This window comes from Haliotis cracherodii, unplaced genomic scaffold (genome assembly GCF_022045235.1).
Source record: "Haliotis cracherodii isolate W230 unplaced genomic scaffold, xgHalCrac1.p SCAF_2, whole genome shotgun sequence".
Lineage (NCBI taxonomy): Eukaryota > Metazoa > Mollusca > Gastropoda > Lepetellida > Haliotidae > Haliotis > Haliotis cracherodii.
In genome coordinates this window covers 13,442,717-13,506,042 of record NW_027266275.1, presented here as the reverse complement: position 1 = coordinate 13,506,042, position 63,326 = coordinate 13,442,717, and the positions used below count along the sequence as shown (strand labels likewise).

The window sequence follows — 63,326 nt, the reverse complement described above, 5'->3', positions numbered from 1 at the left end:
GCCATGTCACCGAGCTGCGCCACCTAGGACGTTTAGTTGTCCATTACCAAAAGCATGACTTCTAATATCAAATTCGGGTCACGGATGGCCAAGTCGTCTAAGGCGCCGCGATTCGCTGTGCAGAGTTGCGTCCCTTGAACACGCCAGAAACCTATGATTGTGGGTTTGAATTCGTGTTCGCCCCAATTATGTTTCTAGGTTTGTTAGCACCGTACTCGTGCTCGTGGGTTTCACCGAAGTGGTAAACGTCTGAGACCTGCATCACTTCGGGCTTCCCTCACACATTAAGCTGACACGCCGTGATATAATTGGAATACTGTTAAAAACGGCCCTAAACCAAACTCACTCACTCTAATATAATTCGAATCTCACGCTGTTCCAGGGTGTGAAATAGTAGCGATGAAGATGCATCTTTTGTGCTGGAGTTGATGTCTGGGCTTCTGCAAGTTGTTACAGATGCTATTGATGAAGATGTATCAACTGAGGAGGAGCTGAATGCTGAGGTGGTGCATTTTGAAAATGCTCGCTATGAATTTGTGGTGGAGTTGATGGCTGGGCTGCTGTGTGCTGCTACAGATGCTATTGAAGAAGATGTGCCTTGTGTTGAGGAGCTGAATGCTGAGGTGGTGCAAGTTGAACATTCTCGCTATGAAGATATAACTAGTGTGGTGGAGTTGATGGCTGGGCTGCTGTATGTTGCTACAGATGCTATTGAAGAAGATGTGTCTAGTGTTGAGCTGCTTGCTGAGGTGGTGCATGTTGAACATTCTCGCTATGAAGATCTAACTAGTGTGGTTGAGGTGATGGCTGGGCTGCTGTATGTTGCTACAGATGCTATTGATGAAGATACGTCTTTTGTTGAGGAGCTGGCAGCTGAGCAGTTCCATATTGTTTCAGATGCTATTGAAGAAGATGCATCTATTGTGGAGGAGCAGAAGCCTGAGCTGTTTGTTCCCAGTTGTAGTATGTGTACACTGGAGCATAGTTCATGTCTCCTTTGGTATACTTCGTGTCGGCATCATCCTTTATGTCCACTGTGCCAAACACACTTTCTGCGTAGGATGGAGGTGCTAGAAGAGAAAGACGGTACGTTAACATTTCAGAGTTGGCAAATCACAGAGGTTTTTACGTAAAGAACACGGTATCACAAACATCCTGCTATAGATCAAAAATAAGAAACGTGGGGCTTGTTATATAGCAAAATCACATTAGAATGATAGGTGTTTGATGATTGTTAAAAACGTCAGTGTAATAAATTTTGAGACGACTGTGGTTACTGGGGTATACATGTATATATATCATTTGACACTTTGATATTGTGACGAACTTTTCCAAAGGAGTTCTGCCAGCACTGTGAAAATGTACATACTTTCAGAGTTTCCATGGGATTAAAAGCCGACAACATGAAATATTCTTCAAATTACTGCTCTAGCAAGTTTAGCCGTTTTACGTAGAAAGTTGATGCAAATTCCAAATATGATGATATTCCAAGTGAACTCACGCATTGAGTATTGAGCTGAAGCCTGTGCCCCTCCCTCGTAAAGCTGGGACGGGTCGGGGCCCTGGGGTGGAGGAGCAAACCCGTACTGCTGGAGTGTGGACCTGAGGGGTATGGATCCGATGATCAGCCTGAGCGGTACTTCTAACTGGAATGCGGGTCCAGAAGGATTCACACAGAGCTGAAACATAATGTAAATTGTCCATCAAGAGAATACACAGTCTTAATTATCCACCGAAATAGATTCCATTTGGCGTAAAGGGAACAATAGCTGTGAAAAGTATATGACCACTGAAAATCAGAGAAGACACCAGGTGTTCGCGAGAAAGGTAAGTACGTACCACTTGTATAATATACTTCGTTTATGTTTGATTTCGAGATGTAGAAATCAGAAAAAGCTATGAGTGCAGTATGCTAGATATGCAAATCATACATTTTTCATTTATGATGGTATCGGGGGCGAAAGGAGTGCGAATCTTTGTGGGAATTTCTTTCGTTAAGACCAAAAATTCCGAATGGTAAAGTGGTAAAGAATCCGATCATTAGTTCACATTTAATTGGGTCAAGAACCTACGTGTCCTTCTTTCGACTGGAAAATCAAAGTTCGCCCAGCCTTTAACTGACACGATCTTCTCTGAAATATGGTCAGAACTTCACGCAGAGAAAATCGTATCATTGTAAAAGATCTGATTTAATTAAATTTATTTGACTGCACAATTCTGCGTTTACTAAATGCTACATTAACCTGTAATAAGTATAGTGTCCCGACATGGAGTTTTTCCTGTGAGAAACAGTGATGACCTTCTGAGCAGGAACACAGCTCTGTTTTGGTTATATTATTATGGATATTTACAGAATGTCAAAAAGACAATACCTTTACAAAGTACTCAATTTCGATTATTCTGCATCCCTGTAACTTGGATGGCGGCACTGGTGGTATCCTTAGAAGATCACCATTCCATGAATCAGAGTCACCAGGAAGGATTTCTCCATGTGATATTTCCCCTATTTTCTGAAAGTTTGTTCGTGACTTCCGTGTTGCGTGGTACTTCACAACCTAAAAACATCGACTGTGTTTTCAAAAGCAAAACATCGTCAGGCATCATAGCGTGAGTAGAAATTTTAAAGTAATTAAGATATAAGTCCTTGCTTGTCATTTAGAATCTGGAAGAACATGAAATCATGACACTTTCATTTGGTTCTTAGTCACGACGTTTCAGAGCTACTTCTTCCTCTTTCATCCTTCATTCACGTGATGAAGGAACAAGAAAGAGCGCTGAAACGTCGTGACAAAGAATAAAAGAAGTTGCTATCCATAAACGTGTCGTGTATTCGTATATAAGATATACCAAAAACAATGCATTTACGTCAAATGTCCTTTGTCGAAATGCTAACAAGGCCGAATGCATCACAACATTCAGAATGTTGATTGTAATGTCCCCTTAATGTGAACATTTTCTGGAAAACTTACAAACCTGAATTGAATTAAACATAAAACACATCTCATTCTCTTTTGAAACATTGACATTTCAAGCACTGCCACCGACTTCCTGACAATAATATCCTAAATACATACATATTTATTGCTCATATATTCCTTAAATTTGACTAACTTTCTCATTCACGAAGAATTAACAGTTTAATGATTTTCCACAGAGATCTCAGTCTAACACAGGGCACTAATTAAAGCGATCGAGACAGATTCGCCCAGTCTTCTTTAAATATTGCCATTGTGTATACTTTTGTATACTTGGACTTACAGTTGTTCGTTTGTCGTATTTAAGGTGGAAGACTAATGGCATTGAACGTGTACATAAAGCTCTATTGTCAGAGATACGATATATTTTCTTCACATACACTCAATACTGACCATGTACAATTCAGCGTATGATCTGGTCATCCTCCTGTTACTGTGGTTGATGATCTCAGCTTTGATAGGAATTGATTCCCCCGGAACATAGCCACATCGGTCAATTTGAAACCTACAGCTGATTGGTCCAGATTTGCAGCATAAGCAACACAAAGTCTTTTCATTTTCACCCCTTGCACCTTCCTGCAATCATAGATCACAAACATCCAAATAGTATATAGTACAAAACGATAACGTACAATAAGACAACTTATCAAAATAACGTTTTCTTCTTAAGTTTCCATTTGCTCGGTGTGTGTGGAAGAAACAATGCATGAGATAGCTTAGCGGCAAACGTATATAGTAGAGGAATGGCCTTTCTTGGTGGGTGATGAAATCAAATCGACATTCAGGTATGTAGGTATTTATTCAATTAAAATATAACTCGATACATTGTATCTAGTGATGGCTATCGAGGACATGCTTACTATTGCAATAATTCAGTTGTGCAATTAATGCATGTGTATCTCTACCGTTTTGCAATGTAGATTTCCGTGATTTATTCGACATGATGACAAAGCCTAACACGTCCGACAAGTCTGACAAGACTCAGTTTTATACTCAAGACATATGCTTGTGGCTTACCTGAATGGGTTGAAAAATGGGAAGTCGTACATTTTGAAAGCGAACGACCAACTGTTGCTTACAGTTATCGAATGATACGGTGTTTTTAATCAATTTTTCATGTTGAGTTATCATTTAACTGGTGATTATTAATTTAACTTGTCTCAATTTCACATGTACATGTTTATGTTTAAAGGTGAATAATGCTTGGCCTGAATATTTGTCTATGTCAGGCAAATGCTTAGACGGAATCATAAACGAAAGAAAACGCGTTTCGGATTGAAAAGTCATATTATCACAACGCATTAGATACGTTACGTTAGATACATAATTTATACGTTAGATACAATTTCCTTGAGTTCACTCACCATAGCTCCAAGTTCAGTGTTGAGGTCCAAAAGATTGACAACTGTGAAAGCCCTTTTCGTTGTGTGGTCAAATTTCCATGGCTTGTCAATGATACCACTGAGACAATATCTTATCCTCCCTACAGAACCCTCAAACGAGGAGGGTAGTCCAGCTGGCAGTTGGTATCGGAAGGGGTATGTATAACGTCCTGCCGGTAGAGAAGGGTTATCTCCCCCTTGTCCTGACGCTGCAAAATACCAAAAAGAAGCTGGTTGTTCTGATCACTATAATTTCTCTACAATTTTGCATAATGACCTAAAGTTTACTTGCTAAAATGTACGTTCCAAATGGCCCGCGAATTCATGACTCAGAATCAACTGCAACAACAAGAACGTGACGTCATAATGGTTTAACCCGGGTTAACGAATGTCCAGTTTAACGATTCAAACATACGTTGCAATATCTCTTTCTTGAATATATGTTCCGCGAAGCAGGTTTCCGGATTAACGTCGTCCGAACCAAAGAGGTTTCTCTGTTCATTGTAACGAGCAGGACACCCGTTCCTGTTTCCAACTCCGCTTGTGTCAGATGTTATTAATATTTACATTTGATTTAAGTCAGGATTTCTGTATTTCCGACTCTTTTCGTGTTTCAGCTACACATAAAAGACATGTCAAAAGTTATTTTCAATTGGTTGATTTTACATGCACGCTACAAATCAATATTCTTCATAAGGATTTATATCAAGGGTGCGTATCATAATGCTTTAGTATTTATATCAGTGGTAGTACTATCATGAAGCGTCAGTATCTATATCAAAGGTAGGTATCATAAGAATTCAGTAACTATATCAATGGTATGTATCATGAAGCTCAGATCGTCTTGACTGGGCCCCGCCATTTTGTTTGAAGCAAATGCAAGTGATATGAGTGATGGAATCTGATTGGTCAGTAGGAGGGGCATAGAAGGGACATAACTCGTAATAGCCACTGGTGGCTCTAATATCGAGCCTGGAAATTCCAGCGTAATTCGGCAAGGGTGGAAACTGGTCTTTATGGTCAGTTAAAGCCTTGCCTCGGGAAGTTGGATCAGATATGACTTCTGTGGAATGTTTATAATAACTCGTGGGTTTTTTATACCTTTCCCAAATAAAACCAGTTCATAGCTGAAGTAGTTCTCATGCGATGAGTAAATTCTGGTAGTAGTCCGTCTGTTCTTCCCTGATCCCGTCGAATGTGACTCCGACCATCTCACAGTAGCACCACCGAAGAATTGGAGCCTTATGCCTGCGAATAAATCAAATTTTCGTCTTACATATTTCTGCCAAGGCGTATTTATTGCGACTGGATTGGTCTGCTTCTTTCCTTAACTTATGTTTGTTTGTTGTTGCACTCAGCAACATTCCAGCTATATGATGACGAACTATAAATAATTGAGTCTGGACCAGACCAAAACAAGCAACGGTCAACGCCGTCGGGGTACGGTGACCCTCAATCAACCAAGTCACCGAGTCTGACCACTCGATCCATCAGTCACTTCTTACGACCAGCATAGGTTGCAGTGGACCAATGCTAACCCGGAAGCCCTAATGAGATAGCGTGTCTCTCATTATGGTATCATGAAATCCCGTTAAAGGGGGGCAATGCTTGGGTGATTTGGTAGTACTGACAAGTTTGATTCAAGTCCTTCGTAGACTATTACATATGACTCTTGTCCGGCGGAATGTTTAATCACAAACACTGAACTTCATAAGGGGAAATATTAATGTGACACATTAGTTTTCCCAAAGTGTGAACACAGCACACATCACTCGACAGGAGTCATGTCGATATACAGGCTAAATAAATATTATGTTGATCCTCGAAAAGAAATAGGTCATGGTCGGATAATGCTAAGTATACTAATATGCAATATGTATTTAATGCATTACTAATATTGATATACAAATATTACATTCAATGTTCTATGTACAATGAGTTAACCCTTAGTGCTTTATCAGGTCATCAGATAATGTTATCTGTCAAATAATATCAAACAAACATACACATATATACTCTCATCCCCACCTATGGGATAAAAATGTCAACTGTGCTTCATATGTTCGTTTGAAGCAAAGTGATTTTGTCCCGTTGTCCTCACAACCTAGATACACACACAGACACACACACAGACACAAACACAGACACACACACACACACACACACACACACACACACACACACACACACACACACACACACACACACACACACACACACACACACACACACACACACACTCACTCACTCACTCACTCACTCACACACACTCACACACACACACACACACACACACGTTTGGTTTTTCATCTTATAGATATTTCAACTGTTGGTGATCATTTGAACATCGTTCCATTTGTCATGCCATGACAGTAAATAGTATGCTTGGAAACGGGCATTATTCATCATACTTCATACTGAAACTTCAGTGGGATCACATGTTGGTTATACTATTTGAGACTTGTTTAGAGTTATTCAGTACGTACTGACCTCTCATTTTCATTTCCCCATTCAGTTCCACTGTGACATGTCCCTCAAGGACCTGGTCCGGGTAATACACTGCTTGGGGATTATTTAAACTTATTGCAAATATGTTCAGTTTGCCCATGGTAGAGACTCATGTGTGTAGACCGGTGTAGGTTTGAGATCAGACAATATGGAGGGCTGGATATGTTATCTATGCATTGCGACATATTGACATACAACGTCACGACAGTCACAACGCCCCCTGTGTCCTTGACAACGTGGTGATTCAGGTCACAGCTAGATAGCGGTTATTAACATACAATCTTTTGCGTTCGCTCTTCCTTCAGCCGTATATGTGAATATCAGTACGACAAACAAATGTTTAAAGCAGTTGGCGTTTTGGCCCTATCGTTTTTATCAACTGAGGAAGAAAGGAAATTATACCGAGTTTGTTTTTTTATGTTATATAAAATTAAAAGAACTGTTGTTAAATTTGAATCTACCTGTTAAGCCGTCACTCAATCCTGTGGTATTTTGTAAAAACTAATCTGTGGGGAATTTTTGTGTAAAAATAAATAGCGTTTGAAAGGCATTTAGAAGTGATACATAATAAGGAAGAGAATATATGGATGACTGACCTCTCATTTTCATTTCCCCATTCAGTTCCACAGTGACATGTCCCTCAAGGACCTGGCCCGGGTAATACACTCCTTGGGGATTATTTAAACTTATTGCAAATATGTTCAGTTTGCCCATGGTAGAGACTCCTGTGTGTCGACCGTTGTGGGTTTGGATCAAGGGAAGTATATATATATAGGGGAGGATATGTTATCTATGTATTGCGACATTTGATATGATGTTAGCACAGCGAGTGGTCGACAAAGAGGCTCTCGTAATACAATCATATCAGCGTCGACATATTTCGCAAGGCCTCGGCGTCACAACACTTGGTGTTTCCGTGCCAATCTGGTGATTCATGTTTCAGCTTATTACTATACAACCTGTTTGACATTTTGGGTGCTACTCACACATATTCAATGCAGTTGACGATTTGGCCCAATTGCACAATATATATTGAACTTTTCAATAAAACCCCAGCATCCCACCCCCACTATATCAAATCGTCGGTCCCTTAAGGTTTAACTGCCAGCGTGACGTTAGTCTGGAAACCAACATATGTGTGCATATGTTAATGTATGTATAATATATACATATGTATATAATATGTATATGTATATAAAATATGTATAAAAGTGTGTAATACTATATATATAGTATTACAAGTTTTGACAAGCACGAATATCTGGCCCCTGTTTTTGTGTATATTAAATACTTATACACCTTATGAAATCACTTGTTTAAATATGTGTGTGTGTGCGTGTGTGTGTGTGCGTGCGTGCGTGTGTATATGTGTACGAATGTATATACATTGGTCGGTCAAAGTTCGCGAAAGGTCGTTCTGTATCTTGTATCTTGATTTGAATGAGATTGAGGTAATCTAAGCATGTGATTAATCTTGTTTTGGTTATTTAAAGCAATAATTGTTTATTTTTAAGCAAGTATATCTCTGCAGCCGTTGTAAAATGCAGCTACTAGCCGACTCATCTCGAATCAAAACACGCGATCACTGTGTCGGATAAACGAGACTGATTCATGAGTAATTTTAGTTATTTGTGGCAAATTAGGAGTGTCAGAGTCGGAGTGCGAGATTTCAAATTAACGGGTCTAAATAGCATTGATATAAGTCCATCATTAGTGGCTTGACTGTATATGTATGAATGTATGTATGTATGCATACCTACCTACCTACCTACCTACCTACCTACCTACCGACCTACCTACCTACCTACCTACCTACCTACCGACCTACCTACCTAACGACCTACCTACCTACCTACCTACCTACCTACCTACCTACCTACCTACCTACCTACCTACCTACCTACCTACCTACCTACCTACCTACCTACCGACCGACCGACCTACCTACCTACCTACCTACCTACCTACCTACTTACCTACCTACCTACCTTCCTACCTACCTTCCTACCTACCTACCTACCTACCTACCTACCGACCTACCTACCTACCTATCTACCTACCTACCGACCTACCTACCTACCTACCTACCGACCTACCTACCTACCTACCTACCTACCGACCTACCTACCTACCTACCTACCTACCTGCCTACCTACCTACCTACCTACATGTAGCGTTATCAATATCGGCGTTATCCAACAATATTAATATGTGTACATGTGCGCTTCTAGGACCTGTTTCTGTTTGTGTGTATACATGTATATGCCTGAGCGAACCGTATTGTGCAGACGGGATATGATGGTATGTGTTGTGTATAGTTTCTTTTATCTCTCGTCATTTTCCAGAGGGTCGTTTTCAGTTTGCATTTCACACCATATCTCTTTTCATATTACACACTTGTCATCCTTGATCCTCACAAGGCCAGTCAAGCAGCAAAAGCGATATTTGCACGGGTCCTTATTAAGCCCCTAGCGGACGCAAAATACGACAAACATGAATATGTTACATATATGCATGTAATTATACTCAATACCGTATTCGACGTAATAAGCGCCCCTCTGTAATAAGCACCAACGGCGATATTTGCTCATATATATTGGCTAGTGAACAATCCCAATTAGCACCCTTTCCGATTGATCAGGGTACACAAGATTTATTTATTCGCGTATAATACGCACTCGTGTGTTATATGCACCCTTAGTTGTGAGGCACCTAATCGCCAGCACACAAAGCGATTAGGTGCCTCACCCTGGCAGGTGTGGGTTCGAATCCCGGACGGGACTCAACCCCCCAAAAGTACTAGAATCTGTACTTTACTAAGAAAGTGTTATCCCAAATATAACATATGTTATATTTGACCACTTTCTAAATGGCATTGTGTATTCATGTCACCATAAACCACGAAATATATCTTTCAAAAAAATATTCTGATAAGAGCCCCCAATTTCTAATTCTGGGCGCTTATTACGTCGAATACGTTATGTTTTTTTAATATAAAAACGCAATTAAACTATCTTGTCATATGATTAAGACATTTATTATGAAACCTAAACGTCCAAATACCCAAATACATACGTAAACACATTATTGAACATACCATTCATAAAAAAACACGGGTGATTTATTAGTTAGAGGACACATCATATGAGAGCCAACTTTCATTGGTTCTAAAGCAGCGGTAACATCGTGTATAATGTGTGAATCAGCCCAGGTTGCAACTTGACACAACAGACTAAATGACAGCAATGGACGTATCTCTGTCATATTATTCTCGTCATGAGATACGATAAGCATGTTAACTGACAAGAAAAGACATATGTTCTATCTGCATAGAGCTTCTCACTTTTAACGCTTAAGTCCGATCAGGTGAACAGAGTAAAACATATTTAAACTGTGTGACATATTGATTTTTTAATTTTCATATCAATACACATATTTCATCACAAAATAAACAGTACAAAATGATTAATTCAACCTTAATCCTAAGCACTCCAACCCCAGTTTCTGTTAAGAAACAAAAGTCAATCTACTTTTAATTACAATAAACAGCCCCTATCGACATTGCCTGCAATGGATATAAAATCGACTAAGAATAATTGCAATGGCTTTCCAACTCACCTATAATAAACAATGCAACACACCATCCTTACATTAATTGATGCCTAGTAGGTCAGCATATGCGATATGCGAAGAATAATTGTCATCTTTAACCCATTTTACAACCTTGTGCAAGCGTACGTTCCACTTCAATTCTAGAAATGATACAACTAACACTCATTTCTTAACCAGTTTTACCTCCAAACTATACTAGTACTAACCTAATATACACTGCTACTAATTCAGACCAAACCTGTGGCTGGCACTGACTTCTGTTGACTTTCTGTTGAAAAGGTTTTGGAAATAAACGCATTTCCTGAATCAGCCGTGTTTGAGAAAATAAATGTAAAGAGGCTTAAAATAGATTAAATTCTTCATGTGCAAAATATTTTGTTCAGGTTATAATGTCGTACCTAATTAGCTTTGTGTGTGTGCATACATATGACATCACATCAATGTCATAGCAGGTAACCGAGCGTGATGACACAGTGTCACGATAAATCGTTATCATAACATTCACAAAGGCCAGCCCCACGAAGTGTATAACGTGATACCTATTTCCCGGAAAATAAATTTCAGATTACGTGAAGTAGACGAGCTGTAAAATGAGATATTCATCCGGCTTACAAATGACGTTGTACTAAACAGGTTTGTAACTGAACAACGTATGACAAGGCGTAACAAAGGTACACCTGAATCATCAACACTTCCATAGAAATGATTAAGTTGAGTTTTTCAAAACGGTTAGTTGTGGAAACTCAAAACGAGATTTGACATGTTCAGTACAAATTAACACAGTTTCTTTACAGACTCTGAAATATTCCTATTCATTCAAGCAGTTCATTTGAAATGAAAGGAACAAAGTTGTCACGATCACGAATCCTCTGTGCCTCTTTCAGCAGTCCTTCACGACTTTTTGCCTTAGTTTTGACGCCCATTTGTTGAATATAGTCTCTTAAATTGGGAACAGTCATGCTCACGGATCAGCAGGTTGAACCGCTTGACTGTTTATTTCATCCAGTTTTGCTCGTTTCGCGCTTCGAACTTCACGTATCTCCTCATTCCAGTATTTAGGTCTGCGCTTGGTGTATTGTCTCTTGTCTCTTTTGGACTTGGAACTTTCTTCCATGCGTTTGCAGATCTGTAGGGCCTCCACGGTGGGGTCCCACTTGTTAGATTTCCGCTGATGTATTTTCTTGACAACATCATTGTGTTTCTCAAATGCTTGGCAGCTGAATTTTCTCAATGTACCAAATTTTCGTAGCATAAACGGTACGTGGTACACCATGCAATGAACATAAGGAGTTACGTTCTTTTCAGTGTATCCTGATAAGTGAGGGCCAAGTGACAAGAACGTTTCTACCCAAGTTTGTGATAACTTGAAGACTTCTTCTGCTCTCATGGGCTCAGAGGCGGTAATGGTGCTGTAGATATCGTCTAACAGCTTCCACAAGCTCAGGACTTTCTCCTCAGTGTTTGATTGAAGCTTCCCTTTTAATGCTTGTGGAAGTTTAGACAGAAGTTTTCTTTTTTCCAGCCCATTCAAACTTGTCCATTTCAGTTTCTTTGTTTCCTTTTCCTCCCAATAAGAAAATGGCACCCCACAGGATTTGATAGCCTTTACAAGTTCACCCATATGTTTAGGGTTCTCTTTCTCTATTGCACGCTCTTTATCTCGAGTCATTGCATCATTTATCAGGTTCTTCTCCAAGACGTCCGTAATCCGGAGCAGGAGATGCAGCTCATCCAGAATAAAGTCCTCCATCTCTATTTTCAGGAGAGGAGTATGATGGACCCCGTACTCGCGATTTACAGCATGTTCTGTTACTCGTTGCCAGTTCCTCATCATGTTGTCGCTGTTGAAGTAGTCCAATGGGTGTGCCATGTTGTGCCTGTCATCCCTATGCACTAAGCACCAAGGACAGGAATGATTGCAAGAGACTCCCCCAAGCCCCATCACTGTGAGGATCATCTTCATGTCAGCACAGAACACAATATTAACTGCTATCTCCTTGTCATCAATATGAACTAGCCCTGTTTCAATGACGGAGTTAATTTCTTCGCATAGAGGCTGTAATGAAGTTTTGAGTTTGAAATAATCTTCTCTGCAGTTTAAGATAGCCAGAGTTATGACGTTATCAGCACTGTGATTATCCGCGTACGTTGCGTCTACCAACCGAAAGGCAAATATTACGTAGTTCGATATGCGACTTACATGGGTTCCATCACTGCTTAATTGAACTATGACTTCCTTCAGATTTGGGTTTTCAAGTATTTTTTCCTTCAACCTTTTATCTAGTTCCTGTCTGAAGCTAACCATCGCTCCATTAACTTCTCCTGGCACTCGACTGATGGCGAGAGTGGAAGTCATTTCTCGACGGGTATTTATCAAGGAATGAGTGCGTGGTAGATTTGGATATAACTGTGTAATTTCATGATAGGCAGCCTCGCTTACACAAAACCTGTCCATGACACCGACGAGAGAGCGGAGGCTATCACACGTAGACCCCGACGATTTATCACCTTTATTTTCAAAGTTGATTTGAACCTCTTGTCCACAGGACGAAGTACTGATGATGGCTTTGGGGACCAGTTGATACTGGGTGAGAAAAGACAGGCTCTTCTTGGATTGTTGCTTGATAAGTGTCCGTCGTCGATGCTGTTGGCGCTTGTTTAAATCGTCATAATTCTCCTGTTTCTTAGGAATACTTACATCAGGTTGACACCTAACTATTTCTAAGGATGCAACCTTATCCCAGTCAAAATAAGACAAAGGCTCATTCGGATCAACATTTTTGTTCACCAATTCATTTGTGAACAAGGCCAAAGAGAACATTTGAGTTTTAAGAGTGTGCTTGTTGCTATCTTTAGTTTCATATCTTTTGCAAACGTCTAAACATTGACAGAGAAGAGTTTGCTCAATTCTTTCACTCTGCTTTAGCCTTGTCTTTGTGAGCTGTGTATTGAGCAGGTCGATCATGGAGCAAGTTTCATTTATCTCCTTGCTGATTCGGAGGTTGACCATAAAGGGGTAGGACATTTCGAGGGACACTGTTTCTACCCCTCCTCTATTGTTTTTCTTTTTACTGGGGCGTGGTCCTGAGGCTTGACAATTTGGAAATATTATTCCTAGATTTGTACTGTTGGACATCTGTAAGGTATAGGAACCTGCGTTTTAATGAGTCAGCATGTTAAGACAACGTAACTTGCGTGGTGTTTCTGACGTTAGTACTTGCGTCAGTTCGTCTACACGCACAGAATGTTACACTTCCGAATGGCTATCCTAAAACTGCTGAAACTGAAACAGAGAAAGTACCATTTAGACTTTAATATAGCTAGGGTGCTAAGAGACCCTGTGAGAGTCGTGTGAGGTGAGGTTAAATGGGGTTTAACGTGGCGTCCAAGATTATTGCACTTATATAGCGACGTGCAAGCACGTGTGTGTGTGTGATGGGGGAGGATGCTTGAACTAGTCCGGACTGATGCCGAATATATAGTGCCAGCCCACTGAGATACAATGCCGCAGTTTAACATGAATACCCGAATCACATACAGTATACTCCGTGCCGACCAGTTCTTGTTTAGCCCCAGACAAGGTAACAAACAAGTACCAACTTTTAACGTCTTTCGGTACGAGGCGGCCGGGGACCGAACCCCAGACCAACCGCTCTCGGGGCGGACGGTCAACCATTAGACCATCGAGGCGGTCGTAAGTGTCATGTAAATAAGAAAATATTTATGTCGTTTTTTTTGGCAAATGGTTCTGTGTATGCAGGTTGTAGAAAAAACAAAGCGCGATTCTCTTTGACATGATGCCATAGTGAGTGAGTGAGTGAGTTGGGTTTAACGCCGCGTTTAACATTATTCCAGTTATATCACGGCGTGTCAGCAAAATGTGGGAGGAAAGCCCGAAGTGATGCAGGTCTCAGACGTTTACCACTTCGGTGAAAGCCACGAGCACTTGTATGGTGCTGACAAACCTAGAAACATAATCGGGGCGAACCCACAATCATAGGTTTCTGGCGAGCCCTCTGCACAACGAATCGCGGCGCCTGAGACGACTGGGCCACCAGAAATGACGCCCACAGATGTTTTAAGAAATCAGCTACACACACACCACAGAATAAATGTAGTCCTGTTTTATTGTATCATAGATCTGTTGTTTTATCGACCTTAAGTTAGTGGTCATGGATGGTCTGCTTGCCTAAAACACCACGATGTGGCGACTTGTGACTCTTATCTGTGCAAAGATACGCTGCCTGCCTTACACAGGCACCCAACCCTGCTTCACAAGCCCACAACCAACACTCTACAGTGAGACCCCTTTAATCCGGACCGTGGCTGGTTACAAAAGTTTGGATTAACGAGTGCGTGAGTTTGGTTAAACACAGCTTTCTGCAGAATTTATCAAAGCGTGTCAGATTCATGCAGGTCTCAGACGTTTACCACCTTGGAGAAACACTTTAGTGTTATGAAACCTAAAGCCTAAAACCTAAAACCGAAATCTTGGCTTCCAACCAGCGACCATAGGTTTCTGGCCCGCTCAGCGAAATGTGGCGCCTCAGACGAGCAGGTCACACGATTTCCCCTCGGATCAACGAACGATTCAAAGGCATAGGGTAATATGGTACATGCAGCAAATGACCACAACTGTCATTGACAATCATAGTCGTCCAAGGCGCCGCGATTCGCTGTAGAGAGTTGCATCCCTTGGGCACGACAGAAACCTATGATTGTGGGTTCGCATCCCGGTTCGCCACGATTATGTTTCGAGGTTTGTCAGCACCATGTCAGCTCGTAGGTTACACCGCAAGTGGTAAACGTCTGAGACCTGCATCACTCCTCCCCCATTAAGCTGACACGTCGCGATATAACTGTAATACTGTTAAAAGCGGCGTTAAACCCAACTCACTCACTGACAACCATAGGCCTGGCAAAAATGTATTTTCCTTTAAGTGCATATATAGAGTTACTGGTAACAACATATCTAGTGATGGTTAAAATAAGGCACACTCACGTTTACAGTTCCTTGCGTCATGAGAACACAGGTGAATTATAAACAGGTTGCTCGAACGCTGTTTTACATTGATACCAGATTACTTACGCAGTACTTGAAGTATGACGTTTGTTTCCTTAACAACCTATAAACGTGCGCATAATAATACCATAAAACAGGATCAAACATGTCCGTTAACTTTCTATTGCCTTTTAAAATTAATCGGCACAGATATATGTAAAGGTTTCAGTAGCAGGGCGCTGCATAATCATGAGTGACACACGTAGCGTGAATATATATATATATGCGGATTGATAAGATAGAGAGGTTGGAAAGATATATATACAATCAAACACCGTATTCATTCTATATTCCTCATCTTCGGTTGTGTCGCACCTCGGATAACTCGTATTTATGTAGGTCCCTTCACTCACATATATACATCGACAGACGGATAGATTGGCATTGGACACTAACCCATTGCAATGAAACTCACTCATTGTCCGACAAATATATGTACATGCACGTGGTCGACATACTGGGTGTATCGGAGGTGACGGTTCACGAGGTCATCTTTGAGGGGCTATGCTGTCCACATACTGGAGGTTGGAAAGATGTCGATGAACGAGGTCATCTTTGAGTGGCCACGCGGTCGACATACTGGAGGTCGGAAAGATGTCGTTGAACGAGGTCATCTTTGAGGGGCCACGCGGTCGACATTCTGGAGGTATTTGGGTTGGATGTGGAGATCTGGGTGATGTCAGACCATGAAGTCATCAATGAGGATCCATGTGGTCGACAGACATACTGGAGGTCTGAGAGGTGTAGGTTAACGAGGTCATCTTTATGGAGCCACGTGGTCGACATATTGGAGGTCGGGGAGGTGTTGGTTTACGAGGTCCTTTTTGGGGGGCAAAAAGATCGACAGACTGAGGTCTGAGAGGTGTTGGTTCACGGGGTCATTTTTCAGGTGCCACGTGGTCGACACATTGAGGTCTGAGAGGTGTCAGTTCGCGAGGTCATCTTTGTGGGGCCACGTGGTCGACATATTGGAGGTCGAGAAGGTGTTGGTATACGAGGTCATTTTTGGTCTACGTGTTCGACAGACTGGAGGTCGTGGAGGTGTTGGTTGACGAGGTCATCCTTGTGGGACCACGCGCTCGACATATTGGAGGTATTGGAGGTCGCACGGTTTAAGGGGCCTGTGGTTGCCGAACAAGAGTTCAGGGAGGTCATGTCGTCCCTGAGAATTATGCCACTTTGATACTATCAGTATGTCATTTTTATTAATTAATTAATTATTTTATCAATGGGTGTAATCACAGATATCATGTATGGGAGCTGGAATATAAACAACTAACAAACAAAAATAAGATTGTTATTCATTCTACGTGACATTGATTCTGATTGGTTTAAAAGAGGTTTCCTTTTGCTACAGAAACCACTTTCAAATATATTAAGCCTTTTCACGCACTAAAAACGTGCGTATTAAAACATCGATAGCTGACATATCGATTCATAAAGAAATGTCTGCCGATCGATCATCCCCATATGAACTGTAAAACTATCTATATTTCCTCTATTACACGCCAGGTTCTTAATGCACGCCAGGTCTCTAATACACGCCGAGTCAAGGGCTCTCGGGAAAATTTATAGACGGCCTCGCGTCTAATAGATGAAATACGGTAGTTTGAAATCGATGTTTTAGGCGTCCTAGGCCACAACCCTGACTGCCACGTTGTTACATTACAAGATTTAACGAAGGCATATCTTTTCCATACAAATAAAATGTTTATGAAACTGTAAGGGGCATTCTATGGCGACAAGAATCGGAACAGTCTATTTCCTCATTGAAACAACCGGTTAGGAAAAGTTAATCATATTTCCTGGTATTCGTTTGCATTTTCGTTTTACTGATTCGTAGAACTACGTTCAAGTTAATTGTTATACCTAAAATAGAACTCGTTTAATCGGACCCCACTTCCGTGTAATATGTCCATATGATAGATAGTAATGGACAGGACAATGTAGGAAGTATATATTTGTGCACAATACACTTTTCAGAACATAAATAGAATAGTAAAAAATATTATTAAGTAAACCTGACGCAATTTCGTTTCTTAGTACTTTTCTCGGATAACAACTTATTTACATTCCTCCGAATTATGCCAAGATAACCAAATGGTCGGTCATTAAACACGGTGTCACGGGTGGCCCAGTCGTCCAAGGCGCCGCGATTTGCTGTGCAGAGTTGCGTCCCTTGGGCACGCCAGAAACCTAGGAATGTGGGTTCGAATCCCGGTTCGCCCTGATTATGTTTCTAGGTTTGTCAGCACCATACCCGTGCTCGTGGGTTTCACCGAAGTGGTAAACGTCTGAGGCCTGCATCACTTCGGGCTTTCCTCCCACATTAAGCTGACACGCCGTGATATAATTGAAATATTCTTAAAAACGGCGTTAAACCCAACTCACTCACTCACTCATCAAACCCACTGCATTTGTCTTCACACTTCGTACACTTTGATACCTCCAATGCAATACGTGCACTGGTACATGCAAAATTAAAGACTGAGACAGTGAGTGAGTGAGTTGTAACAAGTCCCATGCACAAGAATCTGATTCACACAAGTTCAGTAGCGTGTATGGCAACCATGTACGTTGACAACTGCCACACAACGCCTCGGCATGGACCTTGTGATGCTTGTGAACACATGATTGGGAAGACGACGCCATTGTTGCTTCAAAATGGTGCCAAGATCTAGCAAATTCTGTGGTTGGTTCTGGAGAGTGGGCAGACTTCTGCCAAGAGCATCCCAGACGTGTTCCATGGGATTGAGGTCGGGGACCTTGACGGCCAGTCCATGAAGTTGACTCCCGCATTCTGAAGGAAATTCCTTGTCACAATTGCTGTGTGGGGTCTGATATGCCGTGTTGGAAGATGAAACCGGGTCCATGTGCTGCCATAAAAGGCAGAAGTTCTGGTGCCAGTACCGCAGCGTTGAGGTTGCCACGGGTGACAAGAAGCCTGGAACACATTGCCACAGAAAGCACCCCACACCATGACACTTCCGCCTCGAAATCTGTCAATTTCCTGTACACAACACAGGGCGTAACGTTCATGACGGCGCCTCCACACCCTCGCCCTACCATCAGCAAATCGAAGATTGAATCGGGATTCATCACTGAAGACGACTTGATTCGAATTCCTCTGAGTCCATCGTAAGTGTCTCAGTGCCCACAATTGACGTTGACGTCTGTGAGTCAGTATCGGCCCGCAGTATGGCCGTCGTGCTTGAAGGTGAGCAGTTCTCAGACGGTTTCGAACATTTTGCGCACTCAGTCTACCCCTAAACAGTTCATTTCTGGTTGATGTAGCCGTCAAAAATCGATTACGGAGGTGACATAAGACAATCTGACGATCCTCTGCATGTGACGTTACACGTGGTCGACCTGGCCGAGGACGATCAGCGGTGGTACCCGTTTGCTGAAGACGCGTCTGTAAATCATAAACAGTCCGTCGACTACAACCCATCGTCCTTGCGACTTCAGCTACGGACGTTCCCTTCTGCAACATGCCGATGGCACGTTCACGTTGCACATAAAGACTTAAAGGCCGTAAAGACTTTTGTTTTCTTGTGTTTTTCTTTTTTTTTGTTAATGACTGCTAACAAGTATGGCTGAAAACTCGTGCGGTATAATGGCCACGTAACCAGTTGCACGTGAAAACCACTTTTGCCACTACAGTGGTGTACACATGATTTTGATCGATTCACCTGCACAAAAACGGGTGTTATCTGAAGACAATACGTGGCCATTACTGTTTAAATACACAATAAGGGCCCACGATGATAACTGGTCAAAATGTTAAAATTTTAGGATTGTGAAGTTTATAATTTGGTTCAGTATATTACTGATGAAACAAACACAAACCTGCTGACAATACAGTGGATACAACAGGAAAGTCATATCTTATGAGACTGGTCTAGCTATGCAGTGTGCGTGATAAGGGCCAGACATCATATTACCTGACGTTGGAGTATGATAGTAATAGAAATTAGATGGGGATTTTTATCTGATTTTGTTCTGATTTCTGAGAATGGCAATGACAATACGTTATCATGTCGATACCTTCCATTTTTATAAAGCGAACGGAATGAAAACTGCTTTCTTGCTCCTATATAGGTTTGCGATACATGTGTAGCACAAGGTTCGTCTTTGTTGTTTAACGCCGCAGAGTGAGTGAGTGAGTTGGGTTTAACGCCGCTCTTAACAATATTCCAGTTATATCGCGGCGTGTCAGCTTAATGTGGGAGGAAAGTCCGAAGTGATGCAGGTTTTAGACGTTTACCACTTCGGTGAAACCCACGGGCACGGGTATGGTGTTGACTAACCTAGAAACATAATTGGGGCGAACCGGGATTCGAACCCACAATCATAGGTTTCTGGCGTGCCCAAGGGACGCAACTCTGCACAGCAAATCGCGGCGCCTTAGACGACTGGACCACCCGTGCCCCCTTAACGCCGCAGAGATAGCACAGCTATAGGCAAGACAACCCTGTGATTGACATCATGCAGTTGACGAAGCTCGACATCTGATCAATAAGTCGCACCTGGCAACAACCATGGGTTCCTGGAATCTATGTTCTTATTCGTAATACCAACTTGTCGAGTCATTTTAGTCAAATTATTAAAATAAACTTTACGATTTGTATGATAGCTATCTAGATCAAATAGAATATGTTTGTAACACAAACATTGGGGAAAGAAAGTTTCATTAGAACTTGAGTGTGGGTCATGAAACGCGTACTGTATGCAAATGTCTACTTTCACTTTCATTTTCACGTGACTGGAGCTTGGATTTTCTGTAATACTCGACAGTTACTACTCTTCAATGTTGAACAGGACATTGCATGTTCTTGTAAACTGTACTCGCCGTTCTCGACTCGTTCAAAATAAATAAGCATCTTTTCCACACTTGATTATATTTACTTAGTAAACCCAGTCAATAAACCCCAGCTCTTCTTTATTCTGTATGACAAATTGTTTATGATAAGACTGAATACATACTTTACTATGGCGACCAAATATAAAATCCTGAATTGGCACAGTCCAGACGCTTTTAAGATCTATACAATTTGTCGTGGACAGGTGACAACTAAAGTTGCATGTTACTCTGTCCGGCATAATAGCGTTTTCAGTTTGATGGGGTGAATGTCTATTTGTGTAACGTTGACACAGACCTCGGGCTTAGAGAGAGTACGTTTACCCCCATACATTACACGTGACTTTTCGGTGTACTAGTGGTAGCTCAATGTTTGGAGTACATACATTTGATGATAATGACAATAAATAAAAAATAGTGATTCCATGGCATTTGATTGGCTGACCAAGAAAATGTTGTTATTTTTTCGTCTATGTTTCTATAAACAGACAAACAATTAGGCCGCGCCCATTTGCCGCCCGGCTGGGCGATGCTTTGGTTGTATTATTAATATTGCGCTGAACAAGGTGAATGATTAATATAAATCAGCAGTCTTTAAGTTATTTAAGTGATTCACGTGTAAAGGGATATAATCATTGTCTCATTAAGAGACGCTGTAATATTATTCTGCTAATTAATATGAGTGAGTGAGTTGGGTTTAACGGCGCTTTGAAAAGTATTCGAGTTACATCACGGCGTGTGAGATTAATGGGGGTGGAAAGTTCGAAATGATGCAGGTCTCAGCAGGCGTTTCCCACTTCGGTTAAACTCAAGAGCACGGGTATGGTGCTGACAAACATAGAAACATAATCGTTGCGAACACGGTTGCAATCTTGTGGACGGTGGGGTCTAAGGTGCTGATTTTACATCTACAGTATTTCCACATTGGCGACACGAACCATCATGCTGTCATAGTTGAATCAAGATTTAAAAATCCCTAAAGGAAAGTGTGAGTGAGTGAGTGAGTTGGGTTTAACGCCGTTTTTAACAATATTCCAGTTATATCGCGGCGTGTCAGCTTTTTGTGGGAGGAAATCCCGAAGTGATGCAGGTCTCAGACGTTTACCACTTCGGTGAAACCCTCGAGCACGGGTATGGTGCTGACAAACCTAGAAACATAATCGGGGCGAGCCGGGATTCGAACCCACAATCATAGGTTTCTGGCGTGCCCAAGGGACACAACTCTGCACAGCGAATCGCGGCGCCTTAGACGACTGGGCCACCCGTGCCCCCCCCCCCCCCCCACAAAGGAAAGTGGAGCACACATCAAAGCGCTTCTAAATGTGCCCTGTTTGGACTTACGTGAGTACATGTTAATCAACACTATAGCTGGAATCTTTCTGCATACGCAATTAAGTTTCCAAGAAAATGTCGAAAGTGCAGTGAGACTGGAAGAAAATAGGGTGCATGAACGTCAAACGTCGTACAACATTACACATGCTACACATACTGATACTTTGACATGGCTCGTTTATTCGAGCAAATGACATTGAATGTGAATATGGCCGCCGGTGAGGCCATGTTTAAAATCGGATCGAATTATGGCAGCACTGTTAGAGATACGATACTTGAGATCATTAAACGTTCAGATTGATAGGCCGAGTAGTTTCAGAGGAGATGTCGAATAACGAAAAGAAAGAAGTTTCAGTCAGGTGAGCAACTAATTAAGAAAAACTTATGAAACTTCACTGAATGCATCCTATTGTTAAGATGACGTAAGACAATCAAATGAAGGCTCAACAATGAAGTGTTGTGATTCCATATGGCTTCAGGGGGCACGGGTGGCTTTTCGCAGCGTACGGGGTGGGGAGGGGGTTGGGGTCGAACCAGGGTCTTCGGCATGACGATCGCCAGTGAACACTGTGACCACGGTGCCATACTAGTAACTGAATCAGTAGCAGGAAAACCCGTGGTTGATAGTTGGAGCAACGATGCACGACGATGGAGTGCCATCAAACACCATCAGCCACTAAACAAAGACCCAATTAGCATTTAGTTTGTACACTTAAAAACCGTTGAGTCGAACGTACGCTTTTCCATGCGTATTCCTTCGTTATTCATTATTTTCGGTTGTGTCAAACCTCGGATAACTCGAAGTATTTACGTAGGTTCCTTCTAATTCGACACAAAGCTGTTTGGTTGTATAAGCATAAAAAATAGTCGCCAAGAATCATATACACAGGCTCATTTAACTTTTGGGCGTCCAATCAGAGATCCCACTTCAATCGAGCAGTGGGCAACTCATCTGCAAGAACTAGTGAAAACCACGTGCCCTGAGTAAACTTGCCTTAATCATCGATTACCATGTACCTGAACAACAGGAAAACTTTGGAGAGATCGGTGGTTTATGGAAGAGTAAGACAAGAGTGAGGATTTCTTTGCAGTCATTCTTCTTATTATTAAAAGTAGGTTCCCAATCCAATGTGCTCAATGTCACACCGGAGGGAAGAACAGAATTTGAAAATCCGTCAAAAAATGGAAAGATCAATTTATCATATTGTATTATAAGAGAATATCCACAATGGCATATTGTAAAGAGTTTATCCAACATGTCATATTGTAAAGTGAGTGAGTGAGTTAGGGGTAACGCCACTGTGAAGAGTGTTTCATTGTGTATCACGGCGGGTCAATGTGACGTTGGAGGAGAACTGAAGTAATGTAGGTCTTGGACGTTTACCACTTTGGTGAAATCCACGAGCAGGGGTATGGTGCAGCGCAGAGACACCAAGAAACATCACCAGTGCAAATCGGGGATTCGAACCCACAATCGTAGGTTTCCGGTGAGTGTCCCATATTGTAAAGGGTTAATTCAGAATTGTAATGAAATATTTCACACCTTCTGCTGTACTGAACATAAAGTAGTTTGTCGGTTCACATCATGTGATTCAGGGTCGAATTTGTAAGGCCGAATCCCTAATTGGTGGAATACTTTAAAACATTCAGATATGTCACGATTAACCATTTACGAGTTTCACTTGTCATGCAGATACATAACTAGTACTTATCACATGCAACAATCCAACAAAACAACAATCAAACAAACGTGTTAGCTTGATTTATTTGACGGTCGTCTATGAATTGGATCTGATTTCGAAATTTATATTATTTATCATGTGTACATATTTCAGCTATAGAGGTGGGGTGTGTATGGGGGGTAATAATGACAGGCGGATGTAAACAACAAGCAGTTAGAGAGGTGTCCTTATGCATTCAGTCACTATGTGTTGATAAATTCCTTGATCTTCCAATCATCAGTCACAAATATGGAGCCATGTTTGTCCGACCAGAGACCTTGTGGAGAGCGCACACCATCCTGTAACGTGAGAACATCTCTGACATACTCCCCCGACTCTGTCAGCTGTATCACCTTGTTGGTGTACCTGTCTACAAGCAGGATGCCTCCTGTGCCTGCAGTTGAGATACCATAAGGTATGAGTGCTCTGTCTCCGGTAGGGGCGTATCTCCACACAACATCACCCTCTGACGTCAGACATGTCACAGACCCCTTCCCCCAGTCAGACACGAGTATGTTGCCCTTGTTGTTGACACACATGTACCAGGGGTAGTCAAACAGTGTCTCATTGTTGTGTGTAGTGACTGACCTCAGCACGTGTCCCGCCATGTCCAGGATATCAACACAGTTCTTACAACCTGCTGCTAGAGAAGAAGGACTCAGAACAGCGAGACTGAAGTACACCTTGCTTGTTGTGATGGCTGAGAGCAGCACCAGGTCAGGGGTCACTTCTACTGTTACAATCTGACTGGATAAAGGGACAGCAACCATCACCTGGTTCTCCGTCAACTGTGTTACACCATGGGGAGAGTCATCCAGGGAAAGTCTACTATGACATGGTTGATTGTTTCCAATGTAGAAAGATTTCACACACTTGTTGGAGAAGTCAGTGACAACACATGTCTGTATACCATTTACAAGCAGGACTGTGACGTTCTGTATATCAGGTTTCATCACATCTCCCTCCATCCAGCCGTCAGTCGTGTCAACCATTCCCGGAGAAGATTTACGACAGGTTCCAGTCTGGTATGTGACGTCAATCTTTCCCAGCTGTAGGTCATCTAGGATGTGCTGGACGTTGTCAGTGTCAGGTGTAAACCTGATGTCATCTATTCGCCGTGTGTCTGCTGTGTCTGTGTCCCTGACATCCCCCAACTCTACAGCCCCCAACTCCCAGGCAAGATACGCGTCATACAGGTCCATCTCACAGTCCGATACCAAGGCCTGGAAAATGAACTCACAATGTTGTCTGTACATCTGCATCTCAATCTCTCCAAGCTTTATAGCTGCGCGAACCTGAGAGATATGAGTGTCTGTTTTTGCATCCAATTCATCTAACAGCTTCTTTTCCTTGTGCTTGATGTGCTCGACGAGTCTGTTTGCAGTAGATGTGATGTGTTCTTTTACGGACGCTTTATTGGCTTTTATTTCATTTACTCTTGATTTTTGTTTTTCTATCTTTTTGCTTTTACCAAAAAGCTTTTTCTTAAGACCATTGACTTTACGAGATAACTCAAGCTTTATCCTCGTCATCTGAGAGCTAATTGTGACGACAGAGTCACATTTCCTGTGGTAGACCACACAGCATGACTGACACAGTGACTTGTTGCAGTCCAGACAGAGATATTCCACTTTCTTATCCTTGTGTTCCTGACACATGACCTTGCGCCTCTTCTTAACCTTGACTTCTTCAGACAGGTCACACAATCCATGGTCACGAGAGCCAGAGCTAATACGGTGTATTTTGGCACATCTACCACAGAGGGCCTCTTCACATTCAGGACACCAGGAGGTCCCCGGAGTTGTCTCCCCTAGTCTGTCACACAAGGAGCAGTTTTTGTTGGTGTCATCAGCTGCGAATGAAATCGTCAAGAGCGTATATGTGTCCTTCATATTGCATTAGCATGTAATAATATAACAAAATACATCAAACTATACTACAACAGACATCTCATTAACATGTAACATATCACAAGCAATGTGAGGAAAGGGAAGATTATTCCATTAATCCCATTTCATAATCACCCCAAGCACCCCGAGATCTCAGTTTATATGTCTACAGATTATTTTATTATAACCTCTACAGTCATAATTATTATTTCCACTAGCTTATTGTGTGGATTAACAAAGACGTTGTCGCACCTGCCGTTGTGGTAGCAGATTCCTGTGTGTCAATCAGCCCCTGTATAATGATGCTGGGTTTGATCTGCCCCGCCCACTCCTCCACTGGCCGGCTGGGGTGGGGGACCTTGGTATCTTGTCGACAGAAGGCACAGGGGATCGTCTTGGACTGTACAGCGTCTGGTCTGGTTTGGATGTATCCTGTGACACATTTCCTGCAGAAGGTGTGATCACACCTCAGTGTACAGGGGTCTGTGTACAGTTCCTGGCAGATCACACAGGTGAGGAATTCCATCACTTTCTCAATCTGGGCTGTCGCCATCTGTAAAACATGAAATATCCACACACATGCCATGTGAATAGTCCTTACTAGATTTGTGTCACCATAACTGAAACATGTCTTACAATATGAACAGCTCAAGTTCTGTAAAGGCTCCTACTTGTCTCATAGAGAGAAAAGACAAGGACAACGTTCTGTCTTCTGGTGATGTTAATAAGTAGTTGCTGAATTCCAAGCCCGCTAATGTGACCTGCCTATTGTTACTTGAGGCTGTCTCTTATCTTTCCAGTTGTGTATACCTCATCTTTCTTTCTTTTGCTACAGTACGACTTTGTGTAATGTGTGCTGATAGCCTCATACAAATATAATACTAAAATACTGACATCACACAAATCAATTTTGTTTTTATGGAAAAATGACTTCGGAGGTACTTCCCTCACATAACATATAGAGGTATATAGCAATTCAAACAAACAATCAAGTGTGTTTATATATTCCAACTGTATGTAAGTTATATATTTAATTTGACATTATAAATACTGCTGATGACATGACAACATTTCGTACATGCAACTGTTGTTACTCTCTTTACATCGAGGCTACAGTATGTACAAACTAATAGATAGGTGTGACAGCTATTTCTTGGATTTGATATGGAATAGTTCAAGTCTATTGCTACATACATGAACATGCACGTGTAGGAAGACAACATATACTAGTATACATGACCCCACAAACCACTCTTTAACAAATGTACCACGTTTGTGTAGGGCATCTGACATCCTACATATAGTAGTAGCCTACATCATAATAACAATATCTATCCTATTTACAGAAACTGAATTAGGACAAGTATGATTCTGAATCAGTGTTATTTAATTTGCGTTAACAAAGTAAACATAAGTATGTACATGTAGTCACTTCGGGGTCAACTTATTACAATACAGACGTCTACAGAAATTGTTCCTCAGCAGTGTATTTCTACTTTCGGTTTCTCTTCAACCGAAGACATGGAGTCTCAACGTGTGGACTAACAACAATCACGAATCAAGACAAACACAAGTACACTGTTGAATACACGACGGAATACATACCCTAAACTCACAGGTGATGTTTTCAATACTACTTCAACTGTTGACTGATTCTCCGTCTTGAAATTTTATGCTACCAGTTTGGCAAAGCTTTCCGCGAAACTTCCCCGTATTGACACACACCGCCCTCATACATCCAAGGGAGGTAACTGCGGGCGAAACCTCAACTGACACAGTTAGGCTAGCGATACTGAAGGGAATATTCGTTCTAGCATCGAATCACTAAATATGCCGTCATACTTTTACAGCAATATTCTCTACTGTAATGAATATATTATTTAGTAAGTGAGATAATTTGAACACGAAACAAAACAATGTGACTTTCAAAGATATATTTGAAATAATTCTGACAAGTAAGAGTTGTCATTAATTTGTATTAACATTTAGGTGATAAATATTTCGTTTTGTAAGATTTGCGTGATGTTATGCTGAATGGATGTACGGAAAATTCATGAAAAATTGCCGTACGGTGCTCCAATGATGATGGTTCATTTTGTGAAAGGGGTGGTCACATGTTCAAGCCTATTTCTCAGAAAATAAACAAACAACAGGAAATATCACAAATTCAATTCTTTATCACAGTTCCTCATCTTACTTGTAATTTGTATTTTTGCGTATCTATAAAATACAATAATCAAAATTAAAAAAGACGTACATACTGTTTTGCCCCTATACAAGATAGTGTCAACTCGCCTGAAACTGAGGTGGTGACAAGAGACGTCAAACATGTTCGAGATTTTAGACATGCAGCTTAGCTGGGATGGAAAAAGTGGTTTACTCTTACAGTGGAATTACATATGTGAAAGAAATCATAGGAATTAGCAGAAGAATTAACCTGGAAGTTATTCACGGGAGCAGTAGACAGTGGCGGGATATTTGTATCTTGGACAGGTACCAAATTACGTTCGTTTGCCAGCACTGCTGCTGTCCCTGAAGAATATTCGAATAATGTGGTTTTTGAGCCGAGCTCGAATCAATGGAATACGACTTCAACAATTCATCGGTTTTGTGGCCGGTAATTTTGCAAATCTAGCGATTTTCAATACCTGCGTTTGACAGCAAAGTGACGGCAGTTGCCCGAAGACAATGGTTTGTATACACTTTGAGACGAGCGTTGGTAGACATTTCTTTCATCATATTGCCAATGACATTTACACCAACTGGCCTCGTGGTGTACCATTCGGCGTCGTCGACGTGGATTCGTCTCTTGGGAGCCTGGTAAGAAGCACCATTGTTGGGATTGAGGAGAGACAAGTAATTCTTTAATGAAAGTACAGGACAGAATTGGTCCGATGTTGCTTAAAAGGCGTTTGTTGGGCCCATTTGAGTCTTTGAGGTCCCCCCTGTGATTTTTAGTGACTTCGGAGTGTGTCATTTCAATAAACTCGAACCCCTGTTCATCAGTGGATACACGATAGGAAGATGCAGTTTATACCCTTTGTTTTCTTTACCACGACGAGCGAAACCAAGTGTAAGGTCGAACCACACTTTACGAAGCAAGCCGGGGGGAGTTTCCGTATCCAAACTTTCACGAATTGTTTTTAAACCATTCTCGGGGATAGCAGCATGATGTGTTGTCTGGTCAAGGCCATCGCGCTTAAGTTTTATTTTATCATGGACAGAAACATAGTGTTTGCTGTGTGAAATTCCCGGTCTTGGATAATGTTTCTGATATCTGAGAAGGGCAATGTCAATATACCAAATAGATTACTTCCAATTCAATAAAGCAAACGGAATGAAGAACTGTTTTCTTGCTCCTATACAGATTTGCGATACATGTGACATGACAACCCTGTGATTGACGTCATGCAGTTCACGAAGCTTGACCATTTGATCAATTAGGCGCCTCTTGCAAGAAGCATAGGTTGCAACAAACATGGGTGGCTGGGATATATATTCCTACCCGGAACACCCACTTGTCGAGTCATAATTGTGATATTATTACCAAAAACTTTACGATTTGTATGATAACTATTGAGATAAATTAGAATATCTTTGTAACACAAACATTAGAGAAAGAACGTTTCACTTGAGTGCATGTTATGAACCTGGTACCATATGCAAATGGCTACTTTCACTTTCTTTCTTTTTTTCATTTTTATAATGTTGAACATCAATTTCAAAACTGTGTAATACTCGACAGTTACTTCTCTTCAGTGTTGTGCAAGACCTTACACGTTCTTATAAACTGTACATGCCGTTGTCGACTCGTTGAAAATAAATATCAAGCATCTTGTCCACACTTGGTGACATTTCCTTAGTAAGCCTAGTCACCAAACCATGACACTTCTTTATTTTTTATTTAAGACAAATTGTTTAAAAGACTGAAAACATAATTCACTATATGGCGACCAAATATATAATCCGGAATTGGCTCAGACCAGAAGCTTTACAATTAATACAACTAGTCGTGTACAGGTGACAACTAAAGTTGCATGCTATTCTGCTCAGGATAATAGCGTTTTCAAGTTGAGGGCGCCCGCAGAGAGGTTATTGTCGGGTAGAGACGTGTATTTGTGTAACGTGGCAAACACACATCGGGGATAGAGTGAATACATTTACACCCAGGTATTACACGTGAGCACTCAGTGTACTAGTGGTGGTTCAATGTCATCAACCAAGTCAGCGGGCCTTGCCACCCGCTCCCGTCAGTCGCCTCTTACGAAAAGCATGGGTTCCTGAAGACTGATTTACGTGTATTTCTACAGCAATGTCACCAGCGGGGTCTCCGGAAGACGTCCTCAGCAAGCCATACTTGTTTTATGTGGCAACTAAATGGATGGGGTTGTGTAGTGCGGTGACTCGGCCGTTTGCTTTTATCGCGGGCGCTCATAATCATATATCACCGATTGGCCTGGTCCAGATGTTCAAGTGTTTCATATAATTGGAATATCATTAAATACTCGCTGACAGGTTGTCTGCTGACAATGTGAGTTGTTATTGTTCTTATCGCACGTCATGTAGACGATTAGAACCTGGAATTTAGTCACTGAATCAACTCATAAAGAAACACGCCAATTCAAATTCAAGCATGTAGAGATTACGTTGCCTGTTCAGCAGAAAATAGTCTTGGAATAAAACGAAATTGCTTCAATCTTTGTTGCTAACGCGGTAAACGCTTTTGACTTGAATCGATTTTGATTTATGTATAAACTGCTGCTACAAACAGCATTAAACTAATAAAAAATTGTCGAGGATGATTTGTATTTTTCCTTTCCCCATCAGAAAGTAAAAAGAAACACATAATTTGCGATTTGTCCGAGAACGTCTTGGTGCATGTCATATCATTATCAAAATATTAAATAGTATTTCAAGTAAACGTTCAAGTTAATGTTCTTATTAATATACATGCATGTAATGTACACCGCAATTACCAATCATGTGTAGATCTACACCACCGCACCATCACATCATAAAAAACCCCGATATGAAACGAAGGTGTCACGCGCTAGGAAGGACCTTGCTCCCTGATACACCCAAGGGAGGTAACTACGAAGCCACAACTGACACTTGAAGTTGGGCAAACAATTCTGATAAAGATATCCGATCTAGGATCGAGTCACCAAATCTGCAGTATACTTTTCCCTACTGAAACGGCAATTATCACTGTTGTAACGAATATATTTCTTTGTAAATAAGATAACTGTGAACACAAAACGAAGAATTGTACGTTTCATTTAATATTTTTGGATATGTTATTATTGTAATTAGATTTCCTTAACATTTCTCTCAAAAGTTTACTATTCCATTCAAAACCAAATGATTCTCAGTTACAAGCAATGTGTAAAGTTACATAAATATTTTTAACACTGTTTGTTACTCAAAAGTTGTTTGATCAAGTCTAAAACATGCAATGCCTCAGCAAAACCTTTGTTTTAAAAATGTATAAAAAAGACATGTAAAGGACATTTCCAGATTTGACGCATCAGTGAAGTGCAGTTTTTCAGGTGAACAATTGACTTTGTATTTTCCATGTGTTTGCGACGGGTGCCATCGGCTGGGCAGGATAAGCTGATTCGTTTTTTAACGAACGCCTGATTTCATCACCATTTGATAATGATTTATAAACACATGCTGATGAGGTCTGAATCGTACATCGTTGAATATGGAATATGCTTATGAATATGGAAAGGGTTTTGTTGCTTTTATTTATATAAGCCAGCTGACAGTAAGAACGCACATCAAGCTACCTGAACACTCTAAACACTGTAAAGGACATGTTTATTGACACTTCTTTGACGAGCTAGCTAACTAGATACACCTTGAAAATTTGAGTGTGTATTTGTATATGGATATTGCAAAAACAAATAAAGAAAATAAACTGTGGTGTACGTCAATGAATACGCTCTTGTAGGCTATGTGACAACGCATCTAAATTTGGTTAACTCTGAATTATTTACTCTATACTTTTGAGACGACCCCCTCTTGTTCCGGATTATCCAAGACACCCGTATGGCTTATTTGGAACATTCGCACGGCGCCCAGTAGGGGATTATATATATACAAAAATCAGTTAGGAAATCAGAAATCAGGAAATCAGTTGTTTGGGCAAAAGCAGCAGCTAAACCAGATAACAGAGCATTAGATCTTCCTTTCTGTAAATATGAGGCAATTAGAGGTATGCACTCCTCTACTTATTCCAAATTGAATGATAAGATGGTTTGGTCAGTCCTGAGTTGTTGGGCATCTATCTGGGTTCATCGTTACATTTCTTCTGTAAATGCCGTTCACCATCGTGCTTTGGGATTTGTCTTTGGGTTGGGTAAATATGTTCCAAATGTTGCCATTAATGGAGATATGGGATGTAGTTAGACAGTGGATGTGTCTTGTTAGACAGTATTGGCGTTTTACTAAAACGTTCTTTAGATGAAAATAGTGTGTTTATGTGATCTGAACGGTATGCGTATGGACGAGAGCAAAATGGGAATTTTCGTATGAGGGCAAAGCTGAACAAATTGGGTTTGAGTATTTCAGAGAATGTAAGCGTGAAAAGTGTAGATGCACGTGTGCAGGATATTTCCTTGGGAAAGTATGTGTCTGATTGGAATGAACTGTTATTCAAGCCTGGCGGAAGAACGGGTGGAAATATATTACGTACGTATATAATGTTTAGAAATGTGTATGGTTGTGAAACTTATGTAAGTATACATATGCCTCGTTCTTAACGCTCTTCCTTTTCCAAATTTAGATCAGGCACTGCTCCTCTATAGTTTCCAAACAGGCAGATATATGAATTATGAATGTGAATGAAAGTGTGTTTTCAGTGTAATAAAAGTATTTAAGATGAACGGCATGTATTGCTGGATTTTCATTGTACGATGATTTGTGTGAAAGTTAATTCGAAAAGGTCAGTTTTAGCTATCCCAACTTCCTAGAGTTAAGTGACACTGATAAGCTTATTTTACTTTTTAATTGTTATGTATGTTTTACAGTCAAAACTGCATTTTATTCTCCAACGAAGAAAATATATTTTATATGGCTGGTGATCGGTATCATATTTATTATATTAAATTTTGTTTATATTTACCTATTAATGTTGTATGTAATGTGAAATATTTTAAGTCTCTCGCGACCCTTCACGGGCGACTCACTTCAATTTCAAACAATCTATCTGTCTACAGTGGCATTTACTATTGAACTGTGATGAGCGATTACCACACGGTATTGAATACATTACTGTGCTGTCGACGAACATGATTTGACGCTGTGTTATTGTTAGACAATGCTAGATAACTTGCAGGGCAATGTTTACTTGGATATACTGATTAGACACCGGTATTTGTAGCGGCGTGACAGGTTAATAAATCAGCTAGCAACAAGGAAGTGTATTACAGAAAAGCTCCCCTGCAAAGCATGTTTGCCAAATGAGCCCACTCCGATATTGACGTGAGTGTATGCAGAATATTGACAGTTCTTGGAAGTGTCTACCATGACCCAGAAGATGATACAAGATATTGAACGGGCACTTTGTCCCTTTAGTGGGCATGTTCAAGCTGGTTTCACACACTCAACGATCACTGTATTGAAAATGGGGGTAGACACTATCCAAGTCATAAAGAAAACACGAACATATACAAGGACAGAATGGCGGGCATGGTTGACATGTGTGAAGGCGGGTGGTGCATACCATCTTCACACCCCACGTGGCTCTACAGTGATCGTTGAGTATGTGATACCAGTGAAGACACGTTTGAGATCGGTGATAGCATATGACATGGTTTACTTAATGTATGGTCCTACCCCGACTTCTAACGCCAGCTTGAACATGTCCACTAAAGAGACACAGTGCCCGTTCAAATTGCCAGTCCATTTTGTATGTCACAATAATTATATGATACCTCACCCTAAACGTTAATGATTACACTAATTTCACAATAAAACCGTGAAGTGCCGGGGTAGAATAGGTCTTCAGCAACCCATGCGTGTCATGAAAGGCGACTATATGCTTATAACAGGCGACTAACGGGATCGGGTGGTCAGGCTCAGTGACTTGGTTGATGCATGTCATCGTATCCCAATTGCGTGAATCGATGCTCATGATGTCAATCACTAGATTGTCTGGTCCACATTCGATTATTTACAGACCGCCGTCATATAGGTGGAATATTGCTAGGTGCGGCGTTAAACAACAAACAAACAAACAAACAAATAAATGATTCATTACACATATTCCAATTTCTAAGATTGATAATGGTGTCTGGAATGTGAAACCTAGCCTCCCTTTTAACAGTGATGACATATTACGCTAGGATGATGGGATAGGGGTGTGAGTGTGTAATGCTGTTTCACGTCATTGCCAGTAATGTTCCACCTCTCTGACATTAACCGTATTCGACGTAATAAGCGCCCCGATCTAATAAGCGCCCACGGCGATATTTGATAATTATAATATATTGGCTAGTGAACGATCCCAATTAACACCCCTACCGATTGATCAATATACACAAGACCTATTTATTCGTGGATAATACGCACTCGTGTGTAATATGCACCCTCAATTATGGGCAATTAAACTCTGGAGAAATATATCTGTCGTATATAAACATTTCAGGCTGTCAGCATCAACCACGAAATTTATCTTTCAACTCTGTTTTTGTCACCAAAATAATATTCTAATAACAGCCCCCTATTTCTAATTTTGAGAGCGCCCTGAGCGCTTATTACGTCCAATACGGTAATTATTATTTCATGTTTGCTCGTGTGTTCCTTCTTTTATATAATGGAATAGGATTGTCGTGGAAGGAATACTGATGTGCGGCGTCAGGCAATGAACAACCACATACTTTTTTATGCAAATTGTGGCGGGTGCTACCAGACATGATTACCCTTTTCGCGAACACCTGGTGTCATCACTGGTGTTCAGTGATCCATTCATATATTTTTCCCAGCTATTTTGACCTTCACGCCCCATGGAATCTGAATGGCAGATAATCGAGACTCGTTATTCTCTGGCGTTGACGTTTTAGATTTATTGAGTTAGTGAATGTTGATTAACGCCACAGCAAGCCAATTTCAATCAACATATCTGTGGCCTCTAAACAGTTCCGTCTGTTCAACAAACAACGCTATTGGGTCATGCGCTCAGCCGTGTAAGATAGCCCCACCAACCTATCCTAGAGTTACCTGTTATGGCCAAGAATGGGGTGTTATATATTATGCCACGAATGTTTTTCGTACAGTGCACCTATTACTGTTACTTCAAAGTTGGTAATGTCGTAACTGGCAACGTGTGTTAGTTTCAGGTTCCAGCTTTTGAGAGCCGACGGGAGAACACGGATCTACTGACGACAGGGAGAAGGAACAAATTTCTCTTGCCTCTTTGGCATAGTGATGGTTTGGAGTGGTACATGTATATGTGGTCGACAGAGAATACAACCGGTCGTTATTGACCTCGTGTTTTGACCCGAGAACACGGATCACCCAGAGAACATCTTTGAGATCATTTGAGCAGAACCAATAACGCCGTCCCAATCCTCCAATGAACAGAAATTAGATGGGCAATGACTTAGAGAAGAATGTAGGGCAATTCCCGATGACGACATAAACGTCTAACGAACTATGTCCGAGGTCATACACATTATTGACGCATTGGCATTCATTTTGTGACATTAATGATCATGTCAGCACACATGTCCTGAATGTGATCCAGGATTGACGGTCAATAGTGTGTTTATCTTCCTCTAAATCATTTTATCATTATAAAAAACTTGTACTTGACACTTTACCATATCGACCAGGAAGTCCCAACACAGCACAGTGGTGTCGCTTGGTTGAACGATTACTGACGTAAATTATCAAGTGAGATGAGGTGAGGTGAAATTGTGTTTAACGTCGCGTCCAAGATTATTGCACTTACCGTATTCGACGTAATAAGCGCCCCGCTCTAATAAGCGCCAACGGCGACATTTGCTACTATTTTGGCTGGCGAACAATCCCAATTAGCATCCCTTCCCATTGATCAATGTACACAAGACTTATTTATTCGCGTATGATACGCACACGTGTGTAATATGCACCCTTAGTTATGGGCTAATAAATTCTGGATTATATATATTATATCTTTCGTACATAAATACTTCAAACTGTAAAAACCACGAAATGTATCTTTCAACTCTGTTTTTTTTCAACAAAATAATATTCTAATAAGAGCCCCCTATTTCTAATTTTGAGAGCGCCCTGGGCGCTTATTATGTCGAATACGGTAATTCAGACGGCTGGCACTGACTTCTGTTGACTTTCTGTTGAAAAGGTTTTGGAAATAAACGCATTTCCAAATAATGCCATGTTTGAGAAGAAAAATGTAAAGAGGCTTAAAATAGATTAAATTCTTCATGTGCAAACTGTTTTGTTCAGGTTATAATGTCGTACCTGATAACCTTTGTGTGTGTGCATACATATGACATCACATCACTGTCATAGAGGGTAACCGAGCATGATGGCACATACACAGTGTCACGATAGATGGTTATCATAACATTAACCAAGGCCAGCCCCACGACGTGTATAACGTGATAACTATTTCCCGGGAAATCAGTTTCAGATTACGTGAAGTAGACGAGTTGTAAAATGAGATATTCATCCGGCTTACACATGACGTTGTACTAAACAGGTTTGTAACTGAACCACGCATGACAAGGCGTAACAAGGGTACACCTGAATCACCAATACTTCCAAAGAAATGATTAAGTTGAGTTTTTCAAAACGGTTAGTCGTGGAAACTCAAAACGAGATTTGACATGTCCTTTTTTGTATGATAAGTACAAAGTAACACAGTTTCTTTACAGACTCTAAAATATTCCTATTCATTCAAGCAGTTCATTTGAAATGAAAGGAACAAAGTTGTCACGATTACGAATCCTCTGTGCCTCTTTCAGCAGTCCTTCACGACTTTTGGCCTTAGTTTTGACGCCCATTTGTTGAATATAGTCTCTTAAATTGGGAACAGTCATGCTCACGGATCAGCAGGTTGAACCGCTTGACTGTTTATTTCATCCAGTTTTGCTCGTTTCGCGCTTCGAACTTCACGTATCTCCTCATTCCAGTATTTAGGTCTGCGCTTGGTGTATTGTCTCTTGTCTCTTTTGGACTTGGAACTTTCTTCCATGCGTTTGCAGATCTGTAGGGCCTCCACGGTGGGGTCCCACTTGTTAGATTTCCGCTGATGTATTTTCTTGACAACATCGTTGTGCTTCTCAAATGCTTGGCAGCTGAATTTTCTCAATGTACCAAATTTTCGTAGCATAAACGGTACGTGGTACACCATGCAATGAACATAAGGAGTTACGTTCTTTTCAGTGTATCCTGATAAGTGAGGGCCAAGTGACAAGAACGTTTCTACCCAAGTTTGTGATAACTTGAAGACTTCTTCTGCTCTCATAGGCTCAGACGCGGTAATGGTGCTGTAGATATCGTCTAACAGCTTCCACAAGCTTAGGACTTTCTCCTCAGTGTTTGATTGAAGCTTCCCTTTTAATGCTTGTGGAAGTTTAGACAGAAGTTTTCTTTTTTCCAGCCCATTCAAACTTGTCCATTTCAGTTTCTTTGTTTCCTTTTCCTCCCAATAAGAAAATGGCACCCCACAGGATTTGATAGCCTTTACAAGTTCACCCATATGTTTAGGGTTCTCTTTCACTGCTGCACGCTCTTTATCTCGAGTCATTGCATCATTTATCAGGTTCTTCTCCAAGACGTCCGTAATCCGGAGCAGGAGATGCAGCTCATCCAGAATAAAGTCCTCCATCTCTATTTTCAGGAGAGGAGTATGATGGACCCCATACTCGCGTTTTGCAGCATGTTCTGTCACTCGTTGCCAGTTCCTCATCATGTTGTCGCTGTTGAAGTAGTCCAATGGGTGTGTCATGTTGTGCCTGTCATCCCTATGCACTAAGCACCAAGGACAGGAATGATTGCAAGAGACTCCCCCAAGCCCCATCACAGTGAGGATCATCTTCATGTCAGCACAGAACACAATATTAACTGCTATCTCCTTGTCATCAATATGAACTCGCCCTGCTTCAATGACGGAGTTAATTTCTTCGCATAGAGGCTGTAATGAAGTTTTGAGTTTGAAATAATCTTCTCTGCAGTTTAAGATAGCCAGAGTTATGACGTTATCAGCACTGTGATTATCCGTGTACGTTGCGTCTACCAACCGAAAGGCAAATATTACGTAGTTCGATATGCGACTAACATGGGTTCCATCACTGCTTAATTGAACCATGACTTCCTTCAGATTTGGGTTTTCAAGTATTTTTTCCTTCAAACTTTTATCTAGTTCCTGTCTGAAGCTAACCATCGCTCCATTAACTTCTCCTGGCACTCGACTGATGGCGAGACTGGCAGTCATTTCTCGACGGGTATTTATCACGGAATGAGTGCGTGGTAGATTTGGATATAACTGTGTAATTTCATGATAGGCAGCCTCGCTTACACAAAACCTGTCCATGACACCGACGAGAGAGCGGAGGCTATCACACGTAGACCCCGGAGATTTATCACCTTTACTTTCAAAGCTGATTTGGACCTCTTGTCCACAGGACGAAGTACTGATGATGGCTTTGGGAACCAGTTGATACTGGGTGAGAAAAGATAGACTCTTTTTGGATTGTTGCTTGATAAGTGTCCGTCGTCGATGCTGTTGGCGCTTGTTTAAATCGTCATAATTCTCCTGTTTCTTAGGAATACTTACATCAGGTTGACACCTAACTATTTCTAAGGATGCAACCTTATCCCAGTCAAAATAAGACAAAGGCTCATTCGGATCAACATTTTTGTTCACAAATTCATTTGTGAACAAGGCCAAAGAGAACGTTTGAGTTTTAAGAGTGTGCTTGTTGCTATCTTTAGTTTCATATCTTTTGCAAACGTCTAAACATTGACAAAGAAGAGTTTGCTCAATTCTTTCACTCTGCTTTAGCCTTGTCTTTGTGAGCTGTGTATTGAGCAGGTCGATCATGGAGCAAGTTTCATTTATCTCCTTGCTGATTCGGAGGTTGACCATAAAGGGGTAGGACATTTCGAGGGACACTGTTTCTACCTCTCCTCCATTGTTTTTCTTTTTACTGGGGCGTGGTCCTGAGGCTTGACAATTTGGAAATATTATTCCTAGATTTGTACTGTTGGACATCTGTAAGGTATAGGAACCTGCGTTTTAATGAGTCAGCATGTTAAGACAACGTAACTTGCGTGGTGTTTCTGACGTTAGTACTTGCGTCAGTTCGTCTACACGCACAGAATGTTACACTTCCGAATGGCTATCCTAAAACTGCTGAAACTGAAACAGAGAAAGTACCATTGAGACTTTAATATAGCTAGGGTGCTAAGAGACCCTGTGAGAGTCGTGTGAGGTGAGGTTAAATGGGGTTTAACGTGGCGTCCAAGATTATTGCACTTATATAGCGACGTGCAAGCACGTGTGTGTGTGTGATGGGGGAGGATGCTTCAACTAGTCCGGACTGATGCCGAATATATAGCGCCAGCTCACTGAGATACAATGCCGCAGTTTAACACGAATACCCGCATCACATACAGTATACTCCGTGACGACCAGTTCTTGTTTAGCCCCAGACAAGGTAACAAACAAGTACCAACTTTTAACGTCTTTTGGTACGACGCCGCCGGGGACCGAACCCCAGACCAAATGGTTCTGTGCAGCGGGTTGTAGAAAAAACAAAGTGCGATGCTCTTTGACATGATGCCATAGTGAGTGAGTGAGTGAGTGGGTTCGGTTTAATGCCGCTTTTAACATTATTCCAGTTATATCCCGGCGTGTCAGCTTAAAGTGGGAGGAAAGCCCGAAATGATGCAGGTCTCAGACGTTTACCACTTCGGTGAAACCCACGAGCACGGGTATGGTGCTGACAAACCTAGAAACATAATCGGGGCGAACCGGGATTCGAACCCATAATCATAGGTTTCTGGCGTGCCCAATGGACGCAACTCTACACAGCGAATCGCGGCGCCTTCGACGACTGGGCCACCCGTGCCCCCTGATGCTATAGCCTAAGGGGAATAGATAATGATGTGTGAAAACAATCAGGGGTTATGAATATTTCACATAATAAGAAATGACGCCCTCAGATGTTTTAAGAAATCAGCTACACACAAAACACACCACAAGATAAATGTAGTCCTGTTTTATTGTATCATAGATCTGTTGTTCTTTCGACCTTAAGTTAGTGGTCATGGATGGTCTGCTTGCCTAAAACACCACGATGTGGCGACTTGTGACTCTTATCTGTGCAAAGATACGCTGCCTGCCTTACATAGGCACCCAACCCTGCCTCACAAGCCCACAACCAACACTCTACAGTGAGACCCCTTTAATCCGGACCGTGGCTGGTTACAAAAGTTTGGATTAACGAGTGCGTGAGTTTGGTTAAACACAGCTTTCTGCAGTATTTATCAAAGCGTGTCAGATTCATGCAGGTCTCAGACGTTTACCACTTTGGGGAAACACTTTAGTGTTATGAAACCTAAAGCCTAAAACCTAAAACCGAAATCTTGGCTTCAAACCAGCGACCATAGGTTTGTGGCCCGCTCAGCAAAATGTGGCGCCTCGGATCAACAAACGATTCAAGAGCATAGGGTAATATGGTACATGCAATCATATATAGAGTTACTGGTAACAACATCTCTAGTGATGGGTAAAATAAGGCACACTCACGTTTACAGTCCTTTGGGTCATGAGAGCACAGGTGAATTATAAACAGGTTGCTCGAACGCTGTTGTAAATTGATACCAGATTACTTACGCAGTACTTGAAGTATGACGTTTGTTTCCTTATCAACCTATAAACGGGCGCATAAAAATACCATAAAACAGGATGAAATATGTCCATTAACTTTCTATTGCCTTTTAAAATTAATCGGCATATCACTGCATAATCAGGAGTGACACACGTAGCGTGAAACTTTCGAAGCCAATTTTCTAGTTACCTACCGTACACCGACCGTACTGCTCAGTCAAGGGAAGAATTTACACAATGAATGCAGGCGTTGCATGAATTGAATGATTGGAACTATATCAATGAGGATATAAAATGTCACGTGGTATAACTATGTAATCGCAACAATTTATTTAGTTCCAGGAACATGATTGTTCATTTGTACATTTGGCGTTAAACTTTATCACTGGACCGTAGGCGGACAAAATTAATTATTCTCGTTTGATAATAGCATATATATGTATAATTATATATATATGCGGATTGATAAGATAGAGAGGTTGGAAAGATACATATACAATCAAACACCGTATTCATTTTATATTCCCCATCTTCGGTTGTGTCGCACCTCGGATAACTCGTATTTATGTAGGTCCCTCCAACTTACATATATACATCGACAGACGGATAGATTGGCATTGGACAATAACCCATTGCAATGAAACTCACACATTGTCCGACAAATATATGTACATGCACGTGGTCGACATACTGGGTGTATCGGATGTGTCGGTTCACGAGGTCATCTTTGAGGGGCTATGCTGTCCACATACTGGAGGTCGGAGAGATGTCGTTGAACGAGGTCATCTTTGAGGGGCCACGCGGTCGACATTCTGGAGGTATTTGGGTTGGATGTGGAGATCTGGGTGGTGTCAGACCATGAAGTCATCAATGAGGATCCACGTGGTCGACAGACATACTGGAGGTCTGAGAGGGAGGTGTAGGTTAACGAGGTCATCTTTATGGAGCCAAGTGGTCGACATATTGGAGGTCGGGGAGGTGTTGGTTTACGAGGTCATTTTTGGTCTACGTGGTTGACATACTGGAGGTCGCGGAGGTGTCGGTTGAAGAGGTCATCCTTGAGGGGGCACGCGCTCGCGTTATATTGAGGTATTGGAGGTGGAGGTGGTGGCATGGAGGGTGTCCCTGAAGAAGTCATCTATGAGGGCCAGCGTGTTCGACAGACTGGAGGTCGGGCAGGTGTTGGTTGACGAGGTCATCCTTGTAGGGCCACGCGCTCGACATATTGGAGGTATTGGAGGTCGCACGGTTTAAGGGGCCTGTGGTCATGTCGTCGCATCAGGCTGCAACTGAGAATTATGCCACTTTGATACTATCAGTATGTCATTTTTATTAATTAATTAATTATTTCATCAATGGATGTAATCACAGATATCATGTGTGGGAACTGGAATATAAACAACTAACAAACAAAACTAAGATTGTTATTCATTCTACATGACATTGATTCTGATTGGTTTAAAAGAGGTTTCCTTTTGCTACATAAACCCCTTTCAAATATATTAAGCCTTTTCACGCAAAAAAAACGTGCGTATTAATACATCGATAGCTGACATATCGATTGATAAAAAAATGTCTTCCGATCGATCAACCCCATATGAACTGTAAAACTATCTATATTTCCTCTATTACACGCCAGGTTCTTAATGCACGCCAGGTCTCTAATACACGCCGAGTCAAGGGCTCTCGGGAAAATTTATAGACGGCCTCGCGTCTAATAGATGAAATACGGTAGTTTGATATCGATGTTTTAGGCGTCCTAGGCCGCAACCCTGACTGCCACGTTGTTACATTACAAGATTTAACGAAGGCATATCTTTTCCATACAAATAAAATGTTTATGAAACTGTAAGGGGCATTCTATGGCGACCAGAATCGGAACAGTCTATTTCCTCATTGAAACAATCGGTTAGGGAAAAGTTAATCATATTTCCTGGTATTCGTTTGCATTTTCGTTTTACTGATTCGTAGAACTATGTTCAAGTTAATTGTTATACCTAAAATAGACTTCGTGTAATCGGACTCCACTTCCATGTAATATATTCACGTGATAGATAGTAAAGGACAGTACAATGTAGGAAGTAAATATTTGTGCACAATACACTTTTCAGAACATAAATAGAATAGTAAAAAATATTACTAAGTAAACCTGACGCAATATCTTTTCCTAGTACTTCTCTCGGATAGAACGTATTTACATTCCTCCGAATTATGCCAAGATAACCATATGGCACGGTGTCACGGGTGGCCCAGTCGTCTAAGGCGCCGCGATTCGCTGTGCAGAGTTGTGTCCATTGGGCATGCCAGAAACCTATGATTGTGGGTTCGAATCCCGGTTCGCCCTGATTATGTTTCTAGGTTTGTCAGCACCATACCCGTGCTCATGGGTTACACCGAATTGGTAAACGTCTAAGACCTGCATCACTTTGGGCTTTCCTCCCACATTAAGCTGACACGCCGTAATATAACTGGAATATTGTTAAAAACGGCGTTAAACCCAACTCACTCACTCACTCAGTAAACACACTGCATTTGTCATCACACTTCGTACACTTTGATACCTGCAATGCAATACGTGCACTGGTACAAAATTACAGACTGAGACAGTGAGTTGTAACAAGTCCCAAGCACGAGAATCTGATGGCACACAAGTTCAGTAGCGTGTATGGCCACCATGTGCGTTGACAACTGCCACACGACGCCTGAGCATGGACCTTGTGATGTTTGTGAACACATGATTGGGAAGACGACGCCATTGTTGATGCAAAATGGTGCTAAGATCTTGCAAATACTGTGGTTGGTTCTGGAGAGTGCGCAGACTTCTGCCAAGAGCATCCCAGACGTGTTCCATGGGATTGAGGTTGGGAGACCTTGACGGCCAGTCAATGACGTTGACTCCCGCATTCTGAAGGAAATTCCTTGTCACAATTGCTGTGTGGGGTCTGGCAATGACGTGTTGGAAGATCAAACCGGGTGCCATGCGCTGCCATAAAAGGCAGAAGTTCTGGTGCCAGTACCTGGTCGCGGTACCGGTAAGCAGCAGCGTTGAGGTTGCCACGGATGACAAGAAGCCTGGAACGTGCATTGCCACAGAAAGCACCCTACACCATGACACTTCCGCCTCGAAATCTATCAACTTCCTGAACACAACACTGGGCGTAACGTTCATGACGGCGCCTCCACACCCTCGCCCTACCATCAGCAAATCGAAGATTAAATCGGGATTCATCACTGAAGACGACTTGATTCCAATTCCTCTGAGTCCATCGTAAGTGTCGCAGTGCCCACAATTGACGTTGACGTCTGTGTAATTGAGTTAGAATCGGCCCGCATTATGGCCGTCGTGCTTGAAGGTGAGCAGTTCTCAGTTCTCAGTTCTCAGGTTTCGAACAGTTTGCGCACTTATTCTACTCCTAAACAGTTAATTTCTGGTTGATGTAGCCGTCAAAAATCGGTTACGGAGGTGACGTAAGACAATCTGACGATCCTCTGCATGTGACGTCACATGTGGTCGACCTGGCCGAGGGCGATCAGCGGTGGTACCCATTTGCTGTAGACGCGTCTGTAAATCATAAACAGTCCGTCGACTACAACCCATCGTCCTTGCGACTTCAGCTACGGACGTTCCCTTCTGCAACATGCCGATGGCACGTTCACGTTGCACATTTGAAATGCGTGGCATGACAAATAGCTGTAAAGACTTTGTTTTCTTGTGTTTTTCTTTTTTTGTTAATGACTGCTAACAAGTATGTGCGGTATTATGGCCACGTAACCTGTTGCACGTGAAAACCACTTTTGCCACTACAGTGCTGTGCACATGATTTTGATCGATTCACCTGCACAAAAACGGGTGTTATCTGAAGACAATACGTGGCCATTACTGTTTAAATAAACAATAAGTGCCCACAATGATAACTGGTCAAAATGTTAAAATTTTAGGATTGTGAAGTTTTTAATTTGGTTCAGTATATTACTGATGAAACAAACGCAAACCTGCTGACAATACAGTGGATACAACAGGAAAGTCATATATTACGAGACTGGTCTAGCATTGCAGTGTGCGTCATAGGGCCAGACTTATCATATTACCTGACTTTGATAGTATCTCTACATTTTGCCTTGGAGTATGATAGTAATAGAAATTAGACAGGGATTTTTATCTGATTTTGTTCCCTGTTTCTGATTTCTGAGAAGGGCAATGACAATACGTTATCATGTCGATACCTTCCATTTTAATAAAGCGAACGGAATGAAAACTGCTTTCTTCCTCCTATATAGGTTTGCGATACAGGTGTAGCACAAGGTTCGTTTTTGTTGTATAACGCCGCAGAGATAGCACAGCTATGGACAAGACAACCCTGTGATTGACATCATGCAGTTGACGAAGCTCGACATTTGATCAACTAGTCGCCTCTGGCAACAAGCATGGGTTGCTGGACTATGTTCTTATCCGTAATACCAACTTGTCGAGTCGTAAAAGTCAAATTATTAAAATAAACTTTACGATTTGTATGGTAGCTATTGATGATAAAATAGAATATGTTTGTAACACAAACATAAGGGAAAGAAAGTTTCATTAGAACTTGAGTGTGGGTCATGAAACGCGTACTGTATGCAAATGTCTACTTTCACTTTCATTTTCACGTGACTGGAGTTTTGATTTTCTGTAATACTCGACAGTTACTACTCTTCAACATTGCACGTTCTTGTAAACTGTACTCGGCATTCTCGACTCGTTCAAAATAAATAAGCATCTTGTCCACACTTGATTATATTTACTTAGTAAACCTAATCAATAAACCCCGGCTCTTCTTTATTCTGTATGACAAATTGTTTATGATAAGACTGAATACATAATTTACTATGGCGACCAAATATAAAATCCTGAATTGGCACAGACCAGACGCTTTTAAGATCTATACAACTTGTCGTGGACACGTGGCAACTAAAGTTGCATGTTACTCTGTCCAGCATAATAGCGTTTTCAGGTTGATGGGGTGAATGTCTATTTGTGTAACGTTGCACACAGGCGTCGGCGTCTAGAGAGAGTACGTTTACCCCCATACATTACACGTGACCTTTCGGTGTACTAGTGGTAGCTCAATGTTTGGACTACATACATTTGATGATAATGACAATAAATAAGAATAGTGATTTCATGGCATTTGATTGGCTGACCAAGAAAATGTTGTTGTTTTTTCGTATATGTTTCTATAAACAGACAAACAATTAGGCCACGCCCATATGCGGACTGTGTTCTGATTGACTGGGCGATGCTTTGGTTGTATTATTTATATTGCGCTGAACGAGGTGAATGATTAATATAAATAAGCAGTGTTTAAGTTATTTAAGTGAATCACGTGTAATATTGTTCTGCTAATTAATGAGTGAGTGAGTTGGGTTTAACGTCGCTTTGAAAAGTATTCCAGTTACATCACGGCGTGTGAGATTAATGTGGGTGGAAAGTTCGAAATGATGCAGGTCTCAGGCGTTTACCACTTCGGTTAAACTCACGAGCATGGGTATGGTGCTGACGAACCTACAAACATAATCTTGGCGAACGCGGCTGCAATTTTGTGGGCGGTTGGGGTCTAAGGTGCTGATTTTACATCTACAGTATTTTCACTTTGGCGACACCAACTATCATGGGGCATTGTTGAATCAAGATTAAAAAATGCCTAAAGGAAAGTGGAGCACACATTTTAGGCCCCACTCATAAAAGGGCTTCTAAAAGTGCCCTGTTGGGACTTACGTGAGTACTTGTTAATCAACACTATAGCTGGAATCTTTCTGCATACGCAATGAAGTTTCCAAGAAAATGTCGAAAATGCTGTGAGTTTGGAAGAAAATAGGATGCATGAACCTCAAACGTCGTACAACATTACACATGATACATATCAAACTTCATAATGATACTTTGACATGGCTCGTTCATTCGAGCAAATGAAATTGAATGTGAATATGGCCGCCGGTGAGGCCATGTTTGAAATCAGATCGAATTATGGCAGCACTGTTACAGATACGATACCTGAGATCATTAAACGTTCAGATTGATAGGCCGAGTAGTTTCAGAGGAGATGTCGACTAAAGAAAAGAAAGAAGTTTCAGTCAGGCGAGCTACTAATTAAAAAAACCGTATGAAACTTCACTGAATGCATCCTATTGTTTACATGATGTAAGGCAATCAAATGAAGGCTCAACAATGAAGTGTTGTGATTCCATATGGCTTCAGGTCACGGGTGGCTTTTCGCAGCGTACGGGGGTGGGGAGGGGTTTAGGGTCGAACCAGGGTCTTCGGCATGACGATCGCCAGTGAACACTGTGACCACAGTGCCGTACTAGTAACCGAATCAGTAGCAGGCAAACCCGTGGTTGGAGCAACGATGCATGACGATGGAGTGCCATCAAACACCATCAGCCACTAAACAAAGACCCAATTAGCATTTAGTTTGTACACTTAAAAACCGTTGAGTCGAACGTACGCTTTTCCATGCGTATTCCTTCGTTATTCATCATTTTCGGTTGTGTCGAACCTCGGATAACTCGAAGTGTTTACGTGGGTCCCTTCTAATTCGACACAAAGGTGTATTGCTCTATAAGCATAAGATATAGTCGCCAAGAATCATATACACAGGCTCATTTAATTTTTGAACGTCCAATCAGAGATCCCACTTCAATCGAGCAGTGGGCAATTCATCTGCAAGAACTAGTGAAAACCACGTGCCCTGAGTAAACTTGACTTTACCATCGATTACCATGTACCTGAACAACAGGAAAACTTTGGAGAGATCGGTGGTTTATGGAAGAGTAAGACAAGAGTAAGGCTTCCTTTGCAGTCATTCTTATTATTGTTAAAAGCAGGTTCCCAAGACAATGTGCTAAATGTCACACCGGAGGGAAGAAAAAACTTTTAAAATCCATCAAAAATCGGAAAGGTCAATTCATCATATTGTATTATAAGAGAATATCCACGTCATATTGTAAACAGTTTATCCAACATGTCATATTGTAAAGTGAGTGAGTGAGTTAGGTTTAACACCACTGTGAAGAGTGTTTCATTGTGTATCACGGAGTGTCAGTTTGACGTTGGAGGAAAGCTGAAGTGGTGCAGGTCTTGGACGTTTACCACCTTGGTGAAATCCACGAGCACGGATAAAGTGCGGAGCAGAGAAACCAAGAAACATCATCAGTGAAAATCGGGGATTCAAACCCACAATCCCAGGTTTCAGGTGTGTGCCCCATATCTTAAAGGGTTAATTCAGAATTGTAATGAAATATTTCTCACCTACAGCTGTACTGAACATAAAGTAGTTTGTCGGTTCATATCAGGGTCGAATGTGTAAGGCCGAATCCCAAATTGGTGGAATACTTTAAAACATTCTGATATGTCACGATTAACCATTTACGAGTTTGACTTGTCATGCAGATACATAAATAGTACTTATCACATGAAACATCAAACAAAACAACAATGAAACAAGCGTGTTAGGTTATTGATTTATTTGACGGTCGTCCATGAATTGTATCTGATTTCGAAATTCATATTATTTATCATGTGTACATATTTCATCTATAGAGGAGGGGTGTGTATGGGGGGTAATAATGACAGGCGGATGTAAACAACAAGCAGATAGAGAGGTGTCCTTATGCATTCAGTCCCTATGTGTTGATAAATTCCTTGATCTTCCAATCATCAGTCACAAATATGGAGCCATGTTTCTCCGACCAGAGACCTTGTGGAGCGCGCACACCATCCTGTAACGTGAGAACATCTCTGACATACTCCCCCGACTCTGTCAGCTGTATCACCTTGTTGGTGTCCCTGTCTACAAGCAGGATGCCTCCTGTGCCTGTAGTTGAGATACCATAAGGGAAGCTGAGTGCTCTGTCTCCGGTAGGGGCGTATCTCCACACAACATTCCCCTCTGACGTCACACATGTCACAGACCCCTTCCCCCAGTCAGACACGATTATGTTGCCCTTGTTGTTGACACATATGTAGGTAGGGAAGGTAAACAGTGTCTCATTGTTGTGTGTAGTGACTGACCTCAGCACGTGTCCCGCCATGTCCAGGATATCAACACAGTGATATGTACCTGCTGCTGGAGAAGAAGGACTCAGAACAGCGAGACTGAAGTACCCCTTGCGTGTTGTGATGGTTGAGAGCAGCACCAGGTCAGGGGTCACTTCTACTGTTACAATCTGACTGGATACAGGGACAGCAACCACCACCTGGTTCTCCTTCAACTGTGTTGCACCCCATGGAGAGTTAACCAGGGGAAGTCTACTATGACATGGTTGATTGTTTCTAGTGTAGAAAGATTTCACACACTTGTTGGAGTAGTCAGTGACAACACATGTCTGTATACCATTTACAAGCAGGACTGTGACGTCAAGTAGATCAGGTTCCTTCACATCTCCCTCCACCCTGCCGTCAGTCGTGTCAACCATTACCGGAGAAGATTTCAGACAGGTTCCAGTCTGGTATGTGACGTCAATCTTCCCCAGCTGTAGGTCATCTAGGATGTGCTGGACGTTGTAAGTGTCAGGTGTAAACCTGATGTCATCTATTCTCCGTGTGTCTGCTGTGTCTGTGTAGCTGACATCCCCCAACTCTACAGCCCCCGACTCCCAGGCCTGATACGCGTCATACAGGTCCATCTCACAGTCCGATACCAAGGCCTGGTCAATGAACTCACAATGTTGTCTGTACATCTGCATCTCAATCTCTTCAAGCTTTATAGCTGCGCGAACCTGAGAGATATGAGCGTCTGTTTTTGCATCCAATTCATCCAACAGCTTCTTTTCCTTGTGCTTGATGTGTTCGAAGAGTCTGTTTGTAGTTGAGCTGATGTGTTCTTTTACCAACGCTTTATTGACTTTTATTTCACTTACTCTTGATTTTTGTTTTTCTATCTTTTTGCTTTTACCAAAAAGCTTTTTCTTAAGACCATTGACTTTACGAGATAACCCAAGTTTTATCCTCGTCATCTGAGAGCTGATTGTGACGACAGAGTCACATTTCCTGTGGTAGACCACACAGCATGACTGACACAGTGACTTGTTGCAGTCCAGACAGAGATATTCCACTTTCTTATCCTCGTGTTCCTGACACATGACCTTGCGTCTCTTCTTAACCTTGACCTCGCCAGACAGGTCACACAATCCATGGTCACGAGAGCCAGAGCTAATACGGTGTATTTTGGCACATCTACCACAGAGGGCCTCTTCACATTCAGGACACCAGGAGGTCCCCGGAGTTGTCTCCCCTAGTCTGTCACACAAGGAGCAGTTTTTGTTGGTGTCATCAACTGCGAATGAAATCGTCAAGAGCGTATATGTGTCCTTCACATTACATTAGCATGTAATAATATAACAGAATACCTCAAACTATACTACAACAGACACCTTATTAACATGTAACATATCACAAGTAATGTGAAGAAAGGGAAGATTATTCCATTAAACCCATTTCATAATCACCCCAAGCACCCCGAGATCTCAGTTTATATGTCTACAGATTATTTTATTATAACCTCTACAGTCATAATTATTATTTCCACTAGCTTATTGTGTGGATTAACAAAGACGTTGTCGCACCTGCCGTTGTGGTAGCAGATTCCTGTGTGTCAATCAGCCCCTGTATAATGATGCTGGGTTTGATCTGCCCCGCCCACTCCTCCACTGGCCGGCTGGGGTGGGGGACCTTGGTATCTTGTCGACAGAAGGCACAGGGGATCGTCTTGGACTGTACAGCGTCTGGTCTGGTTTGGATGTATCCTGTGACACATTTCCTGCAGAAGGTGTGATCACACCTCAGTGTACAGGGGTCTGTGTACAGTTCCTGGCAGATCACACAGGTGAGGAATTCCATCACTTTCTCAATCTGGGCTGTCGCCATCTGTAAAACATGAAATATCCACACACATGCCATGTGAATAGTCCTTACTAGATTTGTGTCACCATAACTGAAACATGTCTTACAATATGAACAGCTCAAGTTCTGTAAAGGCTCCTACTTGTCTCATAGAGAGAAAAGACAAGGACAACGTTCTGTCTTCTGGTGATGTTAATAAGTAGTTGCTGAATTCCAAGCCCGCTAATGTGACCTGCCTATTGTTACTTGAGGCTGTCTCTTATCTCTCCAGTTGTGTATTCCTCATCTGTCTTTCTTTTGCTACAGTACGACTTTGTGTAATGTGTGCTGACAGCCTCGTACAAATATAATACTAAAATAATGACATCACACAAATGAATTTTGTTTTTAAGGAAAAATGATTTTGGAGGTACTTCCCTCACATAACATATACAGGTCTATAGCGATTTAAACTTACAATCAAGTGTGTTTATATATTCCGGCCGTATGTATGTTCCATATTTAATTTCACAGTGTCAACAATGCTGATGACATGACAACATTTCGTACATGCAACTGTTGTTACTCCCTTTACATTGAGGCTACAGTATATACAAACCAACAGATAGGTGTGACAGCTATTTCCTGGTTGCATTTGATTATTTACGTCTATGGAATAGTTCTAGTCTATTGCTACATACATGTACATGCACGTGTAGGACAACATATACTAGTATACATGACCCCACAACCCACTCTTTAACAAATGTACCACGTTTGTGTAGGGCATATGACATCCTACATATAGTAGTAGCCTACATCATAATAACAATATCTATCCTATTTACAGAAACTGAATTAGGACAAGTATGATTCTGAATCAGTGTTATTTAATTTGCGTTAACAAAGTAAACATAAGTATGTACATGTAGTCACTTCGGGGTCAACTTATTACAATACAGACGTCTCCAGAAATTGTTCCTCAGCAGTGTATTTCTACTTTCGGTTTCTCTTCAACCGAAGACATGGAGTCTCTCCGTGTGGACTGACAACAATCACGAATCAAGACAAACACAAGTACACTGTTGAATACACGACGGAATACATACCTTAAACTCACAGGGGATGTTTTCAATACTACTTCAACTGCTGACTGATTCTCCGTCTTGAAATTTCATGCTACCAGTTTGGCAAAGCTTTCCGCGAAACTTCCCCGTATTGACACACACCGCCCTCATACATCCAAGGGAGGTAACTGCGGGCGAAACCTCAACTGACACAGTTAGGCTAGCGATACTGAAGAGAATATTCGTTCTAGCATCGAATCACTAAATATGCCGTCATACTTTTACAGCAATATTCTCAACTGTAATGAATATATTATTGAGTAAGTGAGATAATTTGAACACGAAACAAAACAATGTGACTTTCAAAGATATATTTGAAATAATTCTGACAAGTAAGAGTTGTCATTAATTTGTATTAACATTTAGGTGATAAATATTTCGTTTTGTAAGATTTGCGTGATGTTATGCTGAATGGATGTACGGAAAATTCATGAAAAATTGCCGTACGGTGCTCCAATGATGATGGTTCATTTTGTGAAAGGGGTGGTCACATGTTCAAGCCTATTTCTCAGAAAATAAACAAACAACAGGAAATATCACAAATTCAATTCTTTATCACAGTTCCTCATCTTACTTGTAATTTGTATTTTTGCGTATCTATAAAATACAATAATCAAAATTAAAAAAGACGTACATAATGTTTTGCCCCTATACAAGATAGTGTCAACTCGCCTGAAACTGAGGTGGTGGTGACAAGAGACGTCAAACATGTTCGAGATTTTAGACATGCAGCTAAGCTGGGATGGAAAAAGTAGTTTACTGTTACAGTGGAATTACATATGTGAAAGAAATCATAGGAATTAGCAGAAGAATTTACCTGGAAGTTATTCACGGGAGCAGTGGACAGTGGCAGGATATTTGTATCTTGGACAGGTACCAAATTACGTTCGTTTGCCAGCACTGCTGCTGTCCCTGAAGAATATTCGAATAATGTAGTTTTGAGCCGAGCTCGAGTCAATGGAATACGACTTCAACAATTCATCGGGTTTGTGGCCGGTAATTTTGCAAATCTAGCGATTTTCAATACCTGCGTTTGACAGCAAAGTGACGGCAGTTGCCCGAAGACAATGGTTTGTATACACTTTGAGACGAGCGTTGGTAGACATTTTTATCATGTTGCCAATGACATTTACACCAACTGGCCTCGTGGTGTACCATTCGGTGTCGTCGACGTGGACTCGTCTCTTGGGAGCCTGGTTAGAAGCACCATTGTTGGGATTGAGGAGAGACATGTAATTCTTTAATGAAAGTACAGGACAGAATTGGTCAGATGTTGCTTAAAGGCGTTAGTTGGGCCCATTTGATTTTTATTGACTTCAGTGTGTGTCATTTCAATCAACTTGAACCCCTGTTCATCAGTGTATACACGAAAGGAAGATGCAGATAATTCCCTTTGGTTTTCTTTACCACGACGAGCGAAACCGAGTGTAAGGTCGATCCACAGTTTACGAAGCAAGCCGGGGGTAGTTTCCGTATCCATAATTTTACGAATTCTGGGGGGTTGTGTTGTCTGGTCAAGGCCTTCGCGCTTAAGTTTTATTTTATTATGGACAGAAAAATATTGTTTGCAGTGTGAAATTCCCGGTCTTGGATAATGTTTATGCTTCGCTCAAATGGCGGTCCCCTGATGTGCCTGTGTATGGCAGCACGCAACCCAACCAAACTCGATTTTGAGTAAAGATCTCCCTCAGCATTTCTGACTTCGGCATAAAAGAACCTCAGTTTCTCGTTCAGTTGAGAAGCAGGTAGCTCTTCGAACTTGGGTTCAAAACCTCGGAAACCAAGCGATTCTGGAAGTGAAAAGATTGCCTTGTTCAGGGTACAAATGTGACTGTAAGTGGGAGTAATTTGTTATTATTACAGCGTTGTGTTTAAATGAAATTTCTGTACATCCATTTAGCATAACATATCTCAAATCTTACAAAACGAAATATTAGATTTACGTTAAGATTTTGGTCAATCTCGTTATATTATTGCCAAGTTTTGCGATGACACATTGGTCACGCTTTACATTGCTATCATGGCAATGGTGTAAGGGAGGTAACTCTCGCTGATGTTGATCGAATCTGCTTAGGAATTTTACGTATGTGTTTATGTCTTCTTTTATGTTTCAATGGCTTATGTCGAAATATTTTAACTCCCCAGGAGGTATTACACCCTGTAGATTTGGAGAGGTTCCCATCCACGATGTCCTGTATTGCTTTTGCATCAAGGGACGCGAAGCGGTCACTGGACGCTTGAACTATGAACTAAGGAAACGCTGGCTCCATTTCCTAGTTCAGAACGGTTTTCAGCTTCAACAGCTGTTGGGAGTAATAATAATAACAAAATTATGTGGGTGTATGAAAGTCATTACTATTATAGAGTTGCAATAAATGTTTTTTACTCTGTTATAAATTGATTTTGTATTGTTTTCCCCTTTGGCCAAGCCCAAGAAAATTACATCAATCATGATTATGATTGTGTAATTAATGGAAAAAGGTGAATTATGTTTGATTGGCTAACTATGCAAATTGCCTTTTTCGTTTATGTTTCCATAAACAGACAAACAATTAGGCCATGCTAATTAGCGGACTACTGTGGCCTTATTGGCTGATATAGGGTGTGCTAGGCTATACTTTTATGATCTGTGAAGTTATTTTTGTTGACTGTTTTATTTCCAAGAATTGTCTTCGTGGTTTATTTTCATTTTGCATCGCCCTAAACGCAAAAAATATTGAAGTCGATTATTAAGTACATTGTAATTTTAGTTACGTAATTTGAAAACGTAAGTTAACAAAGTGTCTATGATTCTCGTACCTATATGAAGGTATATAATCAATGTCATCTCATTAAGGGACACCATAGTATTTTTCTGCTAATTAATATGAGTGTGTGAGCCTGGTTTAACGCCACTTTGAAAAGTATTCCAGTTACATCACGGCGTGTCATTAATGTGGGAGGACAGATCGAAGTGATGTGGGTTGTTTACCATTTTGCTGAAACCCACGAGCAGGGTATGGTGTTGACAAACCTAGAAACATAATCGGGGATTCGAACCCACAATCACAGGTTTCAGGCGTGCCTAAGGGACACAACTCTGCACAGCGAAATGCGACGCCTTAGACGTGGCTCCACTATTATTATAAACTTTATAAGTTTCCAATTCATGAATCACTTGCTACATCTGCTACATGTATTTGTACACTATCCTGTAGTATCTTCCGAGAATCCACAATGGGAGTAATCATGGTTTGAAGCATCAGCATTGATTCTTATAAGAAATACTTACTGAACATACAGCGAAGCTAGAAAAAAACCGACTCACTGCAAGATAGAGAACACTATGGTAGTCAACTCACTGACAGGATAGAGAACTAAGTGGTAGTCAACTCACTGACAGGATAAAGAACACAATGGTAGTCACATCACTGACAGGACAGAGAACACAATGGTAGTCACATCACTGATAGGACAGAGAACACAATGGTAGTCACATCACTGACAGGATAGAGAACACAATGGTAGTCACATCACTGATAGGACAGAGTTCACAATGGTAGTCACATCACTGATAGGATAGAGAACACAATGGTAGTCACATCACTGATAGGATAAAGAACACAATGGTAGTCACATCACTGATAGGACAGAGAACACAAAGGTAGTCAATACACTGATAGGATAGAGAACAAAATGGTAGTCACATCACGGATAGGACAGAGAACACAATGGTAGTCACATCACTGACAGGACAGAGAACACAATGGTAGTCACATCACTGATAGGACAGAGAACACAATGGTAGTCACATCACTGACAAGATAGAGAACACAATGGTAGTCACATCACTGATAGGACAGAGAACACAATGGTAGTCACATCACTGATAGGACAGAGAACACAATGGTAGTCACATCACTGATAGGATAGAGAACACAATGGTAGTCACATCACTGACAGGACAGAGAACACAATGGTAGTCACATCACTGATAGGACAGAGAACACAATGGTAGTCACATCACTGACAGGATAGAGAACACAATGGTAGTCACATCACTGATAGGACAGAGAACACAATGGTAGTCACATCACTGATAGGATAGAGAACACAATGGTAGTCAATACACTGATAGGATAGAGAACACAATGGTAGTCACATCACTGATAGGACAGAGAACACAATGGTAGTCACATCACTGATAGGATAGAGAACACAATGGTAGTCACATCACTGATAGGACAGAGAACACAATGGTAGTCAATACACTGATAGGATAGAGAACACAGTGGTAGACAAGTCACTGATAGGATAGAGAACAAAATGGTAGTCACATCACGGATAGGACAGAGAACACAAAGGTAGTCACATCACTGATAGGACAGAGAACACAATGGTAGTCACATCACCGATAGGACAGAGAACACAATGGTAGTCACATCACTGATAGGACAGAGAACACAATGGTAGTCACATCACTGACAGGATAGAGAACACAATGGTAGTCACATCACTGATAGGACAGAGAACACAATGGTAGTCACATCACTGATAGGATAGAGAACACAATGGTAGTCAATACACTGATAGGATAGAGAACACAATGGTAGTCACATCACTGATAGGACAGAGAACACAATGGTAGTCAATACACTGATAGGATAGAGAACACAGTGGTAGTCACATCACTGATAGGATAGAGAACACAAAGGTAGTCACATCACTGATAGGATAGAGAACACAATGGTAGTCACATCACTGATAGGACAGAGAACACAATGGTAGTCACATCACTGATAGGACAGAGAACACAAAGGTAGTCACATCACGGATAGGACAGAGAACACAAAGGTAGTCACATCACTGATAGGATAGAGAACACAGTGGTAGTCACATCACTGATAGGACAGAGAACACAATGGTAGTCACATCACTGATAGGACAGAGAACACAATGGTAGTCAATACACTGATAGGATAGAGAACACAATGGTAGTCAATACACTGATAGGATAGAGAACACAATGGTAGTCACATCACTGATAGGACAGAGAACACAATGGTAGTCAATACACTGATAGGATAAAGAACACAATGGTAGTCAATACACTGACAGGATAGAGAACACAATGGTAGTCACATCACTGATAGGACAGAGAACACAATGGTAGTCACATCACTGACGGGATAGAGAACACAGTGGTAGACAAGTCACTGATAGGATAGAGAACACAATGGTAGTCACATCACTGATAGGACAGAGAACACAATGGTAGTCACATCACTGATAGGACAGAGAACACAAAGGTAGTCAGATCACTGATAGGATAGAGAACAAAATGGTAGTCACATCACGGATAGGACAGAGAACACAAAGGTAGTCACATCACTGATAGGATAGAGAACACAATGGTAGTCACATCACTGATAGGATAGAGAACACAATGGTAGTCACATCACTGATAGGATAGAGAACACAATGGTAGTCACATCACTGATAGGACAGAGAACACAAAGGTAGTCACATCACTGATAGGATAGAGAACAAAATGGTAGTTACATCACGGATAGGACAGAGAACACAAAGGTAGTCACATCACTGATAGGATAGAGAACACAATGGTAGTCACATCACTGATAGGACAGAGAACACAATGGTAGTCACATCACTGATAGGACAGAGAACACAATGGTAGTCACATCACTGATAGGATAGAGAACACAATGGTAGTCAATACACTGATAGGATAGAGAACACAATGGTAGTCACATCACTGATAGGACAGAGAACACAATGGTAGTCAATACACTGATAGGATAGAGAACACAATGGTAGTCAATACACTGACAGGATAGAGAACACAATGGTAGTCACATCACTGATAGGACAGAGAACACAATGGTAGTCACATCACTGATAGGACAGAGAACACAATGGTAGTCAATACACTGATAGGATAGAGAACACAATGGTAGTCACATCACTGATAGGACAGAGAACACAATGGTAGTCACATCACTGATAGGATAGAGAACACAATGGTAGTCACATCACTGATAGGACAGAGAACACAATGGTAGTCAATACACTGATAGGATAGAGAACACAGTGGTAGACAAGTCACTGATAGGATAGAGAAGACAGTGGTAGTCATATCAGTGATAGGAAAGAGAACACAATCGTTGTCAACACCCTGACGGAGGGCTACTAGTGCTGACCGAGAGGAAGCTCCTTGGGTATCTGATAGTTATAAGTATCAGTGTGTGTCTCATAGTTATCAATATCGGTATATATCGCATAGTTATCAGTATCGATATGTCTCTGATTGTCCTCAATATTATTTGTTTGTTCGTTTGTTTGGTTGCTGTTCAATGCCGCACTCAGAAATATTCCAGCATTATGACGTGGTCTGGAAATAATTGAGTCTCGACGAGACAATCCAGCGATTGACATCATGGACATGAAATCCACGCAATTTGGGATACGGTGACATGTATCAACCAAGTCAGCGGGCCTGAACCCCCTGTTGACGTCAGTCGCCTCTTCGACAAGCATGGGTTGCTGAAGACATATTAACGTGTAACCTCTTTCGGAGACCCCCAGCAAGCCATGCTTGTATGTGGCTGCTAAATGGATCGGGTGGTGAAGTGCGGTGACTCGGTCAATTGCTTTAATCGCTGGCGCTCAAAACATACATCACCGGTTTGCCTGGTCCAGATGTCATATAATTGGAATGTTAACCGTACTTGGATCCGCTATCTGTGTTTGCGTCTTTCGCTAACGTGCTAAATGCTTTCGATCTGACTAACCTTTTGTTTAGGTATAAAATACTGCTGCAAACAGCATTAAACTACTAACATATAGTCGAGGATGATCTTTACTGTTCCTTGCCCCATCAGAAAGTGATATGAAACACAGAATTTGCCATTTGTCCGAGAACGTTTTGGACCATGTCGTATCATTATCAAAGTAAATGATGTTTTGAATATACATGGATGTAATGTACACCGCAATTACCCATCATGTGTAGATCTACATCAACGCACCATCACATTATGAAAAGATCAAGCATTTAGAAAACATAACAGGTGGAATAAGAGCGTAATCACTGAACTACGAGGAAACACGGCTGATCTGTCCGAGGAGGAATGGTAAGGAATGGTGTAAGACGCGAGCCACTGGCTAGACCTGCAGCATTCACCCATGAGCGACAGATGCTCCGTGATTCCGACTTTCGAGATGGTTAATCTAATTACTCATTCACATTTTAAGAAAGGAAATACAGCCACAAGGCTTTGTACATTTGTAGTTCACCTGACTTTACTTTGATACACATATCTGTGGTGAGGTAGCGATACAGTGCTGCAAAACATTCTGGAGAAAACAACATTCTTGCATTATCTATGAGTGCAAATAGTGACGCCTAGAGCAAACACGGATCTTCTTAGGGACCTACCGTTTGATATCTTGGGGAAGAGGCTTCCAGAAAATTCTTGAAAAAAATAATAATGATTCAGACTTTTTTGAACGAAATATTAAGGCTCATACTTAGAATATAAAACAATATCTGGTTTTGCAGCTGCAGTTAAAAACATATCTAGTCTCCAAACAAAATCCCCAATGCACGCAGATATTTGGATGAAACACGGTTGACACCAACTGTTATGATGTAATGGTTGATTCAGGGTTAAAATTCATGATCCCTCAAAACATGGCACACATATACCCACACGCAAAAGAAACGCAAGTCAAGTATGCAGTATACATATTATTTTTTTCAACAGTAAAGACAAGAAATACTAATAGGGCAAGATTGACAAAAATTTGACTGAAGACAGTTTAATGGATTAAAAGGCAGATGACATAATTGTTTTTCAAATGTTAAGGGCTTTTCGGGTCAATACCCAAAATGTCAGTAAATACCTGGTGTGACCATCATTAGCATTGATCACTGCCACACATCTCCTGTACATTGAGTGGATCAGACGATTTGTGAAGGCCCTAGGGATCCTCCTGCACACATCCAGAGCAGCTGTGCGTAGATCATCGGCAGTTGTAGGGTCTGGGCGCACATTGTGCAGACGCCTTTGAACCTCATCCCACAAGAGTTCAATGGGGTTCAGATCAGGGCTGAGGGCTGGCCACGGTAGAACACGGATATTGTGTTGTTGCAGACAGGCCATGATAGCTCTGGCAACAAAGGGACGAGTGTTGTCCTGCTGGAAAATGTGTTGTTGATGTTGTGCAAAAAATGGAACAACCGTGGGTCTGATCACTTGGTCGATATACCGCTGAGCAGTGACGCCATGTTCCCGACCTAGACCAACATTCAGAAAGCACATGGGTCCACGTCTCGCATTAAGTCCAATCCCTGCCCATATCATGACGCTAGGTCCACCTTATGGATCTCTCTCCACAACGTTTCTGTCAGCGAAACGATCACCTCGACGCCGCCAAATTCTGACTCTTCCGTCTGCATGGGAGACACAAAAGCGACTTTCATCAGAGAAGATGACACGCCTCCACTCACAATGACGCCAACTGCGATGACCCTGTGACCACTGAAGTCGTGTTTGTCGATGCCATGGCTGAGGAACAGGACGACGTGCTGGTCGGCGACATCTGAGTTTGTTGGAACGTCGACGTCGGATCATAGTGTCCCGGCTAATGTGTCGATTACTTGTTCTTATGGTCTGTCGAGCACTTTCACTTGCAGTTAGGAGCGGATGTCGCTGGTGTTGACGGGTAATCTGCCGATCTTGTCGAGGCGTGGTGACCCTAAGACGACCGCTCCAAGGAAGGTCATCTGTGGTCTGTGTAGCATTGTATCGATGCAGGAGACGGTAAATTGTGGTTATGTTAACGTTGAAATGACGGGCAACATCTTGGACAGACTCTCCAGCTTCCAAACGTCCGATAGCCTGGTTTCTCTGAAATTGAGTTAGGCGTGGCATTGTTGACCAAGGAGTGGTAGGTCCAACAAACGCCCACAGTTTTATACCCACTCCAGTTCGTGACAGTTCGTGCATTTTCGATTTCGCGAGAAATGGGTGCATGATACCCACATATTCATTGAAATGGTGCGGTTTGGCGATTCATTTTTTATGTTGCGTTTTTACTCGGGGCTTCCAAAATGCAACCAAAAATATTGATAACACCATCAGGCTTCACTACATGCTCAAACTCGTATCAATTTATGGTTCCGTGTTTGTTACATATTTGCTTAAAACCACTTGCGTTTCTTTTGCGTGTGAGTATACTTTAGGCCCTACTCATCAAGGGGCTTCTAAAGGAGCCCGGACTGTAATTCAGTGTGAACATTTTAGCAGCTGTATAGCTGGGATCATTCAAATTTCGGCTGCATATGCCCTGAAGGTTCCATGGAAATGTCGCAAATGCAGTGAGATCAGATATAAAGGGGTACATGAACGTCAAAGGTCGTACAACAACACAATTGATACATATCAAACTTCATAGTGATACTTTAGAAATGGCTGTCATGGGAGCAAATAGCATTATAAATATAAATATGGTAGTTTAGAGATACGACAGCTAGGATCATTGACAGTTTCATCTTGATAGCCGGAGTAGTTTCATAGGAGATGTCAAAATTTAGAAGAAACAAAGACTTGCAGTCATGTAAGCTTATAATATAGAAACTATATGAAATGTCACCCCTAAACTTCACTGAATGAATCCTATTGTTAAGATGACGTAAGGCAATCAAATTGTGACGGTATGAACAAAGGCTCAACAATGAGGCCTGTGATCTCATACGGCTTCAGTGGGCGTCATCTAAGGCGCCGCAGTTCGCTGTGCAGAGTTGCGTCCCTTATGCACGCCAGAAACCTATGACTGCGAGTTCGAATCGAATAGGTTTGTCAGCACCATACCCGTGCTTGTTGGTTTCACCGAAGTGGTATGTAAAGTGCTTATGTGAAAATATCGGAAACATATTTCATACGATCGTTCTAGCCTATGTGTGATATATTAATATCTCCGGAGTGCATGTTATACGCAGTGTACATATCTTAAACAACAGTATTATCTCCCTGGTTGATAGGGGCGTAGTTAACTTAGCCCTGGTAATGGGTTACCTGTGTCATCAGTATGTAATAATTTTCGTGTCAGAAATAATGCAGTAAGTGAGTATCATTTTACGCCGCATTTAGCACTTATCCAGAAATTAAATGGTGGAGGACACCAGAAATGGGCTTCACTCATTGTACCCGGGGGGGGGGGGGGGGTGGCGGGGGGGGGGGGTGGGGAGGGGTAGGGGGGGGGGTGGGGGGTGTGAAGACAGTAAAACACCATTGTGTCGAACTCTTATGCGAAGTAAGTAACCTTGGTCCCTGCGTATTTCTTCTATAAACTCATCAAATTTGGTTGTGTCGAGCATCGGATAACTCGAATGATTTACGTAGGTCCCTTCATCCTCCATCTTCCACAAAACGGTGTTTGGTTGTATGAGCATTAAATAAGAGACGCCAAGAATCAAATACATCGACATTCAGCATATGAAATCTTGTTTTACAGATGAGCTCATTTAACTTTTGGACGTCCAATCAAAGATCCCGCTTCAATCGAGTAGTCTGCAATTCAATTGCAAGAGGGGCGGTCGGATGGCCTCGTGGTTAAAGCGTTCGCTCCCCACGCTGAAAACCCTGGTTCGATTACCGACATTGATACAATGTGTGAAGCCCTTTTCTGGTTTCCCCCGTCGTCAAATTGCTGGAATAATTCAGAACGCGGCGTAAAACCATGAAAACAACCACCGTGAGTAAACCTGATTTTACTATCAATCGCCATGTAATGTATCTGAACAATGTGAAAACGTTAGACAGATCGGTGGTTTATGGAAGAGTAAGACAATACGGTTGGCTTCCTTTGAAATCATTGAAATAATACAAAAGATAACACGATGCTTCAGTGTCAAAAAACGGGCGCAGCCTTAATAAAATAAAGTTCAGGCGGAAGTCGCGACAAGCAGTGTTACACAGTACACAGAAATGCAGTTACATTGCTTGCGTCCGAGGTTTAGCTGGGTACACATCGTGAGGCAATGTAGTGACGCAACTACAAAAGCAGGACCAAAATGGCCGGAATATATACATCATGACCAAAATGGGCCGGAATATACACATCATGACCAAATGGGCCGGAATATACACATGACCAAATAGGCCGGAAAGTACACATGACCAAATGGGCCCGAATAGAGGTGACAGTTCAGTTCATCCTCCGTGGCTAAATACAACGTGAGGCGTGACCTGTAGTCCATCCTGTGTCATTACATACACCGTCATCCTCTGTGGTTTGGGTACACTACATAACAATATTAACATGCAAACCCCTTTGAAAAAGCAGGCACAATTGGGCTGGGAGAGAAGGGATAAATAATAAGTTGCCTATGAGATATGCGTTTGGCTGCTTGCTGGTGTACGCGGAAAGAGGGCCTGTCAGGTAAAACCGGAATCTAGCGTCGTCATCTACCCATGTGCTGGTGACATAGTCGTTAAAATCACCAATCTGTTGATCATCAGGTCCTTGCTCCATCACCTCAACCCATGCATTCTGTACCTGGTCAAGTGGGAGAAGTGGCAGGGCTGCGGCACGTCGAACATGGGATTGATTTGCTGGATTGTTCGTGTATTCTCGTACAAGACCTCTCTCAACTACCTGAGGCCAAAAAGCTTGTGAATAGTGAAACAGACAACCCCTCACATAACTATCAGGAAAAACCTCTGCAATGGCACTTATGACTGCTGACTCGTAATGAGTCTGAAACACCTCTGGAGAAAATTCAGTAGCAGTTCTGGTTCCTACTGTGTCCTTCAACAACCTAAATAGTCTAACATATGTCTGTTTGGTCTTGTTAGGAAGCAACGAAAAAGCAACAGGATACATTTTATCATTTACAAGACAATGAATAATATACACTTGGAGCCACACGCTAGGACCACAAACTGTCAGAGTCACTCATGATTTCTAACATCTCAGTGGTAGCAAACACCAGTAGTCTGTCGTCTTCCTCGTCATTGATGCACAGAAAGTCTCTTCCATCTTCTGTCTGTGTCCACGTTCTTTCCAAGTTGACTGCTGCTCTGGTTTCTGGAACTTGTGGGATAGTCTTGTCTCTGTTTCTGTACAGGGAAGCTTGAACACTTGCAA

General features: G+C 41.6%; 5 protein-coding genes across 7 annotated transcripts in view; all 5 read right to left on the bottom strand.

The window, feature by feature from the left end:
- LOC139469818 (arrestin domain-containing protein 3-like) overlaps positions 1 to 7,651 on the bottom strand; it is an 8,981-nt gene extending 1,330 nt beyond the window's left edge. Inside the window, exons 1-7 of one of the 3 annotated variants that reach the window (XM_071252117.1) lie at positions 7,462 to 7,650; positions 5,459 to 5,605; positions 4,340 to 4,566; positions 3,369 to 3,551; positions 2,373 to 2,555; positions 1,502 to 1,679; positions 1 to 1,070 (exon numbers count right to left, since the gene is read on the bottom strand). The exon at positions 1 to 1,070 is cut by the window's left edge and continues 1,330 nt beyond it. In XM_071252117.1, the coding sequence (XP_071108218.1) occupies positions 919 to 1,070; positions 1,502 to 1,679; positions 2,373 to 2,555; positions 3,369 to 3,551; positions 4,340 to 4,566; positions 5,459 to 5,605; positions 7,462 to 7,579 (1,188 nt within the window). In that variant the 5' untranslated portion in view covers positions 7,580 to 7,650 and the 3' untranslated portion in view covers positions 1 to 918. Of the gene's footprint in view, positions 1,071 to 1,501; positions 1,680 to 2,372; positions 2,556 to 3,368; positions 3,552 to 4,339; positions 4,567 to 5,458; positions 5,606 to 6,847; positions 6,986 to 7,461 lie in introns of those variants that run through there. The other 2 variants (XM_071252116.1, XM_071252118.1) reach the window with 2 other exon arrangements.
- A 2,929-nt stretch (positions 7,652 to 10,580) lies between these two features.
- On the bottom strand, positions 10,581 to 13,754 carry LOC139468845 (uncharacterized). Its single transcript, XM_071250981.1, has one exon. The coding sequence runs from the start codon at positions 13,611 to 13,613 to the stop codon at positions 11,439 to 11,441; it is 2,175 nt and encodes a 724-aa protein (XP_071107082.1). The 5' UTR covers positions 13,614 to 13,754; the 3' UTR covers positions 10,581 to 11,438.
- Positions 13,755 to 23,555: 9,801 nt separating this feature from the next.
- Positions 23,556 to 27,085, bottom strand: LOC139468713 (tripartite motif-containing protein 2-like). Its single transcript, XM_071250836.1, has 3 exons — positions 26,948 to 27,085; positions 25,595 to 25,895; positions 23,556 to 25,305 (listed from the first exon to the last, which is right to left on the bottom strand). Exons 2-3 carry the CDS (start codon positions 25,893 to 25,895, stop codon positions 23,657 to 23,659), a joined length of 1,950 nt encoding a protein of 649 aa, XP_071106937.1. The 5' UTR covers positions 26,948 to 27,085; the 3' UTR covers positions 23,556 to 23,656.
- Positions 27,086 to 36,360: 9,275 nt separating this feature from the next.
- On the bottom strand, positions 36,361 to 38,570 carry LOC139469467 (uncharacterized). Its single transcript, XM_071251649.1, has one exon. It carries the CDS (start codon positions 38,568 to 38,570, stop codon positions 36,396 to 36,398), a length of 2,175 nt encoding a protein of 724 aa, XP_071107750.1. The 3' UTR covers positions 36,361 to 36,395.
- Positions 38,571 to 47,700: 9,130 nt separating this feature from the next.
- LOC139468712 (E3 ubiquitin-protein ligase Midline-1-like) lies at positions 47,701 to 51,274 on the bottom strand. The gene is made up of 3 exons (XM_071250835.1): positions 51,156 to 51,274; positions 49,791 to 50,091; positions 47,701 to 49,501 (listed from the first exon to the last, which is right to left on the bottom strand). Exons 2-3 carry the CDS (start codon positions 50,089 to 50,091, stop codon positions 47,850 to 47,852), a joined length of 1,953 nt encoding a protein of 650 aa, XP_071106936.1. The 5' UTR covers positions 51,156 to 51,274; the 3' UTR covers positions 47,701 to 47,849.
- Between the last annotated feature and the right edge of the window lie 12,052 nt (positions 51,275 to 63,326).

What these genes read in the sequence shown, in the direction of transcription:
- LOC139468713 (XM_071250836.1), bottom strand. Translation starts at nt 25,895, where the DNA reads ATGGCGACAGCCCAGATTGAGAAAGTGATGGAATTCCTCACCTGTGTG. An exon ending in ATCTGCTACCACAACGGCAG is followed by an intron (nt 25,306 to 25,594) that starts GTGCGACAACGT and finishes TTTCATTCGCAG; the next exon opens with CTGATGACACCAACAAAAAC.
- LOC139469467 (XM_071251649.1), bottom strand. Translation starts at nt 38,570, where the DNA reads ATGTCCAACAGTACAAATCTAGGAATAATATTTCCAAATTGTCAAGCC.
- LOC139468712 (XM_071250835.1), bottom strand. Translation starts at nt 50,091, where the DNA reads ATGGCGACAGCCCAGATTGAGAAAGTGATGGAATTCCTCACCTGTGTG. An exon ending in ATCTGCTACCACAACGGCAG is followed by an intron (nt 49,502 to 49,790) that starts GTGCGACAACGT and finishes TTTCATTCGCAG; the next exon opens with TTGATGACACCAACAAAAAC.
- LOC139468845 (XM_071250981.1), bottom strand. Translation starts at nt 13,613, where the DNA reads ATGTCCAACAGTACAAATCTAGGAATAATATTTCCAAATTGTCAAGCC.